This window comes from Physcomitrium patens, chromosome 23, assembly GCF_059467195.1.
Source record: "Physcomitrium patens ecotype Gransden chromosome 23, ASM5946719v1, whole genome shotgun sequence".
In the NCBI taxonomy this organism is placed as follows: domain Eukaryota; kingdom Viridiplantae; phylum Streptophyta; class Bryopsida; order Funariales; family Funariaceae; genus Physcomitrium; species Physcomitrium patens.
The window spans coordinates 12,830,994-12,903,082 of NC_143432.1; the positions used below are offsets into that span (position 1 = coordinate 12,830,994).

A 72,089-nucleotide genomic window follows, 5' to 3' on the forward strand; every position below is an offset into this window, starting at 1 on the left:
TTGCTAGAGATTTTGAATGGCATATGAAGTTTTTAGCCAAGTTCTTGTGAATGTATTCTTTTAATATATTGAACTCATTTTGTAATAAGATATAGATTGTTCTAAATAGTAATTAAGCTCTTTATTAAAGATCAATTAAACAATCATAAGATTAATGCTTTGAAAGAATATTTTTATTTTTCTATTAAAAAATATTTTACAAATCTTAATATTGGCTAAGAATATCACTTGACATATTTCTATCATCAAAAATAGATGATATATATATATATATATATATATATATATATATATATATATATGTGTCAAAAGATGATCTTTCTTTTGCCACATGCAAAAAAAGCTCTTACACCTATTAGTAAGGATTTGGATGTACTAAAATTATATATTTTTACTTGACTAATAGAATTTTGGATTTAACTATTAAAAAAATTAAGATTATAAGAAATTCAATCTATTTGAGGATTATATATTTTTTAATTATAATAATCTTAAAATAACTAGATTAAAAAGAGATCTTATTTCATTAAATATTATTATAATATTTTGATTTTTAATTATTACATCTAAAGAAATAATTTTAGAGGTAATACCTATAAAAGACAACCAAAAATCACCTATAATTTCTACATGTATGGATTTAGTTTTTTTAATTGATGATATTTCTTATATTTCTTATAAAGTCTTTGTCTAAAAAATAAGTTGAGGCTCTTAAATCTAATAAAGCAAAGATTTTATGATGTTTAGGTCTTAAATATATATTTATCATAAAACAATGTTATGAATTTGAGAAAAGAATAAGACCTTTATTAGATGTTGTACATGATTCCAATTGCATGATCATTATTGTAGTTAAAGAAATTTATTTTCTATCACATTGTCGTCTTTGGCAACCATGTTCTTCATTTTGTAATTGCATTATTTCTTTGGACAATGTTGAATAATATGCTTAGCTCTTCCACAATATAGGTATAAACCTTCTTGATGATGTCAAGTCTTTTTTTGCTCAGTGAGAGATTTAAAACATTCAATATCAATTTGCATTAATTTTGGCCTTAATAAATAAATTTTTGAATACTTAGGAGTTGCCATCATTACTTGATTTTTTTTTCAACTAAATCTTTATTCTTGATGCCTTTCAAATAGTTGATTATTGCATGCAATGGCTTAAATAATAAATTTTTCTAAAAAATCTACTTTTGACATTGTCAATAGCAAATCTTTTGACGTTATCTTTCAATCCATATTAATATTGATTAATGAGGGTTTTGTTATTCTATTCAACATCACAATCAAGGTTTTAGAATTCAATAGCATATATAGTAGCTGATTATGATCTTTGGTATAAAAATAAGAACTTGGTTTTTACTACTCTTTCTTGATACTTTCTTCAAATGTGGCCAAAAATACTTCTAGGAATAAATTCAAATCATAAAAGAATTATAAATTATTTTTCATCAAAGGTACAAATCAAAAAGAAATATTTTTAGATAGAAGTATGTCTATAAATCCAACTTAAGTAAATCCATTAAGATATAAGAAAAGATGTACCTTTATATAGAACTTTACTTTTTATAAAAAAATCTTAAAATTTTAATCTTGTTCCATTAAACTTCTTGCTCATACTAATCTTTGCCTCTCTTTTTCTAATAAAAATAAGTCTTTTTGAATTTAATTGTGAAGTCAATCTACTTACTTCTTTCTATTGTATAATTTTTTGACATATATTTTAGACTTCTTTGATAAGTGTCAAGGACATGAATCTCAATTAAAAAAAACTTCAAAATACTCTTGTGTCACTAAAGAAAACTAAAAAGGTAATGTAAGTTATTCAAAAGGTAATTTAATATTAATTAAAATGGCTATTGCCAAAAACAAGAAGATTAGAAAGTCTTGAAACAAGACTAAAGACTAGAACGGCATTAACAAGAGTGAAGAAGGCTTTATTTTTGCCTCTATATATACTCTTAACTAGGAGCTATGTAACAATGTCCTATAAGACCTCCAAAATATGTTGACTTTGCTAGCAACATGTCTTAACTTGCAAGACAAATTATCTATGTATGCGCCACATCCTTAGCTTGTTCTACAAGCTACTATGCAAAATTAACTTGTTCTACAAGCTACCAATACGTAATTAATTTGTTGGCTAAGTTTTCAACCTACAAACACATCTAAAGTCAAAACTACATTTATGAAGCTTCTAGAAAGCTTTGCTAAAAGACTTTATGAAATTAATCTATATTTACCTACTTCTACTTAATCATATAAGTAATTATTGAAGTAAATGTATATATCCGTGATATTACTCCCTCCTTTTAGAGACGAGTTCCACGAGGAGCAGTCTTCATATATTGAGGAAGTCCAACATACAATGAATTGTATTTGCCACATATTCCAATCTTTGCTCTCTTTGAAGATGGTTGATAGGCCCTCTTAGCCATAGATAGTGTCCCATACCAAGGTGAAAAGACTACCTTGTTATTTGGTCATTGTTGAGACCTTTGTAACTTCCTTCAAATAAAACATTTGAAACACTAGCAAAAGTTGTTCTTACTTCTAATAAAATCACCAAATAGTAGGAGTCTCTTCCAAGGTCATGATACCAAATATGATATATCTCTCCATCTATTTGAGAAAGGACATGTCGTTCTTGAAGATCTTCATCTTGATTCTGTCATCTTAAAGGTTGTGACAATTGTAATATCTCATCTGATAAATCTGCAAATGAAAGCTCTTGAGTTGAATCTGTTGGTTGTTGGTTATCCATCTCCTTAGCATCACAAATATAGATAAGCTACAAAAAAAGATAGAAGGTAGAATGTTATCTTTGTTTCATCTTTTTCTTTTATAATAAAGATTTGTTATTTTTCATCTTAATTTTGATGGATTTTATTGATAAAAAACTTCAACTTTCTTTGTTGTATTTTTAAGATTCTTTGATGGCTCTCATATGCATTCACTAATATCATATCCATGCCAATGAACAAGATATTCCAATCTATTTTGGCACGACCTTGAGCCAGACTTCTTCCATCTCAAATTCTTAATTATTATCTACTTCTATAGGAGGAGATGGCATTTGTCTTCTTTCCAAAATATTCATTGTCTTATATGGCTCAAAAAGGGATATGTAAAATTCAAGGTAGATCTTCATAGACTTTGGTAGATGTAATAGATAAGCAACATGATTGATTTATTCACAAATAGAAAAAGGTCCCAACCTACGATAGTCCAACTTATCACAAGAATGAGTACTCTTAATATTGTAATGAAATAACTATACCTTGTCACCTATGTTGAATTGTGATTGCTCCTTGTAATAGGCATCCGCATTAATCTTTTGCCATCCTTGAACTTCTTTTAATTATATCTTTATTGTTGCATGTAGCTATGATAAATGATTTGTTAAATCTTCTGTTACAAGATTATCAACTTTTGAAAAGTCAAAAGTATCAAGTTGTAGATGATAACCATAATTAGTAAAGAAAGATATTTTTTGAGTAGAAGAATGTATTAAATTATTGTATGCAAACTTTACCAATGGCAAAAGAGTTATCCAATCATCTTAATAATAGTTGATAGTACATCTCAAATACTGTTTCAAAATTTGATTCATCCATTCTGTTTGTCCATTAATTTGAAGATGAAAAGCCAAAGAAAGTTTTATATCTACCTTTAGAATCTTCAATAAGGTTCACCAAAATCTTAATACAAATTGAGTACCCCTATCCAATATAATATCCTTTAGCAATCTATGATAGTGATAGATATTATCAATAAAAAATTTAGCTATTTCTTCTTCTAAAATAGATTTTGTACATGGTGCAAAATGTGCCATTTTGGTGAAGCGGTCTACAATTACAAATATGGAATCATATAAACCTGAGATTGAAAGATCCATAATAAAATCGATAGAAACAGAAGACTATGGTTGTTGTGGAATAGGTAACAGTTGAAGCAGTCCATAAAGTCTATGGCGAAGAGTTTTGGATCTTGAATAAGTATTACATGATTATATAATGTCTTTTATTGCCTTTCACATTTGTGGATACTAAAAATCTCTAGATATAAGCTCTAAAGTCTCATTGTATCCAAAATATCTTGCTGCTGAGAAGTCATGACGTGCTTAAAGAACATGTAAATGTGCTTCTCTTTCTAGAACATATAGGCATCCTTCAAAATAGAGAAGGTTGTTAGAAACTCAAACTTTGAAATATCATAAGACTTAGAAGAAAGATTCTTCATATCATAAACAAGAGGATTAAAGGACATATTTAATTGAACTTGCTTCATAAAGGTTGAATCAACAATCAATATTGATTTTATTACTCAAAGATGAAAATGCTCGGGCTTCAAGAGAATCATTCTTTGTTAATCAAAAGATGTATCTCGTCTTTTTGGTACAAGATAAGAATGTCTAGAAAGGGCGTTTGATAGACCTTATTATTTTTTGAATCAATAAGTGACATTGAAATTGAATCTGGATAAAGACATGCTCCAATGGGCTTGACGACAATTCAAACACATATTGATATGAAGTACTTGAGGTTCTTATGATCCGTATACAAAGTAATTGGACTTGAAGTACCTTCTAGATAATGACTCCATTCTTAAAATGAATCCACGATTGTAAGGAGCTCTTTATCATGGATCTCACAATTAATTTTGATTATTAAAAATATCTTGGAATAGAAAGCTACTGTGTAGAGTTTATCATTTATTCCTATTTGTAATAATATACTATCTATAGCAGAATTTGATGTATTTATTTTCACAAAAAATACATTGGAAAAGTCGATGTAATACAAGATTGTTACAAAAGTAAATTCCTTTAAAACATCAAATAATGCTTTTGCTTCTTTATTCTACTAAAGTTTGTTTTTACAAGTCAAACGTGTAAGTGGAGCTGAAACTTGAAAAAAGTTCTTGATAAAGATTTGATAGTAATTAGTAAAGTCTAAAAATTATTGCACATCTTGTATTATTCTTGAAATCTTCTAATCTATGATAGTTTGGACCTTCTTGGGATCCATCATAAGGCCATCATTGAAAATGATTTATCCTAAAAAGTCAACTTGAGTAGTGTAGAATATATACTTTTTCAACTTAGCATATAATCCTGCATCTCTAAGTTTCAATAATACCCGATGAATATGAAGTTCATGTTTTTCTGTATTCTTAGAGTAGATTAGAATATCATCTAAATAGCAAATGATAAAATTATCTAGAAACTCACAAAAAACATCATTCATAAGATGTTGAAAAGCAGCTGATACATTCGTGAATCCAAAAGGCATGAAATTATATTCAAAATGTTCATACCTAGTTTGAAAAGAAATCTTCCATTCTTCTCCTTCTTTCATACGAACTAAGTTGTGTGCTCCTTGTAGATCTATATTGATATAGATATTTGCTTGATTGAATCAGACAAGAAGTCTTGAAATCAAAGGTAAAAGATATCTATTTTTTATGGTGATCTTATTAAGTCCTCGATAATTCATACACATCTGTAGAGATCAATCTTTTTTCTTCACAAATAAGATAGGAGCTTCAGTTGGGGATTTAGAATAGCATATGAAGTTCTTTGCAAAGTTCTCATCAATGTATTCTTTTAATGTAGCCAATTTATTTTGCAATAAGGTATAGATTGGTCTGAATGGTGATTAAGCTACTTCTTGCAAATCAATTGAATAATCATAAGGTCGATGTTTTGGAAGAATATCTACATTCTTCTTTTCAAAAATGTCTTGGAATTCTTCATATTGGCTAGGAATATCAATTGATATTTTTTCACCATTAAAAATGGGCATGGCATATATAGCAAAAGATGATCCTTATTTTGCAGCATACATGGAAGTTCTCGCATCTATCAATAAAGGTTTGGAAGTACTAGACTTTTGTACTTCTACTTCGCTAACTCAATCTTAGATTATACTACCAAAAAAGTTGAGATTATGAGAAATCCAATCTATTAGAGGATTATATTTTTCTATCCACGATAATCCTAAAATAATCAAATTAAAAGGAGATCTTTTTATATTAAATACTACTACGCTATTATGAACTTTAATTATTACATCTAAAAAAATAGTCTCATAGGTAACATTTCTAGAAGACAACAAATGACCATATATGACTTCTACATGTACGGATTTAGTTTTTTTGACTAAAGGTATTTTTTGATTTTTGACAAAATCTTCGAATATAAAACAGGTTGAGGCTCCTGAATCTAATAAGGGAAGGACTTTGTAATTTTTAGGTCTTAAATACACATCTATTATAAAACAATGTGAGGGGTCTGAAGAGAGAATAGGACTTTTACTAGATGTTACACATGATTCCAACTGCATGGTCTCCATTGTAGTTGGAGAAACTCATTTTTTGACACATTATCTTCTTTGGTAATTGTGTTCCTCATTTTGTAATTGCATTGCTTCTTTGAATAATATTAAGCGATGTGTTAAGCTTCTCCATAGTATAAACACAAATATTCTTAGCAACATCAAGTCTTTTCTTGTTCTGTGAGAGTTTTAATATATATCATATGAATTTGCATTGGTTCTGACCTTGATGAATACGTTTCAAAAAAATTAGAAGCTGGTGCCATTATTTGACTTGTTCCTCTCTAGCCAAGTCTTTATTCATGATGTCTTTCAAATAATCAATTATTGCATGCAATAGCTTGAGCAATTAATTATTCCAAAGATTTTTTTTTTTGGCATTGTTAATATCAAATCTTTGATACTATCTTTTAATCTATATCAAAATTGATTGATAAGTGCTTTGTCATTTCAATCTATATTACAAGCAAGGTTTTGAAATTTAATAGCATATGTGGTGGCTGATCATGATCCTTGTCGTAAAAATAAGAGTTTGGTCTCTACTACTCATTTTTGATCACTTTCTCTAAATGTCGCCATAAATACATCTAGAAATGAATTTAAATTATAAAAAAGTCACAAATCTTTTTCCATTAAAAGTGTAAACTAAGAAAGATCACTTCTTAATAGAAATGTACCTATGAATCCAACTGAGGTAAATCCATCAGGATATTGAAAACAGTGCAACCTTAGATAGATCTTGACTTCTTGCAAAAATCTTCAAAATTTTGATCTTGCTCCATCAAACTTCTCAAGTATACTAATCCTTGTGTTAGGGACATAGTCCTTAGACCTTTCTAGAGACAAGTTTCTAGAACCTTCTAGAAAGAAGTCTCTAGAAACTTCCAGAAGATTCCTTCAATATTCTCTTAGAATATTCTTTAAAGATTCTCTAAAGATTCTTTAAAGATTCCCTAAAGATTCCCTTAGAAGGCTCTAGAAGATTCTTAGAATATTCTAGTAGATTCTAAGAAGTTACTTGAGAAGCTTCCTAGCTCTTGGGTAGTTGCTCGAGAAGCTTCATAGTTCTTGGGAAGCTTTTTGATGCACTTCCTTAGAACCATAGGCCAGTAGTATATATAGGAGTCGAGGCTGAAGAGTTCTTCAGTCTCGACAACACATCTCTTGAAGCTCTAGCTCAATTCTCTTGGCGTTGCTCTTGTACTCATCTGATAATCTAGTTCTTGTCATTTCTTCTTGAACTTCTTGTTTAGATTTCTTGTTTGTATTTTTGGTCCATGATAGTTTGTCGAGACTACCTTTATCTTAATATCAGAGCTGAATCCTTCTTGTTTGAGAGCGGATTACCCCTCTTCTTGAAGGTACTCTAGCGCTTTAGGGGTTGCGGATTACCTTCCTCTAAACTGATATTTTCTCAATCACAATATCAGAGCTTAGTTCTTTGAGGTAGAGAGTGGACTACCCCTTTCCTTGGAGATACTTGAGCGTTCTAAGGGTTGCGGATTACCCTCTCTTGAACTGATATTAATTCCTTCTTTTTGTTTAGCATAGCTAGTAAAAAAGACTGTTAACATCGATTTCAGAGCTTTGCCTTCTTGATAGAGTGCGGATTACCCCTCTTCTCGAAAGCATTGAGGCATTTTTAGAGGTTGCGGATTACCCTCCTCTAAAACTGAAATCGTTTAGTGTTTTTTTTCTTTTCTCCGAGTAGGTTTTAGTGACAGGTAGTGCTACAATTTTCTCCAAGAGACTTAGCAATTTCTTCTTCTCTCAAAATTTTAATCCATCTATTCTCTAAATATGGAAGTAGACCAGGTCATAGACAGTGCATCTCCACAAGTAGACAATAGAGTGGCAACTCTTGCAGATCTTCAAGCTCTTATGAATAGTGTACGAAAGGAGATTGCATTTCTTCGCAATCCAAGTAAAGAACCTCAAATTGATCTAGTGATCGAAGAAGCTAGACGCGAAATTCATAGCCTACAACAAGAAATTATTCGACTGAGAGAAGCAAGACATGTGTTACATACGACCCCTATGGATACTTCAAGGATTAGTACGAAAGAACCAAAAGCGAGTATGCCAGACAAGTTTGACGGAACAAGAGCCAACTTCCGAGGTTTTGTGCAACAAGTACGGCTTTACCTATGCCTATACCCTTCTCGTTATCCGAATGGATTTACCCAGGTTGCTTTCATAGGTACTCTTCTATCAGGAAATGCTCGCTCTTGGTTTGTTCCACTATAGGAGAAGGATTCTCCAATATTGTACGACCTAGAGGCTTTCATAGAGAGACTTACTGCTGCGTTTGGAGATAGCGATCGAGAAAGAGTGGCTAAAAGAAAGATACAAAATCTGTGACAAGGATCACGTTCTGTTGCAATCTATGCTGCAGAATTTCAACAGCTTACATGTGATCTTGATTGGAATGATAAGGCGTTCATGACACGATTTCGATATGGACTGAGAGATGATGTCAAGAACTTATTGATCACCATGCCTAAGGCGGATACTTTAGAAGAACTTATATCTCAGGCAATTATTTGTGACAACCGCCTCTTTGAATTACGACAAGAAAGACGATCAGGCTGGAGAAATGATGGAGCATTTGCTACATTTTCAAAAGGTCCAGAGAATCACTCCACAGATCCTGAACCCATGCAAATTGATGCGGTACGTTTCAAACCCCTCACAGCTGAGGAAAGGAAGCGACGGTTTGAACAAAACTTGTGTTTATATTGCGGAGAAGCGGGCCATAAAGCTGTAGATTGTCGGAAGAAACAGAAGCCTCAAACAACAAGACTCAGGAGTACAAGCATGCAGGAAAACAAGGACGCCCAGCCACAATAGGGACCGTGCGGCTGGACATCTCAACATCCAAAATTAATCAAGGTCCCTTTCTCTCAGCTCAACCTTCACATTGTTTTATGGTACCTTTACATCTGGGTATTCAAGAACTACAAGTCGATGCTTTATTAGACTCGGGTGCATCCGCTTGCTTTATAGATGAAGAGTTTGCCAAGCTTCACAATATTTCTCTTATAAAGAAACTTAAGCCTGTCCATGTAGAAGTCATAGACGGACGACCATTGTCTTCGGGCAATGTTATCCATGAAACTAAACCATTGAAGGTACGTCTTGAAAACCATGAGAGCAATATTGTGTTTAATGTTATCAAGACCCCTTTATGTCCTATCATTTTGGGAATATCTTGGCTTGATAGATATAATCCATTGATAGATTGGAAGTTGCGAAAAGTGACATTTCCAACAAACTCCTTGAAGGTGGAATCTGCCAAGACAATGTCTAGAAACAAATCCTTGTTTATATGTGCAAGGGCTTTCATGAAGGAAGCCAAGCAAAATACACCTCTTGTCATCTTCACAACTCCGACTCGAGAAGATGCAACTCCGACTTTGGTTATTCCAAAGCAGTATGAAGAATTCAAAGATGTCTTTGAAAAGAAGAATGCTGATATGCTGCCAGAGCATCGACCCTATGACTGTGCCATTGAATTGCAAGAAGGAGCACAACCACCTTTTGGACCAATCTACAATTTATCGCAGACGGAGTTGACTGAGTTGCGGAAGTACATTGACGAGAATCTAGCCAAGAACTTCATCCGTCATTCGAAGTCGCCAGCTGGGGCACCAATCTTATTTGTCAAGAAGAAGGATGGCTCACTACGGATGTGCATGGACTATCAAGGTCTCAACAAGGTGACAAAAAAGAATCGCTACCCACTGCCTTTGATCTCTGGTCTTCTAGAACAACTTGGGCGTGCAAGGATCTTTACAAAGATTGACCTAAGGGGAGCTTACAACCTTGTGCAAATCAAGGAAGGAGATGAATGGAAGACAGCGTTCCGAACAAGGTATGGCCATTTTGAATACAATGTCATGCCATTTGGTCTTACTAATGCTCCAGCGGTCTTTCAACACATGATGAATGACATCTTTCGAGAGCATCTAGACGATTTTGTTGTCATCTATCTAGATGATATTTTGACATTTTCTAAGAACGAGGAAAAACATGAGAAGCATGTTCGTCTGGTACTCAAAAAACTATGGGAGCGAGGACTCTATCCCAAATTGGAGAAGTGCTTATTTCACCAAACTGAGATGGAGTTTTTGGGATTCATCGCGACTACGGAAGGCTTGAAGATGGATCCAAAGAAGGTGGAAGCAATCATGTCCTGGGAAGTTCCGAAGACGGTTAGGGACGTACAATGTTTTCTTGGATTTGCTAACTACTATCGGATCTTCATCAAGAATTATTCTCAAGTTGCTGCCCCCCTCACTCGGTTAACGTGTAAGGACAAGCTCGAATGGGGACCTATCGCAGAAAAAGCATTTCAAGATTTGAAGATGGTATTTATTACAGCTCCAATCTTTGTACATTCGGACTTTACAAAGGCCTTTTATTTGGAGACAGATGCTTCGGATTTTGCTTTGGAAGTTGTACTTTCACAAATGGGCTTAGATGAGAAGCTCCATCCAGTTGCGTTCTATTCTCGAAAATTCTCTGCTGCTGAGATCAACTATGAGATCCACGATAAGGAACTCCTTGCTATAGTAGATCCTTTCCAAGAGTGGCGCCACTTTCTCGAAGGAATTGCACATCCAGTGACCGTATATACGGATCACAAGAATTTGGAGTATTTTATGTCGGCTCAGGTTTTGAATCGGCGTCAAGCTCGGTGGAGTATGTCGCTATCCAGATTCGACTTTGTTATTACTTATCGGCCTGGGAAGCAACAAGGGTTGTCCGATGCATTATCAAGGAGATCATATCTCGCGCCAAAGGCTGGAGATGCAGCATTTGATCAACAGTGCACGACATTGTTGAAGCCAGAGAAATTTCGGCTCAACGCAGCTATTGTACCAATTGATGTTGACTTCTTCGACCAGGTACGGGCCGCAACCATTGAAGATTCTCTAGCCCTTGATATCAAGCAACATGCTAGTGATGATAAATTCAAGATGGAAGGAGATCTAGTATATTTCGAAGAGCGGTTGTATATCCCAAAAGGGCCAGCACGACTCCGAGTTCTTCAATCTCGTCATGACTTTCCAACTGCGGGACATTTTGGATTCAATAAGACCTTGGAACTTATTTCCCGCAATTTCTGGTGGCCTCGAATGTGGAAGGATGTGAAAGATTTTGTTGTATCTTGTGACATTTGTTCAAGATCCAAAAACCCTCGACATCGGCCTTATGGACTTCTACAGCCATTGCCTATTCCGCGCCGACCATGGTCTTCGGTTTCCATGGACTTTATTACGGATCTACCACCATCGAATTCATTTGACAGTATTTTTGTTGTCGTAGACCGGCTTACAAAGATGGCGCATTTTGTCCCTTACAAGAAGACATCGTCAAGCAAAGACACAGCAAGACTCTTTCTTGATAATGTGTATCGATATCATGGTCTACCAGATGATATCGTATCGGATCGAGGAACCCAGTTTGTGTCAAAGTTTTGGAAATCTCTTTTTGAGATATTGAAGGTGGATATCTGTCACGGACATACATATAATTACCTATATGAATAGATAAAAGTATGTAAAAGTAGATAAAAGTAGGTTAATTGTGTAATATCTTCTAGAGAAGCTTCTTAGAAGCTTCATAGACGCTGCTTTGACTTTATAGGAGTCTATAGTTGACTTTTAGGTTAGAAACTTGGTCAACAAGTTAGCCATGTGCCACACATGTTGGAAGCTTAAAGAACAAGCTAACTACGTGGTCCATCCATAGAAAACTTGCCTTGCAAGCAAAGGCATGTGGCCTAGAAAGTCAACATATATTGGAGGTCTTATAGAACATCGCCACGTGGCTTCTAGTTAGATAGTATATATAGAGGCAAGAGTGAAGCCCTCTTCACTCTTGTCAACTCCTTTCTTGCTTCTAGTCTAAGTTTCAAGGGTCTCTAGTTTTCTTGTATTTTGGCAATAGCCATTCCAGTTTCTTTCTTAATATACATATTTCTATTTTGTCCTATTTCTTTTTGAGAAAAGTCTCACTTACTCTTTAGCTTTCATCGAGTTCTTGTCCTTGACAGATTGACAAGAGTACACTTACAATATCAGAGCTTTGTCTTTTCTTGATTAAGAGTGGATTACCCCTTTTTCTTGATAAGACATAAGCGCATTAGAAGTTGCGGATTACCCTCTTTTAAACTGATATTGTTCTTAGTATTTTCTTTGTTATCAATTCCTCTCTTCTATTTGTTTTGAGCGTTATTAGACATCTTCTCTTTTCTAAGTGCTACTATGGCAGAGCTTGTTGAAATGAAGAGTGCAATGGCACAGATGCAAGAGCAATTGAGGGAGTTAATGCTTGCGATGCATCAACTCAATTTACCACCACAAGGAGCAACAAGAATGGTAGGAAGTGAAGATATAGAGATGATTGGGGCTGCTTCAACATCTACACCAAACCATGTCCCTTCTCCCAGAATGGAACACCCTTCGAGTGTTAGAGAACCGAGAGTTGCCTTGCCCGAGAAGTTTGATGGTACCAGATCCAAGTTTCGAGGATTCATCAATCAGGTCCAACTAGTAATTGAACTTCAACCCCAGAGCTATCCAACTCCAGGGTCACAAGTTAGATTCATTGGTACACTCCTTTCAGGTTCAGCATTGTCATGGTTTTCATCTTTTCTTGAACGACGAGATCCAATATTGGATAATCTGGAGGCTTTTTTGGCGGAGTTTCGATCCATGTTTGGAGAACATGATGCAATTCGTGTTGCAACCAACAAGATCCGTATTTTGCGACAAGGCAATCGATCAGTAACATTATATGCTTCGCAATTTCGACAACTTGCAACTGATATCAAGTGGGATGATGCCGCACTTGTGAGTCAATTTCTCTACGGATTACAATATGAGGTAAAGAAATTGATGCTTAATTTACCTGATCCTCAAACATTGAGTCAAGCAATTGACTTTGCTGTGAAGTGCGACAATCGACTTTTTGAATTTCGATCCGAGAGTCGTACAAGTGGGCCTCAACGTTACTACAATTCAATGGCAACACCGACGTCTCCTCAACACATACCTTCGGAAGTAGAGGATATGCAAATTGATGCGGTACGTTTCAAACCTCTTACTGAGCAAGAAAAGTCTCGTCGTCGACAAGGAGGATTGTGCTTATATTGTGGAGAACCTAAGCACACTGCTCAACATTGTCCAAAGAAGCGACGTAACTACAAAATGAGGAGTACGACTGTCAAAGAAGACAGTATGTCGGAAAACGAGTACGTCCAGCTACAATAGGGACCGTGCGGCTGGAATCTTGTACAACTTCTAATGAAGGTCCTATCCTCTCCTCAGAACCATCTCCTTGTTTTATAATAGATGTGCGTTTAGGACCTAATAATTACAAAGCCTCTGCCTTGATAGATTCAGGAGCCTCAGCTTGTTTTTTAGATGAAGAATTTGCTAGATGTCATAGAATATCATTAATACAAAAAACTAAACCTGTACACGTAGAAGTTATAGATGGTCGTCCGTTGTCTTCTGGAGATGTAACTCACGAAACACTTCCTGTAGATGTAGTAATAAATGGTCATAGTAGTTGCGTAATTTTTAATATAATTAGATCTCCCTCTAATCCAGTAATTTTAGGCTTATCATGGTTAGAAAAGTATAATCCTCGAATAGATTGGATTTCTCGTAAACTTGATTTTCCTCGGAGCATTAGTAACAGTTCTATTAATCAAGTAAAAAACCATGAGTCTAGTATAGAAAAACCCGCACTTATAGGTGCAAAAGCATTTATACACGCAGCAAAAGAAGGATCAACTTTTGCTATTTATGCTGCACCTATTTCTGAAAGCGTAAAGACTTCAAGTGGCATTCCAAGTCAATATCAGGATTATCAAGACGTTTTTGAGAAAAAGAATGCAGATATTCTTCCTGAGCATCGCCCATACGATTGTTCAATCGATCTCAAGGAAGGAACTCAGCCACCATTTGGACCAATTTACAGTTTATCGCAAGATGAGTTGGCTGAACTCAAGACATATATTGACGAGAATTTAGCGAAGAATTTCATACGTCATTCAAAATCTCCAGCAGGAGCTCCAATTTTATTCGTAAAGAAAAAAGATGGATCTTTACGAATGTGTGTTGACTATCGAGGACTCAACAAGATCACAATCAAGAACAGGTATCCATTACCTTTGATATCAGGACTCCTTGACCAGTTAAATCAAGCTAAGATCTATACAAAAATAGATCTAAGAGGAGCATATAATCTAGTACGGATCAAAGAAGGAGATGAATGGAAGACTGCGTTTCGAACCAGGTACGGACACTTTGAATACAATGTCATGCCTTTTGGACTCACGAATGCACCAGCTGCTTTTCAACATCTCATGAATGATGTATTTCGTGAATTCTTAGACAATTTTGTCGTCTGCTATCTAGACGATATCCTGATCTATTCCAAGAACGTTGAAGAACATGAAATACATGTTCGTCAAGTATTACAAAAACTTAGAGATGCAGGATTGTACGCCAAGATGGAAAAGTGTGTATTTCACACTACTCAAGTTGACTTTTTAGGATACATCATTTCAAATGATGGTCTCATGATGGATTCTAAGAAAGTCCAAACAATCATGGATTGGAAGATTCCAAAGACTGTAAGAGATGTCCAATGTTTCTTGGGATTTGCCAATTACTATCGGATCTTCATCAAAGACTTCTCACGAGTTGCAGCTCCACTTACACGCTTGACTAGTAAAGATAAATTTCAATGGAATCAAGAAGCGGAAGCAGCATTTGAAGCCTTGAAGACATCGTTTGTCTCTGCACCAGTCTTATATCGTGTTGACTTTTCCAAGGTATTTTTTATGGAAACAGACGCATCGGATTTTGCCTTGGGTGCAGTTTTATCACAAATGGGAACAGATGACAAACTTCATCCGATAGCTTTTCATTCAAGAAAATTCTCAGCAGCCGAGATCAATTATGAGATCCACGATAAAGAACTTCTTGCGATCGTGGATTCCTTTCAAGAATGGCGTCATTATCTAGAAGGCGCTTCTAGTCCAGTCACTGTGTATACAGATCACAAGAACCTCGAGTATTTCATGTCAGCACGCGTGTTGAATCGTCGTCAAGCTCGTTGGAGTATGTCTTTGTCAAGATTCGACTTCATTATCACTTATCGGCCAGGAAAACAACAAGGTTTGTCCGATGCCCTGTCTAGACGTTCTTATTTTGCACCAAAAGAAGGAGATGCAGCTTTTGAGCAACAAAGAACGGTCCTCTTGAAACCGGAGCAATTTCATCTCCGAGCAGTGAAATCAACATTGACTGTTGATTCAACTTTTCTCAAGCAAATCCAGTCCAGTATGTCCTCAGACCCTCTTGTTCATGATATCGAGAATAATTCTTCCAAGTCTCATGATTCTTCTAAGTTCGAGTTCAAGAATAATCTATTATATTTTGAAGGACGCCTATATGTTCCAGAAGGAAAAGCACGTTTGCGTGTTCTTCAAGCACGTCATGACTTTCCAGCAGCAGGGCACTTTGGATATAATAAGACTCTGGAACTCATATCAAGAGATTTTTGGTGGCCACAAATGTGGAAGTCAGTCAAAGACTTTGTACAATCATGTGATATTTGTTCAAGATCAAAAATTCCTCGACATCGACCTTACGGACTTCTTCAGCCATTACCTATACCAGAACAACCATGGTCTTCTGTTTCTATGGATTTCATCACAGATCTTCCAAACTCAAGATCTTATGATTCTATATTTGTGATAGTAGATCGTTTCACCAAGATGGCACATTTTATGCCATGTACAAAATCTATCACAGGTGAAGAAACAGCTAAGCTTTTCATTGATAATATCTATCGCTATCATGGATTACCTAAAGATATCATATCGGATAGGGGAACTCAATTTGTGTCGAGATTCTGGAGGACTCTTTTCAAGATTTTAAAAGTGGACATAAAGCTATCTTCAGCTTTCCATCCTCAAACTGATGGACAAACAGAGCGCGTAAACCAAGTCTTGGAACAGTATTTAAGGTGTACCATCAACTACCAACAAGATGATTGGACAAACCTTCTGCCATTGGCAGAGTTTGCTTATAATAATACGGTACATTCCTCCACGCAACAAACACCTTTCTTTGCCAATTATGGCTATCATCCACGACTTGATACTTTTGATTTTTCAAAAGTTGATAATCCTGCAGCAGAAGATATGGCAAATCGGTTGTCAGAGTTACATGCAATAATGAAGGCGCAGTTGAAGAAAGCTCAAGAACGACAAAAGATAAATGCAGATGTATATCGTAAAGAGCAACCACAACTCAACGTGGGTGATAAGGTATGGCTACTTCGTCGCAATATCAAGACCACTCGACCTTGTGACAAATTGGACTATCGTAGGCTTGGCCCCTTTTCTGTTTCTGAACAGATCAACCCAGTTGCATATCGGTTACATCTACCGGAGTCAATGAAGATCCATCCTGTATTCCACGTGTCTCTTCTTGAACCATATAAGACAGTGGATATACAAGGAAGAAGACAAATGCCACCGCCTCCTATAGAAGTAGATAATAATGAAGAATTTGAGGTGGAAGAGATATTAGACTCAAGGCGGTGCCGAAATAAGCTAGAATATCTTGTTCATTGGCGCGGATATGATATTAGTGAGCGCACATGGGAGCCATCCAGGAATCTAGCAAATGCATCAGCTAAAGTCAAAGTTTTTCATCAACGACATCCATCAAAACCAAGATGAAAACCTCTCTTATAAAAGAGACAAGATTGAGGCAAGATAACATTCAAATTCCTATCCTTGTTTGTAACTTCTTTGCATTTGTGACGCTAATTAGATGGAGAGCCAACAACCAGCGGATTCAACTCAAGAACCTTCGTTTGTTGACTTACCGGATGAGACATTACGATTGTCACAACCTTCAAGACGACGCAACCGAGATGAAGATCCTCAAGAACGACATGTTCTTCCTCGAATAGATGGTGAGATACAACGCGTTTGGTATCACGACCTTGGAAGAGATTCTCGATGTTTGGTGATATTATTGGAGATAGAAACGACTCCTGATGGTGTTTCAAATGTATTATTTGAAGGAAGTTATGAAGGCCTCAACAGTGATCAAATAACAGGGTGGTCTTCTCGCCCTGGAATGGGACACTATCGATGGCTAAGAGGACCCATCAACTATCTTCGAAGAGAACAAAGATCAGAGTATGTAGCAAATACAATTCGCCGCATATTAGATTTTCTCAATATATAATCACCGCTCCTCGTGGAACTCGTCCCTAGAAGGGGGGGTAATGTCACGGACATACATATAATTACCTATATGAATAGATAAAAGTATGTAAAAGTAGATAAAAGTAGGTTAATTGTGTAATATCTTCTAGAGAAGCTTCTTAGAAGCTTCATAGACGCTGCTTTGACTTTATAGGAGTCTATAGTTGACTTTTAGGTTAGAAACTTGGTCAACAAGTTAGCCATGTGCCACACATGTTGGAAGCTTAAAGAACAAGCTAACTACGTGGTCCATCCATAGAAAACTTGCCTTGCAAGCAAAGGCATGTGGCCTAGAAAGTCAACATATATTGGAGGTCTTATAGAACATCGCCACGTGGCTTCTAGTTAGATAGTATATATAGAGGCAAGAGTGAAGCCCTCTTCACTCTTGTCAACTCCTTTCTTGCTTCTAGTCTAAGTTTCAAGGGTCTCTAGTTTTCTTGTATTTTGGCAATAGCCATTCCAGTTTCTTTCTTAATATACATATTTCTATTTTGTCCTATTTCTTTTTGAGAAAAGTCTCACTTACTCTTTAGCTTTCATCGAGTTCTTGTCCTTGACAATATCAAGCTTTCTTCGGTATTTCATCCTCAAACGGACAGCCAAACAGAACGGGTGAATCAAGTTTTAGAGCAATATTTACGTTGCACCATCAACTATCAACAAGTTGATTGGGCCGCATATCTACCGCTAGCCGAGTTCGCATATAACAACACCCTTCATGCATCAACTCAACAAACGCCATTCTTTTCCAACTATGGATACCATCCGAAGCTTGACTTATGGAGTTCGTCAACGATTAACAATCCGACAGCTGAAGGATTGGTGAAGGAGCTTTCGCAGCTTCAAACTACATTGAAGCTTCAATTGCAAACTGCCCAAGAATCTTACAAGGCGTCTGCGGACAAATTTCGGAATCAGGCACCTAAATTCACGATTGGAGACAAAGTTTGGCTGCTTCGACGAAATATTAAGACCAAGCGGCCATGTGACAAATTGGACTATCGGAGATTGGGACCATTTGTTATCCAGAAGCAGATCAATCCTGTAGCATATCGTCTGGAGTTACCAGCTACTATGAAGGTACATCCTGTCTTTCATGTTTCTTTGTTGGAGCCTTATCGAGAATCGTCTTTTACTGGAAGAGTACAATGTCCACCACCTAGCATAGAAATAGAGAACCACGAGGAATACGAGGTGGAAAAGGTCTTGGATTCACGGCAAAGACGGGGTAAATTAGAATACTTTGTGCATTGGAGCGGTTACGATATTAATGAACGAACATGGGAGCCGGCCGAAAATCTCGCGAATGCGCCGCAAAAGGTACAGGAGTTTCATCGACGATATCCTGAGAAATCCAAGTCGGTTCGACGATAGCTTCTTACTGAAGCTTGTTCATCCAGAAAACAAAAAAGAGGAGAAAGCACCACCAAAATCCATAGTTGATGTAGTCATTCTCTCCTAGATAGCGTAGAACTTTGTTAGTAGTCCAAGTTTGTTCTTATTGTTTTAGCCTTTGAATATGGATAGCCAAGATACTACACTTGTCATGTCATCTCAAGCAACTAGCTCACGAAGACGACCGCGAGATGAAGAACCGCTTGCACCACGACGACGTCGAAGGATTCCAAGCAACAGATCGCTGGTGATTGTAATTGAGGTCGAGCTTGCCTACAATGGTCAGCCAGAAGGAGTGTTTGCAGGACAATTTCACAATGAAGACACGGAGGTTCATGCTTGGTGAGAAGTTGAAGGCGTGGGCCACTACCGTTGGCTTCAAAGACCATTGAATCACTTGCCTCGTGAACAACAATTGGAGTTCATAGCAGAGGTTATGCGACAGATCTTCATTTTCTTGCGTTGGTATTGACTGACGATAACATTGCTTCTCGGAGACCTCGAAGCTAAAGGAAGAGGTGATGTTAGGGACATAGTCCTTAGACCTTTCTAGAGACAAGTTTCTAGAACCTTCTAGAAAGAAGTCTCTAGAAACTTCCAGAAGATTCCTTCAATATTCTCTTAGAATATTCTTTAAAGATTTCCTAAATATTCTTTAAAGATTCCTTTAGAAGGCTCTAGAAGATTCTTAGAATATTCTAGTAGATTCTAAGAAGTTACTTGAGAAGCTTCCTAGCTCTTGGGTAGTTGCTCGAGAAGCTTCATAGTTCTTGGGAAGCTTCTTGATGCGCTTCCTTAGAACCATAGGCCAGTAGTATATATAGGAGTCGAGGCTGAAGAGTTCTTCAGTCTCGACAACACATCTCTTGAAGCTCTAGCTCAATTCTCTTGGCGTTGCTCTTGTACTCATCTGATAATCTAGTTCTTGTCATTTCTTCTTGAACTTCTTGTTTAGATTTCTTGTTTGTATTTTTGGTCCGTGACACCTTGTCCCCATCATACTTGTAGAAGCAAAACTCCCTAGATTTGGTTTTGAGATTGATCTACTTGCTTCTTTCAATTGTATAACTTCTTGTTGCAAACTCTGAACTTCTTCCATAGGTGTAGGTATAGTACCTCCATGATTCACGTTAGAAATACGTGAGATTTACACTCTAAGAGTATTGACAAGCTCATGAAGATCTACAATAGTTGTAAATCTATTCTCACTTCTGGTAGGTGTAGGGTCCATAATCTTTCCTTATATAGGCAACTCAAACAAATCCAAAAAGCTAAATTAGAGGAAAGTAATCCGTAATCTCTAATAAAAAATTTCACAAAGAGTGATAATCCACTCTTTTTAAGGAAAGATCAATATTAAAAAATAAGATTTATTTATTATTTTTTTTTATTTATTTAAGAGGTGGATAGTTTACAACCTTCAAAATACAACAATAGAAGTGAAGTGATCCACTCACTTCTAAAACAAGACAAAAACAGTATGTTAGCACTCTTGTCAAATTGGCATGGACATGAATCTCAAAGAAAGAGAATCCTTGATACACTCTTGTGTCACTAAAGAGAACTAAAAAGTCTCTCAAAAGGTAATGTAATATTAACTAGAATGGCTATTGTCAAAAATAAGAAGATTAGAAAGTCTTGAAAAAGACTAAGGACTAAAACGGCATTAACAAGAGTGAAGAAGGCTTCATTCTTACCTCCATATATACTCTTAACTAAGAGCTACATGGCGATGTTCTATAGAACATCCAAAACATGTTGACTTTGCTAGCTACATGTCTTAACTTGCAAGGCAAGTTATCTATATATGCGCCACATGCTCTGCTTGTTCCACAAGCTACTATGCGGAGTTAACTTGATCCACAAGCTATCAACACGTGGTTAACTTGTTGGCCAAGTTTTCAACCTACAAACACATCTAAAGTCAAAGCTACGTCTATGAAGCTTCTAGGAAGCTTCACTAAAAGAATTTATAAAATTAATCTATATTTATCTACTTCTACTTAATCATATAAGTAATTATTGAAATAAATATATATGTCCATGATAATAAGTATAAGAATAGGAATTTTGTGGTTAATATTGTTAATATGTGAAATTTCTATCTAAGAATTTTAATAATCTTATAAAGGTCTATTAATGTTACAAATCTATTCATACTTTTATTAAGTATAGCATCTATAAAATAAAATCTAATTCAAACAACTTAATAAATCTATAAGTCAAATTACATGAAGGTAATCCACAACATCTAATATCAAATGAAATTTTTTACAAAGAAGAATAATTCACTCTTTTTAAGAAAATATTAGTATTAAAAAGTTTAATTTTAATTCAAGATCAATAGTTTGCAACCATTGAATTACAACAATAGAAGTTGGATAATCTAGTCACTTTTAAAAATAAAGAAAGATAATAAATTAATACTCTTTTTAATTTTTCAAGGACAAGAACTTAAAAAAGATCTATAAATAAGTGAAAAATAAATCAAAGAGAGATGACAAACTAGAAATAAGAAAGTAAATATATATTTAATAAGAAACTACAATGGCTATTGCCAAAGGCTAAAAAATTAGAGACTCTTGAAACTAGAGTAGAAGCAAGAAAAAAATTGATAAGACTAAAGAAGGCTTCACTCTTGCCTCTATATATAGTATCTACCCAAGAGCTATATGGCAACATTCTATAAGATCTTTAACTTATGTCTAATTTATGAGACCAATGTCTTAACTTGTAAGATAAGTTTCTTATATGTGCACTACCTTATTAGCTTGTATCACAAGCTACCAATATATGTGAGACATTACTAAATTATTGGCCAAATTTTTAACCTATCAATCACCTATAGACATGTATAAAAATGAAACTATATCTATAAAGCTTCTAAAAAAGCTTTTCTAGAAGATATTATGATTTTTTTTTTCTATTTCTACTTATTCATATTACTTAAATAACTACTAAAATAAATATATTTATAACATGATATTATTATAGATTTTTCTATTATTATTATAATTTACTATCATTTTTTAAATTTTTTTAAATTTTTTTAATATAATTAAAAAATATATTTTTTTATCATAACAACTTAAATAACTAAGTTAAAAAAACTCAAAATAAACTATGTTTATAGTGGTATTTTTTTCTTCATTATTTTAAAAACATATGATCTTGATCAAATTTGGAAAAGTACATTGTGAAACCAATATATAATGGAAACTTGTGCCATTAGATACAAAAAAGTATTTTTATATTCTTGTGCATTTCTATGAATTTTCTAAGTGCCTTTATGTTCTTGTAAGTTCTTATACAATTCCTAAGTTTTGATAGGTTCTTGTATGTTTTCTTTGCATTCCATGAGTTTCCATGCATTTCCATGCGTTCTCAAGGTCTTATTGATTCTTATAAGTTCCATGAGTTTCCATGCATTTCCATGCGTTCTCAAGGTCTTATTGATTCTTATAAGTTCCATGAGTTTCCAAGCATTTCCATGCGTTCTCAAGGTCTTATTGATTCTTATAAGTTCCATGAGTTTTCTAAGTTTTTGTATTTTTTTGTATGTTTCCATTGATTCTTATGCATTTTCCAAATTTGAATTAATTTTTTTTTCTTCATTTCCTTTGCACATGAAATTATATATTTTAAAAAGATGAAAATTACTTTTAGGTCTAAATTTTTTAAAGCTTGTACTGTACTCAATCAACCAAGTTTAGGATATTAAAATATTTCTATAATGACAATTATATATTTAAAATAATTGATGATATTCTCAATTTGATATCTTATAAAAATAGTGAGATATAGTTCTAGCAAAAATCCATGCCATTAGGTACAAAAAAATAATAAAAAGGCTTCTATATCTCTTTGTCATTTAATTAAGCTTTTTTATTATGTAAAATATATAATTTTATCTTAAATAATAAATATTTATATGTATAATTATATTTTAATATTTCTATTTTTTCTATTTTATCATACATTTAAAAACCATGTAGGGCCATAGTGCTTAAGATCCCAGCCATGTCCATCCTTACAAAAATACCTCCAATGTCACATAACATCCCTATATCCAACCCCCATCTTGTGCTTTTTTCATGTGCTTTTGTATTCTTTCCTTCACGGCAAATTAAAAGTTCTTTTTTGTTTTTTGTATTATATCCATGTTGTTTTATATAATAAATATAATTTAAAGAAATTTTATATATTTTACAAAATCATATCTTATAATTAGTCTTGTAAATGAAATAATTTTTTATTGAATTAAAAAAAAATACAAAAATTATTAAAAATATATAGAAGTTTGTTGCTTTGTAAATTAAAAAAAAAATACGCTTAAATTTTTATAGGCATTCAATTATATCTTACATTTATTGAGTTATTAGTCCATTTTTATATTTATTCTTTATGATTTATATTTTAAAAACTATAAAAGATGTAATTATAATGAAAAAAAGAATGTATAAAAAATACATAATAAATATTTTTAAAAGTATAAATTTTACTATTTTTATTAATATAGTATTTTATCTTAAAATAATCTTTGACATGGTCTAAAATAGAATGGAAAAATATTATAATTAATATTTTTAAAATATCATTTACTTAAATTTGAGATAATTTTTTTTTTTTTTTCGTTTTACTAATCAAAAACTTTAATATATTGGACTTAGTATGGAAAAAAATTTAAGTTTTGTGTTTGCCGATTTTAAATATTTTCTTTATAGCCAATCAAAATATTTTTTTATTTCTTTATGTTATATCTAAGTGCCTAATATAATAGATAATAAAATAGTTATTATGTAAGTTAACATAGTCTTAAAAAAATTGGCAAGAAATACCTCAGTCTCTATTTTCATTATATATATATATATATATATATATATATATATATATATATATATATACATACATATAGTTATAGTGATCTATATGCATATTCATGGCAATGATAAAAAAAAATCTAATAATAAATTTTAATATCAATAATGTGGCATAATATCACAAAGTAAAATCAAGCAAGAACCTTAAATCATCTACAAAGCAAGGAATAACGACCAAATAAGATCTTCATTCATCTATTTTTCATCCAAAAGACTTCAAATTGAGGATCCTATCTTTGAATAATACATATTTAAAATGTATAAATAAATATATCATGGTCTCAAATCAAGTGGGCATAATGCAAGCATGAGGCTCTGATTTTGTTTGCTAAGAGAGTAAAGAATGGCAAAACTCAATTTTATTAGTATTTTCAATCTTGACCTTATCTTTATTTCTATTGAATTTATTTGTCCTATTGTATTATTGGATTAGTTGCATTGTATCCTTATTCTTTTTTGTTGCATTGTCTTCCATTGTATTTGCTTCATTCTTCTTTGTTGTCTTAAAGACTCTTCAATAACTCACATGTTTTATAATTAGTGTTCTTTTTCTTCATATTCTTTGTTTTGCCATCCTTGTAGTTTTAACTTCATAGTGTATTGATGATGGTGCAATCATGTATTGTTACAAATAATTTTTTTAGGTTTGTTTGTAGAGTAGATAAAGATTTATTGATATTATTTGTATAAGTAGAATTAGGAATATTTGGTATATATAATCTTGTTTTTTGGTAGATTGGATGAAGTTTGTAAATCCTTTGCAACAAATATCATTAAAATTTATGACTTATAATATTAGCCTACTCTACTTTTAGAACAAAAATGCAATCTCTACACATAATACTTAAAATCCTAAGAACCTTGATTACAAATTCAAATAGTCACTTTGATTTTTTGCTATTTAGTGATCTTAAAAATTAATGTAAGAAATGATAATATTAAAGGTCATAATTAGGAAAGAAAAATTACAAAATAAAATAAATAAATAGATAAAAATACATAGAATAAATATAAGATTAAATAGTGACTAAAAAAATAAACAAATGGCTACAATGTGCATTTAAATTTTACACCCAATTGATCAAATTTCTTCAAAAAATAGATGATTTGTTATAAAAATAAAAAAGAAAATAAAGACAACTTAGTTCCTTGATTAAAAAAAATATTTATTTCTTAGGTTTAGACAAAGATGTACTTTGTTAGAATAATCTCCCATCCAAGGTCATTACTATGTTCATATTCAAAGGTTTCACCTAATTATTATTATTAAAAAAGCATTGCAAATAGTTGAATTCCTAAGGACTATTAATCAACTAGTTTTTGGTTTTTTTGTCTAAGAATCAACACATTATTCAAGTAATATTTTAAATTGTGTATAATGATTTAATAAAGACTTGACAAAAAATTGCATGAGATGCAAGGAGACATAGATATGACATAGTGCAGCTTTGCAAATCCAATCAAAAAGCAAAGTTTGATATAGTTCATTGTGGAGGTGTATAGGCAGCATAAGTAGAGCAAAGTATCTACAATTGGCCAATGGCGACAATATTTTTTTGTTCCTGTTACTTACTTGTTCAGTGGGATTTTTTTGATGGATTCAAATACATCAATTAAGAAAATTTATGATATTGAATTATTATAAGTTATTAGTAAAAATTATTACTTAAAGACCAAATATTATTGTATAATTGATGGAATCAACTATAAAATGTATAAATTTTAAAAAATTAGATATAAATTAACACCATTTAATTCATTGAATTTATACAATACATATTTTAGTACAAATCCATGTATCACCTATAGCTATGTATAAAGTTGATATCATGTCTATAAAGCTTCTAGGAAGATTTTTTAAAAGATATTATGAAATTAATCTACTTTTATCTATTTTTATTTATTTATATTATCTTAATAATTATTAAAGTAAAGAAATATGTCTCTAATATCATCTTTTTTTTTAAGAATAAGTCCCATAGAAAATAATGATCAAATATTAATAAATTCTAAGATACTATGATTTGTATTTGTACATATTATGATTGTTGTTTTCTTTAAAGGTAATTGATAGGTCTTCTTAATAATCAATAATGTCCTATTTTAGGACAAAAAAATCACCTTTTTATTTGATCATTGTTGATACCTTCATATCTTTTTTTAAATAAAATATTTGTGTCAAGGACAAGAACTCGATGAAAGCTAAAGAGTAAGTGAGACTTTTCTCAAAAAGAAATAGGACAAAATAGAAATATGTATATTAAGAAAGAAACTGGAATGGCTATTGCCAAAATACAAGAAAACTAGAGACCCTTGAAACTAGACTAGAAGCAAGAAAGGAGTTGACAAGAGTGAAGAGGGCTTCACTCTTGCCTCTATATATACTATCTAACTAGAAGCCACGTGGCGATGTTCTATAAGACCTCCAATATATGTTGACTTTCTAGGCCACATGCCTTTGCTTGCAAGGCAAGTTTTCTATGGATGGACCACGTAGTTAGCTTGTTCTTTAAGCTTCCAACATGCGTGGCACATGGCTAACTTGTTGACCAAGTTTTTAACCTAAAAGTCAACTATAGACTCCTATAAAGTCAAAACAGCGTCTATGAAGCTTCTAAGAAGCTTCTCTAGAAGATATTACATAATTAACCTACTTTTACATACTTTTATCTATTCATATAGGTAATTATATGTATGTCCGTGACATTACCCCCCCTTCTAGGGACGAGTTCCACGAGGAGCGGTGACTCTATATTGAGAAAATCTAATATGCGGCGAATTGTATTTGCTACATACTCTGATCTTTGTTCTCTTCGAAGATAGTTGATGGGTCCTCTTAGCCATCGATAGTGTCCCATTCCAGGGCGAGAAGACCACCCTGTTATTTGATCACTGTTGAGGCCTTCATAACTTCCTCAATCTTGTCTCTTTTATAAAAGAGGTTTTCATCTTGGTTTTGATGGATGTCGTTGATGAAAAACTTTGACTTTAGCTGATGCATTTGCTAGATTCCTGGATGGCTCCCATGTGCGCTCACTAATATCATATCCGCACCAATGAACAAGATATTCCAGCTTATTTCGGCGCCGCCTTGAGTCTAATATCTCTTCCACCTCAAATTCTTCATTATTATTTACTTCTATAGGAGGCGGTGGCATTTGTCTTCTTCCTTGTATATCCACTGTCTTATATGGTTCAAGAAGAGACACGTGGAATACAGGATGGATCTTCATTGACTCCGGTAGATGTAACCGATATGCAACTGGGTTGATCTGTTCAGAAACAGAAAAGGGGCCAAGCCTACGATAGTCCAATTTGTCACAAAGTCGAGTGGTCTTGATATTGCGACGAAGTAGCCATACCTTATCACCCACGTTGAGTTGTGGTTGCTCTTTACGATATACATCTGCATTTATCTTTTGTTGTTCTTGAGCTTTCTTCAACTGCGCCTTCATTATTGCATGTAACTCTGACAACCGATTTGCCATATCTTCTGCTGCAGGATTATCAACTTTTGAAAAATCAAAAGTATCAAGTCGTGGATGATAGCCATAATTGGCAAAGAAAGGTGTTTGTTGCGTGGAGGAATGTATCGTATTATTATAAGCAAACTCTGCCAATGGCAGAAGGTTTGTCCAATCATCTTGTTGGTAGTTGATGGTATACCTTAAATACTGTTCCAAGACTTGGTTTACGTGCTCTGTTTGTCCATCAGTTTGAGGATGGAAAGCTGAAGATAGCTTTATGTCCACTTTTAAAATCTTGAAAAGAGTCCTCCAAAATCTCGACACAAATTGAGTTCCCCTATTCGATATGATATCTTTAGGCAATCCATGATAGCGATAGATATTATCAATGAAAAGCTTAGCTGTTTCTTCACCTGTGATAGATTTTGTACATGGCATAAAATGTGCCATCTTGGTGAAACGATCTACTATCACAAATATAGAATCATAAGATCTTGAGTTTGGAAGATCTGTGATGAAATCCATAGAAACAGAAGACCATGGTTGTTCTGGTATAGGTAATGGCTGAAGAAGTCCGTAAGGTCGATGTCGAGGAATTTTTGATCTTGAACAAATATCACATGATTGTACAAAGTCTTTGACTGACTTCCACATTTGTGGCCACCAAAAATCTCTTGATATGAGTTCCAAAGTCTTATTATATCCAAAGTGTCCTGCTGCTGGAAAGTCATGACGTGCTTGAAGAACACGCAAACGTGCTTTTCCTTCTGGAACATATAGGCGTCCTTCAAAATATAATAGATTATTCTTGAACTCGAACTTAGAAGAATCATGAGACTTGGAAGAATTATTCTCGATATCATGAACAAGAGGGTCTGAGGACATACTGGACTGGATTTGCTTGAGAAAAGTTGAATCAACAGTCAATGTTGATTTCACTGCTCGGAGATGAAATTGCTCCGGTTTCAAGAGGACCGTTCTTTGTTGCTCAAAAGCTGCATCTCCTTCTTTTGGTGCAAAATAAGAACGTCTAGACAGGGCATCGGACAAAGCTTGTTGTTTTCCTGGCCGATAAGTGATAATGAACTCGAATCTTGACAAAGACATACTCCAACGAGCTTGACGACGATTCAACACGCGTGCTGACATGAAATACTCGAGGTTCTTGTGATCTGTATACACAATGACTGGACTAGAAGCACCTTCTAGATAATGACGCCATTCTTGAAAAGAATCCACGATTGCAAGAAGTTCTTTATCGTGGATCTCATAATTGATCTCGGCTGCTGAGAATTTTCTTGAATGAAAAGCTATCGGATGAAGTTTGTCATCTGTTCCCATTTGTGATAAAACTGCACCCAAGGCAAAATCCGATGCGTCTGTTTCCATAAAAAATGCCTTGGAAAAGTCAACACGATATAAGACTGGTGCAGAGACAAACGATGTCTTCAAGGCTTCAAATGCTGCTTCCGCTTCTTGATTCCATTGGAATTTATCTTTACTAGTCAAGCGTATAAGTGGAGCTGCAACTCGTGAGAAGTCTTTGATGAAGATCCGATAGTAATTGGCAAATCCCAAGAAACATTGGACATCTCTTACAGTCTTTGGAATCTTCCAATCCATGATTGTTTGGACTTTCTTAGAATCCATCATAAGACCATCATTTGAAATGATGTATCCTAAAAAGTCAACTTGAGTAGTGTGAAATACACACTTTTCCATCTTGGCGTACAATCCTGCATCTCTGAGTTTTTGTAATACTTGACGAACATGTATTTCATGTTCTTCAACATTCTTAGAATAAATCAGGATATCGTCTAGGTAGCAGACGACAAAATTGTCTAAGAATTCACGAAATATATCATTCATGAGATGTTGAAAAGCAGCTGGTGCATTCGTGAGTCCAAAAGGCATGACATTATATTCAAAATGCCCGTACCTGGTTCGAAACGCAGTCTTCCATTCATCTCCTTCTTTGATCCGTACTAGATTATATGCTCCTCTTAGATCTATTTTTGTATAGATCTTAGCTTGATTTAACTGGTCAAGGAGTCCTGATATCAAAGGTAATGGATACCTGTTCTTGATTATGATCTTGTTGAGTCCTCGATAGTCAACACACATTCGTAAAGATCCATCTTTTTTCTTTACGAATAGAATTGGAGCTCCTGCTGGAGATTTTGAATGGCGTATGAAATTCTTCGCTAAATTCTCGTCAATATATGTCTTGAGTTCAGCCAACTCATCTTGCGATAAACTGTAAATTGGTCCAAATGGTGGCTGAGTTCCTTCCTTGAGATCGATTGAACAATCGTATGGGCGATGCTCAGGAAGAATATCTGCATTCTTTTTCTCAAAAACGTCTTGATAATCCTGATATTGACTTGGAATGCCACTTGAAGTCTTTACGCTTTCAGAAATAGGTGCAGCATAAATAGCAAAAGTTGATCCTTCTTTTGCTGCGTGTATAAATGCTTTTGCACCTATAGGTGCGAGTTTTACTATACTAGACTCATGGTTTTTTACTTGGTTAATAGAACTGTTACTAATGCTCTGAGAAAAATCAAGTTTACGAGAAATCCAATCTATTCGAGGATTATACTTTTCTAACCATGATAAGCCTAAAATTACTGGATTAGAGGGAGATCTAATTATATTAAAAATTACGCAACTACTATGACCATTTATTACTACATCTACAGGAAGTGTTTCGTGAGTTACATCTCCAGAAGACAACGGACGACCATCTATGACTTCTACGTGTACAGGTTTAGTTTTTTGTATGAATGATATTCTATGACATCTAGCAAATTCTTCATCTAAAAAACAAGATGAGGCTCCTGAATCTACCAAGGCAGAGGCTTTGTAATTATTAGGTCCTAAATGCACATCTATTATAAAACAAGGAGATGGTTCTGAGGAGAGGATAGGACCTTTATTAGAAGTTGTACAAGATTCCAGCCGCACGGTCCCTATTGTAGCTGGACGTACTCGTTTTCCGACATACTGTCTTCTTTGACAGTCGTACTCCTCATTTTGTAGTTACGTCGCTTCTTTGGACAATGTTGAGCAGTGTGCTTAGGTTCTCCACAATATAAGCACAATCCTTCTTGTCGACGACGAGACTTTTCTTGCTCAGTAAGAGGTTTGAAACGTACCGCATCAATTTGCATATCCTCTACTTCTGAAGGTATGTGTTGAGGAGACGACGGTGTTGCCATTGAATTGTAGTAACGTTGAGGCCCACTTGTGCGACTCTCGGATCGAAATTCAAAAAGTCGATTGTCGCACTTCACAGCAAAGTCAATTGCTTGACTCAATGTTTGAGGATCAGGTAAATTAAGCATCAATTTCTTTACCTCATATTGTAATCCGTAGAGAAATTGACTCAGAAGTGCGACATCATCCCACTTGATATCAGTTGCAAGTTGTCGAAATTGCGAAGCATATAATGTTACTGATCGATTGCCTTGTCGCAAAATACGGATCTTGTTGGTTGCAACACGAATTGCATCATGTTCTCCAAACATGGATCGAAACTCCGCCAAAAAAGCCTCCAGATTATCCAATATTGGATCTCGTCGTTCAAGAAAAGATGAAAACCATGACAATGCTGAACCTGAAAGAAGTGTACCAATGAATCTTACTTGTGACCCTGGAGTTGGATAGCTCTGGGGTTGAAGTTCAATCACTAGTTGGACCTGATTGATGAATCCTCGAAACTTGGATCTGGTACCATCAAACTTCTCGGGCAAGGCAACTCTCGGTTCTCTAACACTCGAAGGGTGTTCCATTCTGGGAGAAGGGACATGGTTTGGTGCAGATGTTGAAGCAGCCCCAATCATCTCTATATCTTCACTTCCTACCATTCTTGTTGCTCCTTGTGGTGGTAAATTGAGTTGATGCATCGCAAGCATTAACTCCCTCAATTGTTCTTGCATCTGTGCCATTGCACTCTTCATTTCAACAAGCTCTGCCATAGTAGCACTTAGAAAAGAGAAGATGTCTAATAACGCTCAAAACAAATAGAAGAGAGGAATTGATAACAAAGAAAATACTAAGAACAATATCAGTTTAAAAGAGGGTAATCCGCAACTTCTAATGCGCTTATGTCTTATCAAGAAAAAGGGATAATCCACTCTTAATCAAGAAAAGACAAAGCTCTGATATTGTAAGTGTACTCTTGTCAATCTGTCAAGGACAAGAACTCGATGAAAGCTAAAGAGTAAGTGAGACTTTTCTCAAAAAGAAATAGGACAAAATAGAAATATGTATATTAAGAAAGAAACTGGAATGGCTATTGCCAAAATACAAGAAAACTAGAGACCCTTGAAACTAGACTAGAAGCAAGAAAGGAGTTGACAAGAGTGAAGAGGGCTTCACTCTTGCCTCTATATATACTATCTAACTAGAAGCCACGTGGCGATGTTCTATAAGACCTCCAATATATGTTGACTTTCTAGGCCACATGCCTTTGCTTGCAAGGCAAGTTTTCTATGGATGGACCACGTAGTTAGCTTGTTCTTTAAGCTTCCAACATGCGTGGCACATGGCTAACTTGTTGACCAAGTTTCTAACCTAAAAGTCAACTATAGACTCCTATAAAGTCAAAACAGCGTCTATGAAGCTTCTAAGAAGCTTCTCTAGAAGATATTACATAATTAACCTACTTTTACATACTTTTATCTATTCATATAGGTAATTATATGTATGTCCGTGACAATTTGTTATATCATCAAGAATTATTTCTACCTTGAATAAAGTCACCAACCATCGAGAGTTTCTCTTAAGGTTGTGATATCAAATGCATTTTATCTCACTATTTATTCAATGAAAAACATGTCATTTTTGAAGATCTTCATCTTGATTACATCATTTTGAAGGCTATGACAATCATAATATTTCATCCAATAGGTCAATAAATAATATTTTTTTAATTGAATTTTCTAGTTGTAGATTTTCTATCTTATTAATACCATAAAATACAAAGAATTCATAATAAAGTATAAAAGATAGAATGTAATTTCTATTAAATATTTTTTATTTTATAGCAAGGAATTTCTTGACTCTTTATCTTGATTTTGATGGATATTGTTTATGAAAATATTTAATCTTCTCTCTTTATTTATAAGATTCTTTGTTAATTTCTATGTGTGTTCACTAATATTGTATCTACTTTAATGAACAAGATATTTTAATTTATTTTGGCAGTGCTTTGAGTCTAAGACTTCTTCTATCTCAAATTCTTAATTATTATCTATTTCTATAGGAGGCAATGATATTTGTCTTTTTTTAGGATATTAATTATCTTATATGGCTCAAAAAAAGAAAAATAAAATATATAATGGATGTTCATAGATTTCATTAGATGTAATTAACAAATAATTACATTGACTTATTTACGTATAAAAAATGGTTCAAGTTTATGGTAATCCAACTTGATACAAAGACAAATAATCTTGGTATCATAACAAAGTAATTATATCTTATTGTCAATATTGAATTGAAGTTATTCCTTGTGATATATATATGTATTGATTTTTTATTGGTCTTAAATTTTTTTTAAAGATATGTATTTATTTTTATATTTAGCTCAAATAAATATAAAAAGATATTTATTGAATAGAAGAATTTATTTTATTATTATAAGTAAACTTTATTAATGGCAAAAAAAATGTCTAATCATTTGATTTGTAGTTGATACTATACCTCAAATATTGCTTCAAAACTTGACTTATGTACTTTATTTATCCATCAATTTGAAAATAGAAAGCCAAAAATAAATTTATATCCATCTTTAGAATCTTGAAAATATTTTCTAAAATCTTAATACAAATTGAATCCTCTTATTTGATATAATATCCTTGAACAATCTATGATAGCAATAGATATTGTCAATAAAAAAAAATTCTATTTCTTCACCTAAAATAGATTTTATATATGATACAAAATATACCATCTTCATAAAAAAAATCTTCTATTATAAATATAGAATTATATGATATTAAAATTACTAGATCTATGATAAAATCTATAGAAATAGATGACGATGATTGTTTTGAAATAGATAATGGCTGAAAAAGTCCATCAGATTGATAACAAGGAGTTTTTGATTTTGAATAAATATTATATAATTATACAAGGTCTTTGACTACCTTTTATATTTAAGGCCACCAAAAATCTTTGAATAATACCACTAAAGTCTTATTATATCTAAAATATCCAATTATTAAAAAATTATGATGAGTTTTAAGAATATATTATTATATTTTTAAAAAATATATAATTATTTTTTTAAATAGATTAGACTATTCTTAAAGTCAAACTTAGAAGTATCATGAAATTTTGAATAATTTCTCTTAATATCACAAACAAGAAGATCAGAAGATATATTTAATTGAACTTACTTAAAAAAATTTGAATCAACAATTAATTTTGATTTCATTGATTAAAAATGAAATTCCTCTAGTTTAAAGAAAATTGTCTACTGTTAATCAAAAGTTGAATTTCTTTTTTTGGTATAAGATAAGATTATTTAAAAAGAGCATTTCACATACCTTATTATTTTCTTAGACAATAACTAATCTTAAATTCAAATCTTGATAAAAACATGATCTAATAAGCTTCAAAACAATTAAAAATATATGCTGATATAAAATACTCAAGGTTCTTGTAATTCATATATATATAGTGTTTAAATTAAAAATATATTTTAGATAATAGTGACATTCTTGAAACAAAGCTATAATTGTAAGAATTTGTGTTGTAAATCTTGTAGCTACTCTTAATTATTGAAAAAAAATTAAATAAAAAATTATTAGATAAATTTTTTTATTTATTTCTATTTGTAATATTATAGCATCTAAAGCAAAGCTTTGTGTGTCTATTTCCATAAAAAAATGGCTTAAAAAAAGTGTCACAATATAAGATTGATATAGAAACAAAACTTGCCATCAAAGCTTCAAATAATTCTCCCACTTTTTAATTCCATTGAAGTTTATTTTTACAAGTCAAACATATAAGTAGAGCTAATTTTTTTTAAAAAAAATCTTGATAAAGATCCAATAGTAATTAGCAAATTCTAAAAAATATTTAACATTTCTTATCATTTTTGAAATCTTTCAATCTATAATGGTTTGAATTTTTTTAAGATCCATTATGAATTCATCATTTAAAATGATGTATCTTAAGAAGTTAAATTGAATAGTATAAAATATATACTATCTTAGCATAGAGTCCTATATCTTTTAGTTTTTGTAATACAATGAATATGAAGTTTATTTTCTTTTACATTTTAAGAGTAAATTAAGATATTTTTCAAATGATAGACAATAAAATTATCCAAAAACTCTCAAAAGACATCATTCATTAAATGTTGAAAAGTTGTTGATACATTTGTAAGTCCAAAAGGCATGACATTGTATTCAAAATGTCCATACCTAGTTCAAAATACAATCTTTTATTCATCACCTTTTTTGATGCATATTAGATTGTATATTTCTTGTAGATCTATTTTTGTATAGATTTTAACTTGATTTAATTGATTAAGAAGTCTAAATATCAAAGATAGAGAGTACTTATTTTTAATGGTGATCTTGTTAAATCCTCAATAATTTACATACATATGTAATGATTTATTTATTTTTCTTTAAAAATAAGATTGGAGCTCTTATTGGAGATTTGGAATGACATATAAAATTTTAGGCCAAATTCTCTTTGATATACTCCTTAAAATTAGTCAATTTATTTTATGATAAATTGTAGATTGGTCCAAATGACAATTGAATTCTCTCTTGAAGGTCAATTGAGTAATTATAGGAATAATGTTCTAAAAAAATATATTTATTTTTTTCTCAAATATATCTTAAAAATCTTGATATTAACTTAGAATTCTACTTAAAGTCTTTTTATTATTAAAAACATGTATGGCATAAATAACACAAAGTGATCTTTCTTTTGTAACATGCAAGAAATTTCTTGCACCTACAATAATGGATTTGGTTGTATTAGACTCACAATTTTTTTTTTATTAACATTCTTAATTATTTTTTCAAAAAAATAAAGATTAAAAGAAATTCAATCTATTTAAAGATTATATTTTTTAATAATGATAAATTTGAAATAAATAAATTCAAAAAAAATCTAATAATTTTAAATATTATAAAGCTACTATGACCATTAATTGTTACTTGTATAGGAAGGATTTCATGAATAATATCTTTGAAAGACAATAGAGGACAATCTACAACTTCTACATGAAGAAGTTTAGGTTTCTTCATTAAAGATATGTTATATTTTTTAACAAATTCTTCATTTAAGAAATGAACTAAGACTCTTGAATCTAGTAGGATAGAAGCTTTGTGATATTTAGGTCTTAAATTAACATCATTGAAAAACAATGAGAAGATTCTAAAGAGAGATTATAACCTTTATTAGGTGTTGTACAAGGTTCGAATTGCGCAATCTTTATTATAGTTGAGAAAATTTATTTTTTTGCATAGTGACTTCTTTAATAGCTATACTCCTTATTTTATGGTTGTATTGCTTCTTTGAACAATGTTGAGTAGTCTACTTAGGTTCTCCATAATATAAACACAATCCTTTCTGGAAACAACAAGTCTTTTCTTACTCAATGAGAAATTTGAAACATATCCCATGAATTTGCATATCCTCTACTTCTAAATATATGTATTGAAAAGACGTTGTTGTTTCCATAAAGTTGAAATAATATTGAGGCCTACTTTTGCAACTTTTAAATCAAAATTTAAAAAGTTGGTTATTACACTTCACATCTAAGCTGATTGCTTGATTTAATATTTAAAGTGAGATAAATTAAGCATCAATTTTTTTACCTCATGTTATAATCTATAAAAAAATTGATTAATGAGTGTAGCATCATCTTGATTAATACTTGTTGCAAGTTGTGAAAATTGTCAAGCATACAATATTATAAATTAATTGCCTTATTGTAAAATATGGATCTTATTTGTTACAACGCAAAATGTATCATATGTTCCATAAATGAATCAAAACTTTGCCAAAAAAATCTCTAAATTATTCAATATTTAATCATGTCATTTAAAAAAAGATAAAAATCATAATATTAAAAACCTAAAAGAAGTTTATAAATAAACTTGACTTGTAATCTTGGAGTTAGATAGCTTTGGAATTAAAGTTCAAATGTCAGTTGTACTAAATTGATGAATCCTTGAAATTTAATCTTATACCATCAAACTTCCTGGATAAGATAATTCTTGGTTTTTTAATACTTGAATTATGTCCCACCATAGAAAGAGTAGTATAATTTGATGTAGATATTGAAGTAGCTCCAATCATTTCTATATCTTCACTACTTGTCAATCTTTTTTCTCTTTGTGGTAGTAAATTGAGTTGATGCATAGCAAGCATTAACTTCTTCAATCGCTCTTGAATTTGTGCTATTGCATTTTTTATTCACCAAGCTCTCTCATCATTATACAATAGAAAAAAATGATTTTTAATGATTCTTAAGATAAATAAAAGAGAAGATTAGGAAAACAAAATTCTGAAAATAATATCAATTTTAGAAATAGATTATTCACGTCTAGATAATATGCTAATTTAAAAAAATATATATATATATATATATATATATATATATATATTCTTAATCAAAAAGAGACAAAAGAATTGACAAGAATGTTAGCTTATACTACAAGCTATTTATAAATGCGATATGTAGCTAACTTATTGGCTAAATTTCTAATCCATCTATCACCTATAAACAAGTATAAAAAATAAAATCTCATTTATAAAGCTTTTAGAAAGATTCTCTAAAAGATATTATGAAATTGATGTATTTTTATCTATTTCTATTTATTCATATTATTTAAATAATTATTAGAATTAATATGTATATCCGTGAGAAAAATCACGAAGTTAATGTAGTTCTTATATATCTCTACAATCTTATTGCAACAAAATAAAGAAGCTCTTTTGAAAAATGTACATTGACAAAAAATATATATATATATATATATATATATATATATGACTTAGAACAAAATGAGAAAGATGAATGAAAGTAGCAAGCTATCTATCCAAAAAATAAAAATAAAAAAGAAAACAAAGGCGGGATAAAAATATGATACAAATTCACATCCAAAAAAAAAATACACCTTATGCAATATATTTTTTTCTACATGTGATTGCAAAAGCATCTACTGCAAATTGGACTATGTCATGTAGCCAATTGCAAGGGTGTGTGATATCTTATACATACAAAATATTGATTCTCCACTTGTTGAAATATTCAAAATTTAAATTATATGATGTATTTTTCTCTAAAGCATATGGCATAATATCTATGTCTTTTTGTACTCATTCTCCTCATGTACATAGAAAAATTCTTTATAAGAAGTTTAATACTTGCAAGTACATATTACTCTAATTTTGTTGCAATTCTAGAAGAATGTGTATTTATTAAATATTCAAGTGACATTTTTGTGGGATATTAAATAGTTCTTTATCATAGAACAGTTATTGAAAAATCTCCAACATAAAAAGTATCAACAACCTATGCATTATTTTTCAATTAGCTTTGGATATTCACAAAAAAAACTTTAAAAAAATTGGAAAATTTGAAGAGATGTTGTTGCAAAATAATAAACATATATCTTACATGGATCAAAAACTAAAATCTTTTTTATCACTCTTTTTTACTATGCTATGTCCTTAATCAATCTAGCAAATAAAGAAGCTATTATTAGATTCCAACAACTTGGTTCTTAAAAATCTTCATGGTTTCAACCACTTCTTATTCTTTTTTCAATAGTCAATCAAAATGCATATATTTTTCTTTATCTTATAAAAAATAATTAAAAATAACTAATATTTTTTCATGTTATATGAAAAATAAAATTATATTTTGTGATACTTATGTAGGGAGTTATTAAAGTCATATCTGACATTATTATATTATGATCAATTTTGTCTATCTATATTTTTGTCTTGTATTCTATGTCTTCCATCCCTTGTCTCCTGTTTCCAATCCCAGTGCCTTGTTTTCTATCCTTGTCTCTTCTTTCCTATTTCCAAAAATCAATCATTACATGGTTTAGAAGGTGTAGCTTTAAAAACATTGAGATGTGGCTTTAAAATATATATATATATATATATATATATATATATATAATAATAAATTTAATTATTGATATTACTTAATTAAAATCTTAATATTAAGTTCTAAAAAATTATATATATATATATATATATATATATATATATATTAAATTATTTCATAAAATATATTATAACCCATCTTTGAGACAAGATGGTGTATCAAAATTAAAATCAAATAACATAATAAGAAGTAAAAGGAAATAATAAATTATAATTTATATATAATTAATTTTTCATGATATATTAACATTGTGGATTGAGAAGGACAAAGAAGAGCGATCATAAACAAAAGACAAGAAAGTCATTGTTCCTTCTTTTAGACACTAAAGCACAATTGCGTTTTTTATATTTTATATTTTATATTTTTTAATCTATTTATCACTACATCTTATATTGAATTTTTTGAAATTCTTTGGTATATTCAATGAGATATTAATGTGGTATTTTTATACCATTGCATTAGTAGTTTTGGCATTTATTTGAAGTTGTAGAAACTTCAATATTGTATTTTGATTTCATAGTTAATATCTAAAACCATTAAATTTTCATAGTACATTTTATCTATATTTTTTATTTTTTTTCATAATTATATGCAATTCATTGTAGTAGTGGTGTTTTTTTCATAAATTTATTATTTATTAAGAGTTTTTTGTAGCAAACACACATACACACACACATACATATATATATATATATATACATTTGAAGTTTTTTTTGATTTAAACTCATTTTCTTCATGTTATTTTATTTTATTTTATTTTAAAATGAGCATTTAAAAATACCTTTTATATCTTGTGTTCTTTTAATTAAATTGGTTGTTATTTTCAAAAACTATTGATGATCTAACTTTGTACAACAAATTTTGAATTTTTTAAAAATAATAATATGTATTTAATACTATTTCTATAAAAATAATTATGTAATAGGTTTTAAAAAAATACATACTTAAAGTTCATACAATAAAATAAAAATATTATAAATTGTTATACTTTGAGTATGTAACCAACACCAAAGGAAAACAATCATGCAACAATAAACATTCATACAACAAACCATCAAAATTTCAAAGAATTTAACACCAAGAGAAACTAACATTAAAATTGACAGTAAAATTTTATAACGATAGCCAACACAATTCAGATCCCAGAAATACCGTTTCAAAAAACTCTCTTTCGTCAATGGGTGTCATTCACACACAAACCATCAAAGTGGTTTCAGTTTTGGAGCAGAGGCCAACTGGGTACCATTCACACTAGCGAGATGGAAGTGGATTTTCAGACCAGAGCCTCAACAAGCTCGAGGAAACGGGAGGGTGATGCTGGAACCCTAAACCCCTGGCGAGGCTCGCAGGATTAACGAACTGGCGTGATCGCAGTAGCGTCGCCAATTACGACCCCTTCGCTTGATTGAATTGTCGAATGTGAGCCCTGGTTCAAACCTGTAGCTGAAATTTGGTTTTGGACAGAAGGGGGAATCGGAATTTTCGAGCTTGGAGCAGAGAAGGGTCGGAGTGGCGAGGAGCAATGGCGGGCGCGAGTCGCCACATGGCGAGATCTTTTGCTTCAGTTGCGAGAGCAGGGTTGCGGTTTAATGGTAGTAAGACAGTCAGGAGTGGTTGCGAAATGGGTGCAGCAGCTAGAGAAGGATTAGGCGTTGGAGTTGGAGCGCCTCGACCTGCTGCCTCTCGGAGCTTCTCCTCATCTGGCTCATCTTTCATGCAGTCTCGCACACCGACGTCATTCTTTGGAAGGTGTGCTTGAGCGAAGCAACTTTTATTTCAATGAGTGTCGTAGATGTTTGTTTGACTTGCCTTCGGCGACGATATGTTGTGTATAGCTGTTTTTTAGCTGCTGAGTTTCGTGAATTGTGTGATGATCTACACTTTGTTGGTCAATGACCCTGTGCCATTTAAGCATAGTTCGATTTGATGATCTGTCGATCCCCCCCTCGAACTTTTGACTTGTTTTTTCTTTCCCTGGTAGCTGGGTCACCCTTGTAGCAATTATGTGATATGTGCAATTGGAGGTTGGATACTGATTGCATCTTACAAATGGTGAGGCGGTTCTGGAATCACAAGGTCATGAAAGGTTATAGAAGTTCATGCGGCGTCTCTCGTCTTTTGCTGACTGTAACTGTCCTCTGTCATTGTTGGTTTATAGATTGCCCAGAGAAATGGCGTGCGTACTATCTTTACTGCCTTTGCACAATGCAACAGCTTCATCGCAAATCGTGTCCCAGCTCCGCTCCTCACCAGGCGCTCTTCTTCGGGGTACGCACATGGATATTTCGTGATGAGTTTTTTTTTTTTTTTTTTTTTTTTTTTTTTTTTTTGTCAGCATTGCTGCTATTATAATAAAGAAGAAAAAAGAAAAAAGAAAAAAGAAAAAACCTCATCAACTGACTTACTTTATAGAAGTCTCTGGAGTAGACTTCGAAAGAGTGGTCGTCATGGGTGGTTTGGTGAAATCCCGAGTGCAGCATTACATTTTAAAAAGTTTCAAGAACGTAACGATTGGTGAAAAGGTTATCTCTTTTGAAAGCGGGCATCAATATCTTCATACTTTATCTCTCTCCTTGCTTGCTTCCTCTTATGTAGTGCTTTCCATATATGTGGTAAAGTTGTGGACATGTGCGTGTACGAATTTGAGAGCGGGAGAGAGAGAGAGAGCGAGAGAGAGAGAGAGAGGGGGAGAGACAGTATAGGCAGCCAACTTAATCCCCTGTCAGATTTATTCCTTCGTTACGCCTTTGGTTGCATATTGACACTTGATATATAAATCAGGTTTATACCGCGCAGATACTGGTTTATCAACAGAAACGCTGAAGTGTTGACGCTGTTATGCCTGTTTAAAAATTTGTATTCATCTGTTCTGTTATTTTATTTTACTGTCAGGGACGATACTGCGCTTTTGTAAACGACATTGACTTGTGTGTACCCAAATAAGGATCGAGATAGCGTACAGTTCATGAGTGTGATGTAGAATTGGAGACATGCATGCAGATGGTGAGGACACCACGTGAGCGCATAGTTGCAAATCTGTTTCTATTAACCTGTTTCACATCTCAACAAATATTAGAAGCAAGTCCATAGAGTGTTATATCAAGACCTATGTCAACAAAACATACTAGTACTTCAGCTTGTTAAATTTCATATTCTGTTCTAGGTGACGTACCAAGTCCTTTATTTCTGGTCTCCTCCATACTAATCATGCATGTTTCACTTAAGGGTACTACACGTGGTATTGAATCCTGCGCTTGTCAAGGTGCTTAGAAGTTATGAGTAAACGACGTGGCTAAATGTGCTTGACACGACGTGATTTAGGCGCAATTTTCACCCTAACCTAGAGCGGTATTTAACTTCATTGGTTGCCACCTGCTTTCATTATCCCAGTTTGTGCAATATATCTGTAGCAGATTGTCTACAATACGATTGAATTATATTGATGGTGTTCATCCTGCCAGGACTGTGGATTATCGACGATGTCTGATAAGCAATACCCGAGACTTTTCCTCGCTGCGGTTTCTGGCTGAGAACCATTTGGACCTAGTTTGGAGAGCTGAAGGGTAGTGAAGCTTGAGTAGAACCTAATAAAGTTCACCAAACACACAAACCATGGCAGAACTGAAAATGGGTTTTAGATGTCAACCTCCACCTCGCCTTCCTAGTAAATTATGTGCAGTTGCGGATTTGTAGAGCAGAGTTGACCTGCACTGATCTCTCATGTACTTATTTCAAACACTTAATGCAGTTGATTTTATACGAACTTTGTGAGCTAGAATTACAAGTATTTTTGCTCCAGTTGCTTTCAAAAAAGTGGTAAACAATCCTAGTAAGATTCTCAATTCAAGTTTTGCAAGTTCTTGGCCTTAAAACTTCAAGTAATTTCTAGCCAATTACACTTAGGCAATTCATGACTATATATTTCCACAATTTTAAAATAAAATATAATAATAAGAAGAAAAAAAAGCGAAGGAAGAGAGAACATTAATGTGCACAATAGAATTATTGGTTTGATAGGGTTTTTCATTTTTCTTTATTTATTTATTTTATCGATAATTAAACTGTTTTGTTGCGTTTTTCGAAGCCTCAGAACATTGCGGAGGTAGTGCATTGGGTGAAGTTGATTCCGTCGAAAGGGGCGAGAATGAGAAGACATTAAAATTGCTTCTAAACCAATATGATGCATGTCACGTGCGCAGCTGGTGTAGTGGCATCATAGTACCCTCCCACGGTACTGACCGGGGTTCGATTCCCCGGCTGCGCAACCACGATGTTCTTGGCAGCCTCGACATCCGTCACTCTCGAGAGGGAGGCGATTAGCCTTTAGATCGTGGCCATAGACATGCTCCGGCGAGGGCGGAAATGCTAGGGCTCTTGCGGCCCAATTTAATGTCAATGCTCTTGCATCTCCAATTAAATGTCAATTGTGCTCGGTGCAGGAAGCGCCGGTGTGCGCGCCCGATCATATCACCGCCCACACAATTGTGGTCTTGCCCAGCGGCCCTATACTCCAGTTCTGAGCATTCCCCGCAAAAGCTATGGCTCATTTGCTCACTGTCCATCCCTCACCTCGCCGGTTTCGCTCCTGCTGTCTACAATGTCTCTTGGTCCGGCTATCTTCATCCCAAGCCTTATTTACATAAACCAAGAATGTTGGACTTTGGATCCCTCTCAAAGTGCACAGTGGACCTGCACTGATTTTTTCATGCACTTATTTCTAGCCCTTGATGCAGTTGATTTGATACGAATTTTGTGGCTGGTTTCTTCTTGTTACAGCTGCCCATTTCAACGGCACTACTTAAGTTCCGATACCCAATTGGATCTGTAGCATGCAAGCTTTGGATATGCGAGTAATTTGTGACCATATGATCATGTTGGACATTTGTATTCAAATATATATATATATATATACACACATACATATAGAGTTATTCAAGCATGTTTTTGTTTATTACGTCTTTTGAACTACACCATTAGTTTATGGATTTTAAATCTTAAATCTCACTATTGTACCATAAAATTGGAATGTTTTAGAAAAGATTGAAATTTTAACACAGTATTAGATTGCAAGATGATCATAATTACAAACAGATAAAATTTATGGGAATGTAAAACTAACACAAAGAAGTAAATATAATTTGAAATACTTTTTTTTAAGTTAGCATTCTGATTGTTTCAAATTTGAATTGACCAGAAAATTCATGTAGTATAAAATCACTGCAGAAAAATCAAGTAATTTCCCCTTTACCTGTTGAACTAATTCTGAACAATTTCAAATCAATGATCTTAAATTGGAATAAACAATTTATTGACCAACTTAAGTATGGAAAGGTTGGAAACTCTTTGAGAATCATACCATGAATTAATGATAAGGTTAAAAACAAAAACGTTATCCAATTGCCACTTTGAATGTTGAAATTTACAGTTTTATTTATTTCTTAAAATAACATTTACTATTGATTTGTAGAGCACCTTGATACCTCATTGTAATTGAGATGGATTCTTTTATTTATTTTTATTCATTTTTATTTATTTTTAAATTACCAATGGTTGTTGAATATCGATATACATCAAAAACTTGCATTTGATATACTTCCAAAGCAAAGACAGCAAATATTAATTACATAATATATTGTATTGATTAACGTGTAATGATTTGTATTATGATGTTTATAGAAGTGTGATGATGTAACTAAACTAAGCTAATTTACAAGACAAATGGTTGTATGTTACTATTTGACTCGTAAAGTTTTGCAACAAAAAGGATGTGGTCGCGTTTTCCGACACCCATCTGGTTCCGTAAGAACCACCTCGCGCCGTGAGCGCAGTGTCGCGACGATTAGCTCGTCGACGGGAATTGGGTTCGCCGAAACGTCAACCAACTGTTATGCTCATCGCATTTTCGTGATAAAATTACGAGCATAGAAGCATTTCCTCGAATAAACTGCAGCCAGCGGCTGCTATTTTCATCATCGGACGCGCTTCCGTGAAGGCTTGATTGAATTGCGAGCCACGAGGAGCGCAGATGCGCTTGCGGTGACAGGATACCTCCGCTTTGCAGATTAAGGAGCACATTAGAACCTTCATGTGGGAAGTTCCATCCTTCAGGTGATGGAGGTTTTGGTCGGAGCAGCAGCAGCAGTAGGGCCCGTTACTGGCTCATTTGACTTCGAGCTTAGCGCTTCCTCGTCGCGGAGCGTTTTCGGGTCCAGATCCGGGGAGTGATACATCGCAGTGTCGTAGCTCGCGTGCAGGCCGAAGAAGAAGTAGTACACGAGCATGAGCCCCGTCCAGTATCCGAACCGGACGAAGCTTGCCCGGTCCAGAGAGCCGAGGAGGAAGACGTTAAAGGCGATGGAGAGAGACGGAATCCATGGCACCAACGGGACCCCCCATGTCTTCGGCTGCCGGAGAGGTTTTAGGGTTGTGTGAAGCGCGAGCGTGGCCAGGAACCAGATGGGTCCACACACAGCGTACACGATATAGCCGCTTTTGTTCATTCCCCAGAAAGCTGCGATTACGATGGAGGCAGCGATGATGATCAGCATGTAGGTGATGAAGAGACCGCCATGCTTGGGAGACGTTTCCCCGGGGACGTAGTAGCGGCGCACAAGGAGCGCCACTGCCACTAGGAAGAAGATGAACAAGGAGGACATGGAGAGGAGGTTGCCAAGGATCGGGAGGTCTGTGAAGAAGCCAACGATTGAGCTCGCAAGGATCATGGTGACGGTGGCATTAATTGGAGTTTGTGTGCGCTTGTTCACGCGGGCAAACCACGGCGGGATCATATGTGAGCGGGCAATGTGCGTGAGGTACCGAGCTTGTCCAACTGCGGAGACCAACAAGACAGTAGTGATCCCTTTCAACGCGCCCAGCGCCACAACGTACTTGGCCCAATTCCAACCCACACTCGAAAACGCCACCGAGAAGGGAGCCCCTTCGTCGATATCCGTGAAGGGTACCATGAGGGACAATGTCAAAGCCATCATGATGTAGATGAAGGTGCAGATGACCATGGACCCGAGCAAGCCAATCGGGATGTCTCGCCCTGGATTCTTCACCTCCTCCGCCATCGTTGAAACTGCATCGAAGCCAAGGTACGCGAAAAACAAGACTGACGCTGCACTGAATATGCCCCGCGCTCCGTAATGGAAGAAGTCGTCGGTGAGATTGTGGGAATGCGAATGCGCCAGACCAGCAACAATTACGAAGGCGATAATGAACATGTTTAATATGGACGCGATCCAATTTACAAATGATGTTCCTTTTGTGCTCCATGTCGCAAGCAATCCTGTGAAATTCACCAAAAACCATCTCTTCAGAAACTACTATTTTTCTTTCAAATCAAAGGACGTGCCACTTCTTCCTAAAAGCAGCGCCAGACGTCGAGCCTGAGCGAAGACGATATTTTTGCTCACCGACAAGTATGAGCACGCCAACAGCAATGGGATCGAGCTTGTTGTATCCCTCGGCAAGGTCAGTGTGAATTCGAAGTCTGTCGCCAACGTCGATGCCACTAAAGATGAGGGAAGCGAAATAGGAGGTCCACCCCCTAGCGACGGCAGCACCACCTATGACATATTCGAGGACAATGTTACCTGCGCCGATGAAAGCCACAAAGTCGCCAAGCTCCACCCGCAGGTATGCAAAAGACCCCCCTGCGTAGAGATAATGCAATGAGATATTCTTGTCGTCCTCGTGTTCTTCCTAATTTTCATGAAGAACTCGGTGCGCGAGGAGAGTATCGCAAAGCAGGTAGATACAAAGATGAGGCGTCAAAAGACACTTACCAGCGACAGGGATCTCAACAGCGAATTCGGTGTAACAAAAAACGCTCAACATGGCAGAGAATCCAGCTATGGCGTAGGAGATGACAATAGCTGGGCCAGCATAGTTTTTGGCCTCCACTCCGGTGATAACGAAGATGCCTGCGCCGACAACAGCTCCAATCCCGAACCACATGAGATCCCACCAGTTCAAGTTTTTCTTCATGTCCACATTGCTGCGGGCCTTCATGGAGATCACCTCTTCGTTCACCTCTGTGCGTGCAAATACCCGATCCTTCAATCTGCTGGGTGTGGCGGCAAGTGCCCGTCTGTAGTTCCCCCAGCTTTGGAAAGACTCCTCCGGCAGCCATGACCCTCTCATTGTCACGGTGGCCTACCGCTCTAGCTACACAACAGCAACAAAGAAGATTTTTCAATTAACCATTTCTCGCAAGAGCTTGTCAACTTCGTGATGTCCTCAACGCCGAAAGATGTGACGTAGTTAATCTGGTGGGTAGTGTAGAAAACAATCCTTACTACCTCGAGAGGAAATTCTTAAAAACAGAAAGATGGGGATAAAAACCCATTGACACTGCATAGAAAGGCCACAGGGGAATCAATAACCAAGAGTCGTGACGATGGTCAACCATACCATCACTTCATGCATTTGGGTATTCATGAGAAGCGTACTGGACCGAGTTCGATGCTGTAGACGTTGACAGTGTGAGGGTTAGCAGATGGAGTTCTGGAAACAAAGATAAGCAATGAGTCTAGTCCAGAGCTAGCATAAATTCTTTTCCGTCTGGCTTGACACAAACTTGAAAAAGCTTGAAGGGGGTGATCAAACTTCTTCTGATTACAAGTCACGCGACAGGCTCATGTGAATCTCAAGGCTTAATGGAAAAGATTTACGGCCATTGATGGTTAATTGCGGCAATCTTCACTTGCAATCAACGCCAGCTCTTAGCAAATATCACCATGCATGCTCCGCAGGAACTGTCAAATTTAGGAGCATCGGAAATATCATTGTACTTTTGGAGCTTCAGCCACTCCCAAATTAAGAAACAGAATAGTTGTGGCAAGGTTTCTAGATTCACAAAAAAAAAAAGCAAAAAGACAGGCTTCATCGTCGGTGCTTGTTCCAATTCTTGTCTTGTGATGAAAGGGAAATGAAGATTCTGGAAAGCGACAAAGCAGCCTCGAAGGTGAATTCTACTCTCCTGACATGGAACATTTCGTCACAACTGAGACAGTGGATTGAGAGTTAGCCATGGCAGGTACATTTACTTTATTCAGCTGCTCAGTAAGGAAAAATACGCTTGTCCCCACTTAATAACACGAGAAACTTCTCTCCTCTCAGATGAAGATGACTTGACCTCTGTATGTCTGGGGTCTCACAAGATCAAACTACAGGAGAATTCTTTCTGTTTTGTAAGCAAGAATCTGGAACTAAAGTCTATCACATTTATACGCCACTTCGTAAGGTCTAATAAACGAGGGGACAGGTCAAATCGATTGAAACCAACGCCATGGATTCGGCTGCAGTGGATCTGCGGAAAGAGGAGCGGGCATCCTCACGGTGACTCATCTCTGAACAGGCAATCACTAAACAACTCCAAAAATGGTAAAGTGCGATTGAAGTGAAATATCTTACTGCTCGACAACCTGGAGTTGCTCGGCGACGACCGCGAGTGCGAGTTCAAAGGAATGCAACCGGGTTGGCACAGCTCATTATCCAAATAGAGGGTAAGGTCGGCGCTCGTGAGGATGAACCCTCGTGCTCTAAACAAAACTTGGTTACTTCGCTCCACAGTTCCATCTCCACACAGCCAACACTTTACTTTCGAGTGAAAAAAACGAAAAGCAGCAATAACACACACAGGATGCGGTCATCAGCAACACTGAACACAGCCAGGTAACCCAGCTAGCATTATTTCCCAAAGTCGAATGGAATCCTGCCGGAGCGATAAATAACAAAACCCTGAGGGCGGCATGGCGCCGAGTGGTCAAACCGAGAATGCAAGACCAGCGAGAAAAACCCACAGCTGAAAGCGAGTTCAGCGACAAATAACCCACCCGCCACTTTGGGACTGTTGTTGCTATTGTGACAACAGTTCAACCCATGGTTCAATTTAATGCTCCGACTTCTCACCGCCCACCTACAGCATGAATTCAGACCCACTTGCCAAAACTGGGCCAGTGTGGGAATCAGTGCAGGCGACGAACATCCGACGACAGTGAAAGGCTACATCCAAGCATCGGTCATTCCATCACCCCAACCGTGGATTCGTCACATGTGGTTGGGGTAGGGTCCATTTCGTTAATGAAGAGGCCATGGTCAAATCGAAGCCAGCTGGTGCAGGTGCATCGATGGGTTGTGCTACCGTGGATTGTTTACCGTAGATTTTATCAGGCGCCGTGCGATGACTGTCGCGGGGGGGGGGGGGGGGGGGAGTGGCGGTGGCGATGGCAGGTGGCCAGGACGACGCCACTTTGCAGGAAAGAGTGTGCTCGCCGTGAAGAGACACCCGCAAGCTTCCTCCATATCCCAAATTATCATCGTGTACGACGACGACGACAACGATGCTTTTAAATCCTAATCGAGCCTTAAACCCTAATTGAGAAGAGTTTGTGTGCATAATTTGGATTGTTGTCATTGATGGGGGGAGTTGCTGGTGGCAGTGCAAGGTGCTCGTGAAATTTATGGTGTATGGAATATATATATATATATATATATATATATCTTTTTATTTAATTATTTAATTATATAGAAAGAGAGGGAATTGTTAAATTCATCCACATATTTATTAAACTGACCCATCCATCCTAACCATCATCAAAAAATTCTCCATTACTGGATTTAAATTGGTTGAAAACCAATGAAAAAATGGTTGGATCCTCAATCAATATTGACACGTGGGACAATTTAGTAAATGCTTGAGTAAATTTAAAAATTCTCTATATTTGTAGATAGATAGTATGAGGGGTTTGTATTAAGGAATTGATTTGGGGGTTCAAAAGTCTTGTGATTGATTAGAGCTGTTGTTGTGGAGGGAGAGAGTAAGAAATTAAAATTGCATTGAATAGGTTGCATTTCTCTTGGTTAATATGAATGCACCTATTTTTTACATGGCATGAACACTATTGTTTTTTGGAATTTGTGGTAGGTCTACCTTAAGAGATGGTTTTACAAAAAAATAAGATGTGAAAAAAATTGAATAAAATAATAAAAGAATTAAATTAAATTAACTTTATGTTTTATGTTTGTTATACTTGTAAGAATTAAGATATCAGCTTGTAACTCCAGACTTGAAATAAAAGAATAATTTTAGTTCATTTCATGGTTACTAATCACTTCATATTAGCTTCAAATGCTAAAGCTTTCAAACAAGAGTTTTTATTTACCAAGTAGGAGAACCCATGATACAAAAGCCTTACAAAAAATCTTACAAAAGTTTCACAAACATAAACAAAGTCATGGTACAAAAGTGGCACAATTTTTTTCTTTGAAGCTTTTGTACCATAGCCTTTTAAAGTACACTTTTAAATATGAAGAACCCATTCAATCCATCACAATATTTCTATATAATATCATGTTGTGCATTTATTTGTATTTTAGGTTTAAACTTACATTCATACCATTTAATTACTTTTTAAAATATATATATTATTTTTTATTATGTTGGTCTTAATCATACATGATTAAAAAAAATAAAAAAACTATAGATAACACAATTTTCAAAATTTTCTCAAATAAAAACATCTACTAAATTATTTTAGAAGAAGTTGGCAATAATTTTTTGATATGTGAAATGTGTTTGTGTGTATATATATATATATATATATATATTAAAAATATAATTATATACGTATAGTATTTTTTCTTACATTTTTATTTTTATTATAAATTATGGTACATAAAAGCACACTTATATACATATTTAAATATTCTAAAAACATTTATCATCTAAATTTATTTAAAGCAAAAAATATTTTATGATTTTTTATAAAAAATAAAAATTAATTAATTAATTATTAATGAATTTAGAATGGATGTAATTATTTAAATTTTCATTACATTTTTAAATGTCAAAAAATCTAAAGGAGTCAAACAGAGTCAATTATAATAGTGTGGATTTGATTTATTTCTTTTAAAAACTATTCGGTATTTTAATTATTCTATAGTTTTATTATAGACTAGATTAGAATATAGAATCTCAAGCAACAAAGTCAAAAATTGAAAAATCTATTTTTTAAAAAAAGGTTATTAAGATTTGGTTTAATGAGAAGATTTAATCCCAATAGGATAAATTGAAGTTTTGGTTTACTTTTCATTGATATTATTTACTTGTTATAAAAACTTATGTGGAAGTAAATGTCTAGAAGAGGTCATGTACAACTGATGGGATCAAATTAAATAACATACCATATTTTTAAATTTTTTGTATGTAATTACATCTCTGTGGCATACATTAAATGAACGAATGAGATCATTATATTTGTGATTCAATTTCTATTCAAAAATTGTTTCGGAAAATCAATTATCTTGTTTTTTTTTTTCCCAAAGAAATTGATTCAAGAAAGTTCAATTAAACATTATATAATCTATACTAATTTGTTGTACGAGGCAAAAAGCGGTGTGAGAGACTCTTCGGACCTAGACTAGATGAACGACCTATCTATTGGATTTGTTTTGGCTAAGCAGAGTTCTATACGCATTTCAACTCTATACACAATTCTTACATCTTAACAAATAAGAAACTTAAATCTCTAATTATGGTCTTTAAACTCTCAATTAAGATTCTAAAATCCTAAATTATAAGTGAAATACATACTTTCGAAAAAAAAAATATTAGTAAAAGTCTTTGAAAAAATATAAGCCTTGGTAAAATTTTAGAATAGAAAAAATTGTGATAAATTGTGAGATATTTAGAATCAAAAACCTCAAGAATATTCTTGTAATCCTAAATCCTAAACCCTAAAATCCTAAATCGTAAATCCTAAAGTATGCTCATTTTTTAGAAATACATATATAACATAAATTCTTAATACTTAACTCCTAAATTCCAAATCTTAAACCCTCAAATGAATCCAATGAACCTTTTAAAAATTTCAAAAACCTTTGTATGACAAAAGTCAATATCTTAAAGTCTAAATCAAAGTAGCTATATCTTTTAAATTATGAATATGTATAGGAAAATAAATACACCATTGAAATCCTAGATGCCACAAATAGGGAGGTAGATCAAGTCAAAACCTAAAAATATTAATGCCTAAAAATCGGACACACCTTTATAATCCTAAATCCTAAATCTTAAAAAGATATATACCTACATATTCTATTTAAAATATTATTATTATATATAGGTACTTCTATGTATTTATTACATATTTTTTTAAAAAAAATTGTCATATATTAATCAAAGACAACTTTTGTGATTTTGAAAACCTCATATCTCTTAAACTATAAACTTGCTCAAGATTTCAAATATACCATTAGAATCAAAAGCATTGTAAATAGTGAGGTAGGTCGAATCAAAACTTCAAAAAGACAAAGTACAAAAAAAATCAACAGAAAATTGTATCAAGTCAAATGCCTTATATTTCAAAATTAAAAAATATGTATAAGATTTCAAGTCCACTACTACATTTCAAGATCCTTAAAATAGAAAGGTAGGTTAATTTAAAATTCAAAATTTCTTATTCATATTCAAAGTCAACTCAAAAGTCAAAATAATCAAATACTTAATATCTCCAAATGTATGCACTTTTTGAAAACTTCAAGTACATGTTTAAAATTGACGATTCTTAAATGGATCCAATGGACTTTTCAAAAATTTCAAAAACCTTTGTATGATAAAAATCAAAATCCTAAAATCCAAGTCAAAGTAGTTATATCTTTCAAACTATGAATATATATAGAAAAATAATTATACTATTAAAATTCTAGATACCATAAATAAGAAGATAGGTCAAGTCAAAATCTAAAAATATTGATGCTCAAATATTGGAGACACCTATGTAATTCTAAACCTTATATCCTAAACCATAATTCCTAACTCAATTGATTGCTCTTAAAGTAGCTCTCAATGAAAGCACCAATATGTTGTAGTAAGATTCTACTTTAGATAGATGTAGGATTCTACTTTGTATTTAAGTTGGGTCTAATATGCACAAAACCTTCTTAGATTTCCCATTGAGTATTTACAAAACTATATTTGTAATAAATGAACAAACTTGAAGCTTGAAAATTTATTATCCAAGATCTAGCTATTCAAATAAGCTTAAAATTTGAAAGTATGGGATTTATATCTTTAATCATTGTCACACAAATTCTTAGCCACAAATTTATTACCAATTATCTAATATCACCAATCGTCTAATATCATATTTTTAAAAATGTATCATTTTCTCATTATAACTCATAAACTTCTTTTCATACAATTTTATGTGAGAGTAACTATGGTCTTGGAGATGCGATTACATGAACAATTTTGAATACTGATTTATTTTTTAATTTTTTAAGCTTATTATTTCTTTAAATAAATTGAGTGTTGAATTCCATCCTATGTTAGGCTCATATGCTTAAATTCTTAAGACGTAAATATCTATAGAAAATTATTGACTAAAATTAACAAATAAAATAACTCATGTTCATGCAACTTTTTATTATAGCATCTTCTTTTATAGTGATGATTGCTCTTACAACAAATAGACAAATGTGAGACCAACAAGGATAGAAATCATACACTTGTGCATTTAGGGTTTAGATTTCTACATGGATCATCAATCTTTTGAGTCAAGACAACACCTACAGCTACTAGAGTTGCAAATGAGATGGAGATTGCCACTAACACCACAGCCATCAATAACAGTTCTATTGTTATCAAGGAGGAGATTAATACCAAGATTGAAGATGTTGAATTTGCATATTACATTGCTGTGATCTTACCCTAGTAAGATATATTTTTATTTTTTATTTTTGTTCAATACACTGTTTTGGAGCTATTTTTTCAAACATGCAAAAATCCAAAAGCAATAAAAGTACATTTGAAATTGTATATAAAACAAAAATAGAGAAGAAAAGATATGAGCTATATTTCTGCAATAGTATCAAAAAAAATAAAAAAATAAAAAAAGGCTTGTGTTCACTTGGTTGCTCTAAAGTGCTCAGAACATGATTCATTCTAGCCTTTTGATTCCTACTGCCAACTAGTTCATGTTCCCAAAGTATTCAATGAATGTTTAGGAATTGATAAAAAAAAAATTGTATACTTGAAGAGGAAGATCCCAATTAATGGAATAGACATTCAAAAAAGTTGGAAATAAAATTGGGTGTCAAACAATAGGTATATGTGGACACAACAATTCTGGGCAATCACTGAACGGCATATGATCGCATTGCAGCAAATAGTTGTATTAACTAAAATATAATTGCTATCACAAGTGAACTTATATTGCATTCTTTGGGATGACGTTCTGTTCATCTTAGAGCCATTCTTTTCAATTCTTTTTCTTACTTCGAGTAGAGTATTACATGAATCACAGCATTTCTAGACCCTGAAGTGGAAAGTCGTAGTCAAAAATATATAAGAAAATCCTAGTGTACCAAAATAAAATCCTTGCTGATGGTTGAAAGGTGGAGAATATGAGATTCTAAGCTGCCATGGGGGCCACATGACTTAGAAAGGAAGGTTTGAAAAGCCACACTAGATGGAAGTTTCTACTAGCTTCCGTGTCTGACATTGAAGAAATTATTCAACTCTTTGACAGTCCATCACTTTAGAGCCCAAAGTCAGGATCTGTACTTCATGGTAGTGTAGAAAATTGGGTTTTGCTTGGAACGGACATTTGGTTGCTCTTTCACACTGGAGAGATAAAATCAGTTCTACTGTTGGTATTCTTTGGAACACCATTCGGGGAAAAAAAAAGAAAAAAAGAACAAACACACACACACACAAACATTGATACCTCAATAAGGTTTGGAAAAGACAAAAAACGCAGTGACACGGTTTGGGTACTCAAAAAAATAATGTTTGATTGATCTTCTACTAGAACCTTTCGGGTCTCATTGCATTTGGCACACAATCGATGAAGTGTGAGCAAAGAGAAACACAGGACATGATCCCTTGTTTCCACATCTGGTGTTGTCAGAGGATCTACCTAGAATACATTCTAATATGTCACTGCTTTTGTATGAAAAAAAAATAGTAAGATGCCGAGTGTATGCTGAGACCAAAAAATTCCCCCTTTCCAATCCCTGCTTTCAATAAATGCAGAGATTCGCCTGCTCCTCCACCGCCACTGCAGTGGTGGAATGCGATGACCCGAAAATCCACAGGAGCATATTGTGGGTGCTGATGATTAGGATTTCACCCACGCCAAATCATTCATGGAAATCGTAGTAAAGACTCTGGAGCAGGTAGAGGGTAGGGGTATTTTAGCAGTTCGTCGCAACATCAGGGCCACATGCTCAGTTGGTTTTGCCATGCTTTGTCTTAACAGTGCGAGACTCAGCTTTTCTCATCATCCTGCTGAAGGGTCCCACAGTAGCATCCGTGATGTACTTGTAAATCACATACGACCACGATGTGTGGTGGCCTAAGTCTTCGTAAAATTCAGGAGCGATTTGCCTCACCTATACGTGAAACAGAGACAGAATAAAGTCAGCAGATGGTTTAATGCACCCAACCTACACACCCGCACGATGCACCGTATGCTGAACAACCTTCTATAAAGACTCAACCTACACGCCCTCACTAGTACAAGCTTTCGCCGTTCTATACCACCTAACTGCAACACATCACTAAGACAAACTGATTCGACATTGTGAGCAAGGTTGAAGAGTTACACTTGGAAGAGATGTACAAAAAAGTCAGGATAATGTTAGCAAACCGTCGGATTGCTAAGAACGCAAGGAGTGGTGTACGTCCGAACTAACCCGGTGTAGCTTGCAACCAGGAATTCGAGGGAAGTCATGGTGCTCCACGTGATAGCCGACATTCCAGGTGAGCATATTAAGAGGACCATAATAAGAATAAGTTTCTTGTCCTTTCAAAAATACGTAGTGCTCCGCGATGAAGTGCCCCGCAATGGGGTGCATACCACCTCCGAGAAACGTTGCGAGTAGCAAATACGCGAGAGCTTTAACGCCCGCGAAGTATAACAAACAAGCATCAAACGCCACTTGACAAAGAAGATTCGAGACTTCCCAGAAACCTGGTTTTTTGGGATTCAGAAAGAGAGGCCTGAACGCATAGAAGAACAATTGGCATAACACCCACGCAATCTTACTGAAGACATTCGTCACCAAGCGACCTTCCGTGTAACTGGGAATATCCATATCCATACCTTCCACTCCTTGATACTTGTGATGCTCAAGATGGTACTTCTGGAAGGTTACCGACATAGGGATGCTGATTGGCAGATTCGCGAATATGCCAAGCAACCGGTTGTAAACAATCGTCGAGAAGGCCAGATTATGACTTAGCTCATGAATAGCAAGAAACAAGTTGTGATTCAAGAATGCTCCAAAAAAGTAGGCTACCGTTACTACAACTGGCCACCTCGCCTCTTGCATGAGAGTTGCTGTCCATATCTGAAGCAATACAATGGCTACAATCTGCACAAGACATGGATATGATAGTGTGAAAATCAATCAGAACCAAAATCTACGGCACAGCGTTGTCGACTGTAGGGGCTACATTGATTATTACAAGAAGAAAATAAAAGAAAATAAAAATAAGAAAAACAAAGAAGAAAAGAGCCGGCTTCACAAATAAACATATCTTAAATTTCAAAACAGAGTCATCAAATTATTTCTAAATGTAGGATTTGAGGTTGAAGTTAATCTAGTGCCTCGTAAACCTTGCATACAGTTTGAAAACTGGCTATACTACCAGATAGAGTAATTTCAACATGGCTATGAAGTGATTCCTGGAAGCAGAAGAGATACAAAAAATTGAACATGAAAAATTGATAAATTGATAAACAGATATAAAAACAAGGCGAAAGTTTAAATCACGCCTAAAAGTGATTTACTACGAAGAAATCAGAGGTGCACTGCAAACAATGCAGAAGGACCAGGATGCCTCCAACCCTAATCCTGACTCTAAGAAAGAAAAGTATAGAGAGAAATGCAGTGATGTATTAAAAGCCATTTTGAGCAAGATGGCACGTACGCAAACCAAGATTGGTTCTCTACGCACGGACCTGACAGGGATCAACATAACAGAATGCCAAACCCTGGTTGAGATGAATATCAGGACATCTTAAAATTACCACACCATTCAGATGCCATTGTCTTTTTATAGGCCCAAGCGTCACTATTTAAGTGCCAACTACTGTGATAAAAACTCAAACAAACAAACAAACGGTGGAGGATTTAGCGCATCCTCTCACAGAACATGATTGACATGAAATGTCGCTACAACTTTCATTATGTTGCAAAGGCAAACCTAGGAATGCTACCATTCATGCGAGGGGTAAACCTCATGACAATAAAAAATGTCTACAACAAACTACCAACATACCTCAACCGCATTGGATACGCATAAATTCCCGCAAAAGCATGTGGAAAGGGCTCCCAAAAACCTATTTCGCGACTCTCATGACACGAGATCCATTTCACGAGCCTACGCATCTCCCGCCTCGTGACATTCAAAACGACGGCGAGAAGCCAATCACATGAAATGAAAAAAAAACGAGACAACCCAGCCCAACCCAACCCAGCAGAAAAAACCGGAATGTAAAGAACCTGGGGGAATGCGGCCGAATCAGGACCAAACAGCTTGCGGATCTCTGGGTACTTAGCTAAAATCATCTTCCTGCGCGACGCGTGAGGCTCATCAGCCTCAGCCCAGTAGAAGTCCATTGCCAGGGTCTTGACGGCAACCACACCACCCGCGGTGAGCTGTACCGACGGTTCCTCATTGCGCAAGGAGCCGTGATCACCTCCTCGCCCCATCGAAACTAGCTCTGACAATGCTAATAGCGTAAGGATCGCGGCCGAGTCCCCAACATCACTCATGCAGCGATGGCCGCAACACCCACACAGCCGCACTCACTGACGGTGCATTGTCGTTATTCCCCCCAACGCACCCTCCCCTCGCCCCTCGCGGCGCGGGGTCAGCCCCCGTAACGCCGGGTGGACTTTTGTCTCATGACGCTCTCTCGGTGCTCCGTCGCGACGGAACGGGCGTGCGTGCGTGCGTGCATTCGTTCGTCGTCCTCCGTCGGTGGCTGTTTCGGTCGACGGGGCTTTCGTGGTGCGCGACGAACGTGGTGGGTGGTTTTCCGTCCATCGCCGACGGGGTGTGCAAGGCGGAGAAACGCCCACAAAGTCATAACTGGCGAATTAACGAAGGAAAAGCTACGCACGTGTATACAAATTAGTGTAGAATTATTTGTGGGGAAGACAAAGTATTTGATAGAATAAAAAATTAAGAAGTATTTATTATAATAAAAAAAAATCTTCTTTGTTGGATGCATATATATATATAAAATTTGAACTATATCAACAATCAGTACCATAATATTTTTGTGATTACATTCTTTTTGATTTTTTATTGCATCTTTACCAGCACGCATGTTTTTTTTATTATAATTTATACATATAATTTTTAGTTTTTGTATGCATATAGTATATATATATATATATATATATATATGTGTGTGTGTGTACATAATACAATTAAAATAATTTAGTATAATTCTTTATGAAATTATTTGCATTGTAGAAGAATATTTTATTATATTTTAAAATTCATCAATACCTCACTTTACTATGTTACTTCCAAAGTAAGCCTTTAATGCCACTTCTAATATAATTTTAATCATTAAGTAATTTTATGTACTAAATTTTATTTTCTTATGTATATTTTAAAATTATAAAATACATTAATTTTACAAGATAATAAAATAACTTATAATTAATTATTTACAATAAAATAAAATTATAACTAATATTGAAAAAAATTGAATAATAGTTTTAATAAAAACATACATATAGTTTATATTAATATTTAAATAAGCTTGTTTCTTTCTTACATTAAATCATAAAAGTAAAAAATATAGTTTCTAAACTTTTATGCTACATAAGTAACTTACTATAAGAACACTTAAACATGTAATAAAAATTACAATTTTGAAAGTAATCATGGATAAAATCACATTTAATATGTTGTGTGAGCTAAAATAAATGCCACTAGATGGAGTGGATTAAATTCTTCTTATAAGTTAATTAAATTAAATTTCTTAAGTTGAATAATAAATAACCTCACATTATTATTATTATTATTATTATTATTATTTTAAGTCCAAACATCTAATTGACTTGTTTCTAAAATGATAAAATAACATTAAAAGTTAAAGATCAACAATTAAGGTAAGGATAAATTAAATATGAAGTAACATAAATATTAAAAGTTAAAGGTAAAAAGTAAAATTGAAGTTAAAAATTAAGTTAAAATAAAATAACATAAGGATTAAAAGTAAAAGGTATAAAATAAAATTAAAATTAAAACTTAAATTAAAATAAAATAACATAAAAATTAAAAGTTGAAAATAAAAAAATTAAAATTAAAAGTGAAGTAAAAATTGAAATAACATAAGGTTAAAAATTGAAGGTAGAAAGATAATAAAAAGTTAAAAATTAAAAAATAATTACCAAAATGAGGTAAAAGGTTCAATCAATGTAATATTAATTAAAGATAATAAGATGAGTGAAGAGTTAATCCAAAAATTTATGCACTAAAAAGTGTAATTAGAAGATGATCAAGAAAGAAAAGCATATCTTCATTATGCCAAATTGAGGCAACAATCCCTTATTAATTGAATATCTGTCAAAATCTTCTTTAGCTTTTATGTGTGTGAGTTTCTTTCTCTTCTTTTTTTTTTCTTTCTCCTTTTTTTTTTTTTTTTTTTTTTTTTTTAGATATTGTATCTTCACTTGGATAAGCTCCTATCTTCCAATTTTTGTAATATTCCAATATGCAATGATTGAGATGTGATTTTTCAAAGTTGGGCTCTTAGAATTGCTAGGGCAATTGATCCCCTTGCACTTTAAAATTCACTAATAATTCATAAAAGCTTCAAAAATTCCAACTTAAATTTTCTTTAGAATAAGACCTCAAGATTCCTCTATTGCAATTAATTTTCAAATTTTTTTTTTAACAAGCACTACACTATAAAATTCCAAGCTAACTCTATTGCATTGCCTTTGTACCATCTGGTAACAAATTCTTCTTTATTCAAAAACTCACTAAAAATTCATAAAAGCTTCAAAAATTCTAATTTATTTTTTTTTAAAAAAAAACTAGACTATAGAGCACAGCAATTAAATCAATTAATTGGAAAGCAAGATAGAGATCACTGAGCAATAATTTTTTTGAAGTTGGCAATTTTTCGTGGCCAAGGCAAGACATCCTTCTTTACTTGAAAATTTGCCAATAATTCATCAAAGCTTCAAATAATGCGTGCTTGGTGTCTTTAGAAAGCTAGTAACTAGAAAAAGGTGGTCACAAAATGTTACAAAAGAAAAAAAAAAAAAAAAAAAGAACAACTAAAGGAACATGGAGGTAGAAACTCAAGTGGTTACAAAATGGAGGGAGTTTTTATTGAATTAGAAGCAAGGAAGAGAGAGAAAAATTGACATAGCTTTGCTCTACAAGGAAAAAAAAAAAGAGAGAGTGTGTAGCTGCCCAATATCCCTTTAACCCAGTGGGAGGAAGCTCCTAGGTGGCAACCACATATCTACCATCCAAATCCAAAATCTCTAATTAAGATCAAGGGTCCACAATAATCTTAAGCTTGAATCCGATTTCAAGGCTGGAAATGCCTATAACTCAAAAAATAACATTTTCTTGATAAAACTAACACCACCAATGTGTCTAGAACACATTTTTATTCCAAGATTGACTGCTCACAAGACCAAATCCAAGTTCTAAATCATTAAAATCCATTAATTTGCTAATTTAATTGTAAACTTCGACTATAATTTTAATTCTAATTAGCCTACTTAAGAGATCAGCAAGGATTCTTGCCATTAAGGCCATTATGATCACCATTCTTCAATTTAAACTCCCTTAAGCATGAACTCTTGGCAAATCAAAATCCCAATTGTAATTTGGCCTTAAATTAATATGCTTTTGATTTTGATTTTTGATTTTTTGATTTTTTAATTTTAGATAGTGATTAATATCACTAATTGAGGAAACTCCACCAAAAAGAATAGCTCATCTCTACCTTCTAAAGATCATAATAAATTTAACAATTAGATTTTATATTTTATATTTATTTTAAATTGTAAAATAGAATTTAAACTTCATAATCTTGAAATTAATTAGGAAGATATAGCAATTAGATTTGAGAGGGTTTTAACCATAGTTGAATTAGAAATTAGCCTTGATATTAAACATTAAGATTGTGGATTAATTCAAGATATAATTTCTATAAATTAGAAGAAAAATTCTACTAAAATATTAATTTTAGCACTAAAACAAAATTTAAACCAAATCAAGAAAAAAAATCATAGACCTTCTAAATTCACTATTTTTAGAGTTTTTAATAATCAATCAATCTAATAAATGAAAGTATCTACTTAATTATTAATCTAAAAAATACAATAAAAACCATCATTAATTAATAAACTAATTTAGATCTATTAATTAATCATTTTAGTATTAAAATTAATAAAAATATGTTTAAAATCACAAAAGTGATTGTAAATAATCATTAAATCTATTAATTATTCTTACATGTTGTATTGAAATATACAATTATATAATATTTTATTGAAATAAATACCAAGATAGTTATTATATTTAGATTAATATATTGATTTGATTAATTTTTTTTTTTTTATCATTTTTTTTTATTATCATAGATGTTCTTGGTTTCAAAACTAATAATTTGCAACTAAGAATATTCAACTATTGGATTAAAATTGAAACTATGGCTGCTACTTTAAAAATATCTAATTACATATGAATATTTTTTTTTATCAGATTAAGTATAACTATAATTTTAATTTAGATGCATGATTGAAATTTTGTTTTTTTTTTCAAAGATCAAATTTTAAAACAACATATGAATACTGAAAAAAAAATTATGTTAATTTAATATATATATATATATATATATATATATATATATATATATATATATATATAATAGAAATATAAAGTAAATAATCTTTACATAATATTTTTTTATATTTTTTTATATTTTTTTATGTATTTATATATTTTATTTAATAAAAATTTAAATATATTTTTATTAAAATATAAATAAATAAATAAATAATATATATATATATATATATATATATATATATATATATATATATATACATATGTTTTTAGTTTTTAAAAAGTATATTTAAAAAATCTTAAGTTATATATTTATTATAAATTGATTATAGATATTAAAGCTAATTTTATATTGAATGGTGAAATTAAATATTAAATTTTATTTAGAAGTTAATATATGAATTAGATTTATATATATTATATATATATTCTAATAGAAATTAATATTGTTGGCTATATAAAAGTTATAAAAAATTATTTTATGGTTGTATCATAGACATATTTATTTTAATAATATCTTAATAATATGCATAGGTAGAAGCAGATAAAAGTAGATTAATTTGATAATATCTTATAGAAAAGCTTCTCAGAAGCTTTATAGACATAGTTTCACTTTTATACATAACTATTTGTGATAGATAGGTTAAAAACTTGGCCAACAAGTTAGCTACATGTCACACATGTTAGTAGTTTGTAGAATAAGTTAACTACATGGCACATATATAGAAAACTTATTTTGTAAGTTAGACATGTATCTTGCAAATTGGACTTATATTGGAGGTCTTGTAGAATGTCACCATGTAGCTTTTAGGTAGATAGTATATATAGAAGCAAGAGTGAAGTTTCTTCACTCTTATCAACTTCTTTCTTGTTTCATGTCTAATTACAAGAATCTCTAGCTTTTTAGTCTTTACCAATAGCCATTCTAGTTTTTTATTAAATATATTTATTTCCTTATTTCTATTTTTTCATCTCTTTTTAATTCATTTTTTATTTGTTTATGTATCTTCTTTAGATTCTTTTCCTTGATAACTTGACAAGAATGCTAACTTATTATTCTTGTTTTGTTTTTAGAAGTGTATGGATTATTCCAATTTTATTGTTATGTTTTAAAGGTTGCAACCTATCCACATTTGAACTAACATTTTTGTTCTCTAAACTTTGATTTTTATTTATTTATTTTCTTTAAAAATAGCATTCATTTCTTGTTATCAAAATTTCTATTTGATATTAGAAGTTACAAATTACCTTCTTCTATTTGATTTGTGGATTTATTAATTTATTTAAAATAGAAAAAAAAATCATATATGCTATACTAAGCAAAAATGAAAATAGATTTGTAACTATAGCAGATATTCACGAGTTTGTTAACATTGTTAGGATAGAAATTTTACACATCACTAAAGCCAATCATGGAAGTATTATTCCTATGCCTATAAAAAAAAGTCCAAAGTCTATATCAAAAAATCGTATATTTGAAGGAAGTAAGTTGATTGTTCTCACAACTAAATCCAAGAACAAAATCACTTCTATTCCTATGGAGATCTCTTTTGTATATATATCACTCAATAACTTCCAATCTAACTATCCAATTGGACTAAAATTTCTCTACAAGTTATCTTATATTCTTGACTACCTCCACACAAAAATTCAACTATAAATTCATTATAAGTCTTTTAATATTGCTTAATTTCTAGTAAGTACTTAATATATCAATTTTTAGGCACTTACACACTAATTCCATCATATTTCTAAAATCTAATGCTTAAATACTATAAATTTTTTATGAGTGACTTTTTAACCTAATTATCTATATTTGTAGAAATTTTAAGCCAAAAATTTGTCCAAAAACTCAAGATATGGAAAAAACTAAAACCTCTTAAAATAAACTTACTTACAAATTCTTGTTTTGAATACTAACTTCCAACAACTCTTTTTCCTTTATTTTAGATTAGAATGTATCTATTTCCTTACATATATATAGTTCTTTAAGTTAGCTTTTAAATCTCAATTTTTAATTTCTAAATACTTTCTTACAACTCTCTACATGCTTAAAAGAATAATAATAGGTACCAAAATCACATCTTAACTTCAAAAAATCACATCTCTTTCATATAAATTTCAAATCATATATTTCTTTTATTCAAATTCTAGCCCAAAAAACCAACTTTTTAAATCCAACTTTTCAAGTTTGAATGGATTATCTTGCCTTGAATGGATCACCTTAAAGTAATCTCAAACTCGAATGTGGTTTCAAATAATATCTTAAAGGCCATTGAGTATGATTTTCAACCAATAGGAATAAAGTCTTCTATCACTCATTTTATCCTTCCACATGAGATGGCTTAGGAGTCAAAATATTATATTTTTGATATGAAAGTCTTTCTAAAGTTTTTATTAATGAATCTTATAAATTCTATCTTTAATTATTAAATTTAAATAAATTAGATAATTTTATTTATTTATTTATTTATTTATTTATTTTATTTTCAATTAAAATCCAAAATTTTATAAAATTTTATATTATTTTTATATATTATGTTATTTTTGAGTACGAAAACATGGATTGGAATGAAAAAGCTTTTAACAAATAATTTTGATATGGATTTAAGTATAATATCAAAGATTTATTATTAACAATGTCAAAAATAGATTCTTTGGAATAATTTTTTCATCAATCTATTACATGTAATAATCAACATTTTGAAAGGCATCAAGAATTAAAATTTGGCTAGAGAAGAATAAATTAAGTAATGATAGTAACTCCTAATTTTTTAGAAACTTATCTATTAAAGCCATAATGAATGGAAAATTGATACAATGCATTTTAAATCTCTCATTGAGCAAGTAAAGACTCAACACTATCAAGAGGATTTATGCTTTTATTATAGAGAAGCTAACTTTCCAACATTATTCAAAGAAGAAATATAATTATAAAATATAAAGTAAAATTACTAAAAAAAGATAATATATTAAAAAATAAGTTTTTCTAGCTATAATAAGGATTATATGGCTAAAATTATATGCAATATCTAATAAAGGTCATATTCTCTCTTTAGATCTCTCACCTTAGTTTATAATAGATGTATGTTTAAGAACTAAAAATCACAAAGTTTCTGCCTTATTAGATTGACGAGCCTCAATTTGTTTTATAAACAAAGATTTTGTTAAAAAATAAAAATTTCATGAAGTCATTATGGATATTATCAAAAAGAAATAGAAAATTTTGAATGAAAATATGGCTTTAAATGCACATGGAACAAGAGTGATGTTACATGAAGAGAACAATGATTATACAAATAGAAATGTTTCACATATGAAGATTACAAAAGAACAAGAAGAAATTTAAACTTCTAGTCATTATTTTTATAGTCATTAGGCAAGAGCAACAATAGAGACATTGGTGAAGTTGGAGAATTTAGAGAAACCTATTGTAGCATTAATTGATCATGGTTTAAAGATCAATTTGATATCAAAAGAATTATATAAAAGGAGAAATTAGCCTATTGATAGTAAGCATAGGTGGATGATTCGAGTAGTAAATAATTTACAAGGAGAATTATATGATGCATATTTAAATATGAAGGTTATAATGGAAGATGTTAGTGATGAGAAAAACTTCTTATATTATGGCTACTAAGATAAAAATAAAAATTATGGATAATGAATCTGCACATGCAAAGATTAGGAATTGAGATGGAACAAGAATGGTGCAATTTTTGATTGTATGTACTAATCATGAGAGAAATTGTGGGAGTTTGAAAAAGAAACCTTTTCCAAAGGTTACTAGAGAATTTAGAGATGACTACGTGAGAGATTTTCACCACATACCATTGTAAAGCAGAATTGCAATAATAGAAGAGGTGATGGCTTTCCGCTTATTAAAAGAGATGAGGCCATTGTTATATTATCACAGGATGGAAACATTTCATTTAAAAATATAATTTTTTTTAAAAGAGTAGAGAAGAAAAACATTAAAAATATAGAATATGAATTGAAAAAATGTGGAGTTGTGAGTCCCACAAATTGATCTTAATTGGTGGATTAATTAAAAATATAGTTTTAAATTATTTAATTATACAAATATTAAGATTAGAAAGTCTTTTTGACTATCCAAGTATTTATTATAATCTAGAAGTATTTATAAATTATAAAAGTCTTATTAAAAGGAAAGTTATAAAAATAGAGTCTTAGTAAGTCTTGGAGATAATTATCTTAGTTAGTTTAGTATTTTTCTTATTGTTAAGTATTAAGAGTTAATTATTGAGAAAAATATCTTTATTGGCTTCCTACCTATATGTATTGCTTATAAATCCTATCAATGGTTAGTTAATAGTTAGAAAAAGCATGAAAAAAAACTTCATATCTTTTTAGTTAATAATATAGAAAATAGGATTTTTAGTGGATTTAAATTGATTTTATTACTATAAAAAATTACTAAGATAGAAAATATAGTCTTATATGGATATTATTATTATAGAAATATTATAGGATTTTTTATAATTTATTTAGAATTATTTTAGAATTTTTTGTGATTTTTTAAAGAAAATTTTAAGACTTTGGTAAAATTGAGTTTTACCACCTTGAGAGCCATTATGAATAAATGAGGTAAGATTTGAAGGCTATACAAGGTTTTTAGGCTAATTGGATGTTTTTAAATACCATGGTGAAGTCAAAAATGCAAAAAAATAGTTTTACCAATAGAAAATAGGAAGACCAGCAGCTAGTGTAGTCTTTATAGGAAGAGAAGTGCACAATTTCCATATGGATTGTAGCACCTTAGATGTAGGTAGGAAGATGAGACTAAGGCCTCAAAGCCTATTTAGACAATCCATATACACTACTTGTGAGCCTTGGTAAGGCTCGAATTCCTGATTTCTTAAACAAGTTATCCTTGAAGTAAAAATTATTCACTTAACTTTTTTATTATTTACATTCTATCTGTAATCTATTATAACTTACTCATAGTAACTTAGAATTATATGATATTTATATCATTAGAAAGATAAAAAATTATCTATCTAAAAATATATTTTTTATTTTTTACTTTTATTTTTTATTGGATAAAAATTTAGTGAATAGATTGTGACTTAGTTTTGGATGTTGCAATTACTTGATTTTATTTCTTTCACTTGTATTGTGATTGTTCTTCTTTGGTTTTTTGCCAATTTCTTAATTCATTTCATACTACCAATTACAAGCAATTCTTAATTGATGCCATTTTTTAATTAAAGTTGAAGAATAAAATTTATACTCAGAAAAGTACTTGATGAAGATGAATGCATATTGGAGACGTTTGAAGATAGTGGCTTTGGTGATACCATGGATAAATTTCAAGTATTATTAGTTTTAAATTTTGGAGATAATGATAAGGTAGTAAATGTGCAATCTAAGGGATTTTATAATAAGTTGAAAGAATATGTTAGTAAATATAATGTGAAGGTGAAAACTAAATACAAGACTATTGCCAAAAAGGTTAAACTAGTGGCATTGCTACTACCATTGGATTGTGAAAAAAAGATTGAAAGGACTTCTATGCAATCTAATTTAAAAAATCTAAGAAAAATAGGACACGAATTTAAAGATGATTTGATATTAGATAGGTTGAAGATTAGATGTGAGGACTTTTTGATAGAAGATGAAGAAAGATATTTCAAAGAGATGTTTTTTTGACATGGCAAGGCATTTGCATTTGAACCGAATGAAATAAGATGTGTGGATTTAAGTGTAGTGGCACCTATAGTTATTTTTATAATTCCATATGAATCATAGAATTTAAGGCCAATTTTGGTTTTAAAGGTCCATTTGCCTAACCTTGTTAAATTATTCAATAAAAAGATTAAGATGGAAATTGTAGGACCATCTTTTACACCATATTCTGATCGGTGGTTTACAATACCTATGAAAAAGAAAACATTGAGGTTTATTCAAGATATGCAACTAATAAATAAGATGACTATTAGGAACATGGATTCTAATCTAATAGTAGATGAATTTGTAGAGGTATTTGTGGAAAAAGAAATTTATTCTATATGCAATATTTATTCAAGATATGATCAATTTCAATTGGCAATGTAAAGCAGAGATTTGATAACTATGAAGATGCCAATGGGATTGATTAAAATGTATACATTATGACAAGGAGCTACAAATTTAGTGGTATATATAATAAATAAAGTACATAAGATGTTAAGATATTTTATTTGAAAAAAATAATGTCTTTTTTAGATAATATGTCAATTAAAGAATATAAAAAAGAAAAAAAAGATGGAACATTAGATTCAAAGGTATATAGAAAGTTTGTGGTAGATCATATTGATGATTGTGAGAAGATTTTGACAAGGTTAAAAGAGGTTCATTTAACCTTATTTGGAGCAAAATCAATATTTGGAATTAAAGAAGTTTTAGTAGTAGGACATATGTGTAGACCATATGGATGCAAGCTATCAATAGAAAAAGTAGATGTAATTCAAAAGAGAAAAGAATGTTCAAATACAGTAGAGTTTAAAGATTTTTAGGATCATGTATTTTTTTATCACATTTGAGTTTCATATTTTGCACATATAATAGAACTATTACATTGTTTATTAAAGAAGGGGTTCAAATTTCAATGGAACATTGAGCAAAGAAAGTCAATGAAAAAATTGTAAAAAATTCTTTTTTCACCACCAATTTTAAAAAAGATTAATTATAATTCAAAGAGGTTGGTAATATTGATGATTGATGCAAATCCAATAGGTATTGGATGGACTATTAGACAAAATTATGAAGAGAAAAATAAATATGTAATTAGATTTGAAGCAAAGGTTTTAAATCCTCATCAAAGGGCTTATATACATATCAAGAGCGAGTTATGTGGCATAATAACTGCAATAAAAAATTAAAAAGAAAACTTAATTGGTACAACAATGATTGTTGAAATGGATTATCTACTATTATTAGGTATGATTGCTAGTTGTTCATTACAAGATATTTTAATGTTATAGTAGATAGAACATATTAATTCTATAAATTTAAAATTTGAGCATATTTAAAAAAATAATAATGAAATTATAGATATATTGTTGCGAGTATTATATGATAATGAAGAGGATATGATTGATGATAAAAAAAATATTGGTACTAACTTTTATTCAACTTCATGTACAAAAATAGAAAGATTATATTTGACTACATAATTTGAAGTATTTTTGGAGAAATTATATGATGGTGAATAGTTGTACATTGAAAAGTACTTAAGTACATTAAAGCGGTAAGAAGATTGGACATATTATGAGTTTAAAAGAATTTGGAAGAAGGCTTATGGATATTATTTTAAGATAGATTTTTGTAGAAGCATCCAAAGCAAAAGGATGGAGTGTCACAATAAGTTGTATGTAACTATGGCACTCAACAAAATATTGTTAAATAATTTCATGAAAGTTGTTGGGCTAAATATCAAGGCATTTGGGCAATATTTGCAAAGATAAAAGAAAAATATTGGTGGAAGGACATGTATAAGGATGTAAGAGATTTTGTAGGATTTTGTGAGATTTATCAAATATATTCAAATATTTTTCATGGAAATGGATTCTATCCAATATATCCATTAGCAATTCATTATAAATAGGTGGTTGATTTACTTGCAATGCCAATTGATTTTTGAAAAAAGAAATATTTAGTACTTGCTTGAGAAGATTTGATAAATCAAATAGAAGAAAGAAGACTTTGAACAAAGACTAAAGAAGGAATATATTGATTTATATTGGAAGAAATTATTTGCTAATATAATTGTGCTGGAAATATCACTATGGATAAAAGAAAATTAGATGCAAATGAAGCACAAAAGTTCTTTGAGAGGATGGCCATTAAACTTGTATTAATAATCATATATAATCTGGAAGGAAATAGCAAGAGTGAATGTACAATTGTTAAAAAATTGATTAAAGCATGCAAAGGTAAGATAGGTGATTGGCCTAACTTATTACTATTTGTATTATAGATGGTGTCATATTATATATTGTCTTGTTAGGGAATGCACTAGGCATCTAGCTGTGGAAGATGAAGTTATGGCATTACAAGTATCCAAGAAATCCTAATAGATTTTATTTATACAAAAAGAATATAATCCGAATTTCAATTCAAAAGTGCTAGAAATACTCTTTTTAGTAGCCTCAATCATACATATATCCCAATTACCTTATACTTTTATATTTAAGCAATTTAGATTTTTCTTATAAACCTGAATCCTTATTAGTGAGCTTTGACAAGTTGTAACTTCTAATCTAACCATCCACTTGATGTGAAATTTTGCATGTAATTGGTAATGTAAGTTATCTACATGCTCAAGAAATTTCAGCCTAATCCAATTTATAGATTTTGAGAAAAACTCAAAAAAACTACACTAATGTCACTTATCTACCAACTTGAAAGGTGATGCAGAAGTTCTAGTAGTAATTTTTTCTTTACCAACTATTAACTTAAACTCAAAATTAGTGTATAGCTTGATCTTTAAGTCTTCCAACACCATGCAAAATTTTACCTTGATCTAATGAGTAGATCTCTAGATATCATAGAAACCCTATCCAACTCCAAACTGTCAACTTCTAGTATATTCTTATACCAAAACCTAGATATCTCTCAATTGTATTATTGGATTATCACAAAATTTCACATACACTTAGAAAACCTAATTAACCAAGTACTACCAAAATTTGAACTGTAGATGTGATATCAATTATACAAACTAGTCAAGAGTACTAGACCTAGTTTCATTGCATAAATTTCAAATTGCGAATATAAATCCTAACTTTCAACAATAATTGATAAGTCTCAACAAATCCTACCAAAACCAGCCTTATGTCTCTAAAACAAGCTCCAACCTAGCTCTCAAATCCTAATCTCTGATCTTTGAATGAAATCCTATTTTGTCTTAAGCAGTTGTTATAGTAGTCAAAGGTTTGATTTTGACCCTGTCTCACAAACGGTCAATCCTTGGATATCAATCTAATCTATCCTAAGGATTTTTTAGCCCAAACCTACCTTCAACTTAATCCTAGTATTAACTATATTAATTATTTATGTCATGTAACTTGATTTTATTAATTTATGGTCTTTTGAAGGTAGTAAAAGAATCTCTATAGCCTAGAAGGTAAAATTACTAATTAACCTTCAACCTACTAACTATTAAGATAAGAAAATAATCTAAGAGGCTTTTATAAAAGCCATGTTTAGATACTTCAAATTATTATTGAACCAAAATTATTAGATATTAATTAAAAATTCAATTTTGATTATAGTTTCACTATATAGTTGTATTACATCACAATAGTGGATTGTACAACTCGTAGTACAATTAGGACATACATGCTGGTAGAATTGATATATGGACAAAAATTGGTAATACAAACAGAGGAGGTTGTACTAACATGGGATATATTACCTTAGAAAGATATTTTAATAAGAGAAGAATTATTAACATTACAAATTAGACAACTTGAAAGAAGATCCAAGGACATTGAGGTAGCTATAAAGAAATTGAAAGAGACAAGAGAAAAATAATAAGAAGAGGTTTGACAAAAAGCATTGATTGCATCTAAAATTAATTCAAAATAATAATTGGATGCTAATTCATGATAGTAGTTTGGACAACCAACATAGCATGGTAAAGAAATTTGTAAGGAGATGGTTTAGGCCTTATGTTGTCAAATAAGTATACAACAATGGAACATACTTGTTACGAGAACTTGATGGTATAAAATTAAAGATATCTATAGCAAGTAAGAAAATTAAGTTATTTAAACAAAAAGGTGAAAATATTAGTTTTGATGAAGAACAAAATCTATTATAAGAAATTGAGAGAGAAAAAAAGAGTAAATTAAAGATTAAGAAGAAACCTTGAGATTGACTGACATCTATGTATTAAGAGAGAGATTCAAGGTAATAAAGCTAAGATATGATGTTATCTTTGATATGCCATAGCTAGAAATAGAAAATAAGCAAGTTAATTAGATAGCAAGGACAACCTCCTTCAAAGATGGTGGATGCAAGGTGGCTCTTTATACTTTCGCATTGAGTGAAGAAGAAAAATAATTTGGAACTAAAGACTTACTTGGAGGGATGACTTTTATGAAGAAGCAAATACATCATAAGCAATCAGTATATATGGTGGTTCCAAATCTTACATCAATGGTGGAAAAGATAGTCGAAGGAATAGAATGAGGAGAACAACTTATACTAAAATATCAGAATGTCTTTTCAATCAACCTATCTAGTGGCATGCCTCCTGATCAAGGTACCTTCTTTCAAATAAAACTATTTCTTAGAGCCAAACTAGCAAGTCGATCAATTTATTATCCAGTATCAAATAAACTTGAAGAGTTGCGAAAGACATTAGACAAATTTTTAGAAAAGAATCTCATTTGAAAAAATACATCACTATGAGAAGCACCTATATTCTTTGCATCTAAGAAGAATGGTAGACTTTGACTTTGCATGTACTATCGAGGCCTCAATAAGCAGACTATTAAAAATGTATATCTACTTCCATGCATGGATGATCTTCTTGATCAACTTCAAAATGTGACCATCTTTAGCAAATTGGATCTTTGAAGTGGCTATTGATAGACACCTATTACAAGAAAGGATATAGAAAAGATAGCATTTTGTATGTACTATAGACATTTTTAATACCT

At 32.5% G+C, this 72,089-nt stretch overlaps 3 protein-coding genes, 1 long non-coding RNA gene and 1 other non-coding gene across 12 annotated transcripts; 2 read left to right on the top strand and 3 right to left on the bottom strand.

Annotated features, from left to right (window-relative positions):
* Window positions 1–26,169: 26,169 nt before the first annotated feature.
* Window positions 26,170–29,818, bottom strand: LOC149986575 (uncharacterized). Its single transcript, XR_016500408.1, has 2 exons — window positions 28,288–29,818; window positions 26,170–28,167 (listed from the first exon to the last, which is right to left on the bottom strand). It is a non-coding gene; the product is annotated as an uncharacterized LOC149986575 (long non-coding RNA).
* A 10,137-nt stretch (window positions 29,819–39,955) lies between these two features.
* On the top strand, window positions 39,956–42,324 carry LOC112275630 (uncharacterized). Its single transcript, XM_024506168.3, has 3 exons — window positions 39,956–40,310; window positions 40,720–40,829; window positions 42,023–42,324. The coding sequence occupies exons 1-3, from the start codon at window positions 40,084–40,086 to the stop codon at window positions 42,046–42,048; spliced, it is 363 nt and encodes a 120-aa protein (XP_024361936.1). The 5' UTR covers window positions 39,956–40,083; the 3' UTR covers window positions 42,049–42,324.
* Window positions 42,325–42,754: 430 nt separating this feature from the next.
* TRNAG-CCC (transfer RNA glycine (anticodon CCC)) lies at window positions 42,755–42,825 on the top strand. The gene has a single exon. It is a non-coding gene; the product is annotated as a tRNA-Gly (tRNA).
* Window positions 42,826–44,177: 1,352 nt separating this feature from the next.
* On the bottom strand, window positions 44,178–48,502 carry LOC112275475 (cationic amino acid transporter 1). 8 transcript variants are annotated; one of them, XM_024505817.3, is made up of 6 exons: window positions 47,982–48,502; window positions 47,240–47,323; window positions 46,980–47,033; window positions 46,352–46,733; window positions 45,980–46,219; window positions 44,178–45,852 (listed from the first exon to the last, which is right to left on the bottom strand). In XM_024505817.3, exons 4-6 carry the CDS (start codon window positions 46,707–46,709, stop codon window positions 44,666–44,668), a joined length of 1,785 nt encoding a protein of 594 aa, XP_024361585.1. In that variant the 5' UTR covers window positions 46,710–46,733; window positions 46,980–47,033; window positions 47,240–47,323; window positions 47,982–48,502; the 3' UTR covers window positions 44,178–44,665. The 8 variants fall into 8 exon arrangements, with proteins under 8 accessions (XP_024361585.1, XP_024361586.1, XP_024361584.1 ...); XM_024505818.3 differs by lacking the exon at window positions 47,240–47,323 and having other exon boundaries at window positions 47,993–48,502; XM_024505816.3 differs by lacking the exon at window positions 47,240–47,323.
* A 5,843-nt stretch (window positions 48,503–54,345) lies between these two features.
* On the bottom strand, window positions 54,346–57,418 carry LOC112275635 (sphingolipid delta(4)-desaturase DES1-like). Its single transcript, XM_024506175.3, has 3 exons — window positions 57,084–57,418; window positions 55,269–55,949; window positions 54,346–54,965 (listed from the first exon to the last, which is right to left on the bottom strand). The coding sequence occupies exons 1-3, from the start codon at window positions 57,354–57,356 to the stop codon at window positions 54,801–54,803; spliced, it is 1,119 nt and encodes a 372-aa protein (XP_024361943.1). The 5' UTR covers window positions 57,357–57,418; the 3' UTR covers window positions 54,346–54,800.
* Between the last annotated feature and the right edge of the window lie 14,671 nt (window positions 57,419–72,089).

Excerpts from the sequence above, each read along its gene's own strand:
- LOC112275630 (XM_024506168.3), top strand. The coding sequence starts at position 40,084 with ATGGCGGGCGCGAGTCGCCACATGGCGAGATCTTTTGCTTCAGTTGCG. Across the intron at positions 40,311-40,719 it reads CCGACGTCATTCTTTGGAAG|ATTGCCCAGAGAAATGGCGT; the intron begins GTGTGCTTGAGC and ends GTTGGTTTATAG. Across the intron at positions 40,830-42,022 it reads ACCAGGCGCTCTTCTTCGGG|GACTGTGGATTATCGACGAT; the intron begins GTACGCACATGG and ends TCATCCTGCCAG.
- LOC112275475 (XM_024505819.3), bottom strand. The coding sequence starts at position 46,709 with ATGAGAGGGTCATGGCTGCCGGAGGAGTCTTTCCAAAGCTGGGGGAAC. Across the intron at positions 46,220-46,351 it reads TGTTGAGATCCCTGTCGCTG|GGGGGTCTTTTGCATACCTG; the intron begins GTAAGTGTCTTT and ends ATCTCTACGCAG. Across the intron at positions 45,853-45,979 it reads TGGCGTGCTCATACTTGTCG|GATTGCTTGCGACATGGAGC; the intron begins GTGAGCAAAAAT and ends TGAATTTCACAG.
- LOC112275635 (XM_024506175.3), bottom strand. The coding sequence starts at position 57,356 with ATGAGTGATGTTGGGGACTCGGCCGCGATCCTTACGCTATTAGCATTG. Across the intron at positions 55,950-57,083 it reads ATTCGGCCGCATTCCCCCAG|ATTGTAGCCATTGTATTGCT; the intron begins GTTCTTTACATT and ends TGTCTTGTGCAG. Across the intron at positions 54,966-55,268 it reads CTGGTTGCAAGCTACACCGG|GTGAGGCAAATCGCTCCTGA; the intron begins GTTAGTTCGGAC and ends TTTCACGTATAG.